The following is a 71,917-nucleotide window of genomic DNA, read 5'->3' as shown; positions in this document are numbered from 1 at the left end:
AGGAACCTTTAAAATAAATATAGGACACGGTGATGAATCTGGTCCCAAGAAAAGCCATGGGCTACCACCATGTACTCCAACTTACTTGTTCAGCATTTCAAACGTGCACAAGTCGAAATCCAATGCTATCCACACTTTACTTTATATGATTAATAATTTATTCACTTGTTGTGACTCACAAGTAGGTCAAATAATATCATCATTAAAGAATCACAAACTTCCATTTCTATCTTGGGATTAGGTGAGGTGATCATCAACTTAACAACCCAAGATTAATTCCAAATATTAAAAACATAACCTTTTCTTTATTTGTTAAACCAAGTCACCAATCAACCAAACTTTCATGGTGAATAACCAACTTACCAAATAAGGCTCTCGATCCCCATAAAGTAATTAAATAATCCATAGGGGACAACATGATTCAATCATGATATAATATCAACATAAGTATTAATCACTCATGTGAATTAATAAAATAAGTTCCCAAATCACATATGCTTGCATCAATCTTTCATACAAACATAATATAATCATCATAATCAACGTACTTCACACAACAACATAAAACATGCAAATCCAATTGAATATAAATCACATATGAACTAAAAATAGTTCCATATACATGATACTACATAAATCTCATCCTTACGACATGATACTTCCAACCAACACATAGGTATGTATGTACTTTGTGTAGACGAATCAAGAGGCCATCACTTTAACAAGCTTAAAAATCGAGGGAGGAAGAGCGAGAAAATAAATGTTTTTAATGTATAGGAAATTGTGTAATAAAGGGTATATATAGGTTACCCATTAGAGGTCCAATAAGGAGTTGGACTTTGATGGTTTAGTTTACTAAAGGTGTTTATAGGAAAAGTTATAAGATTTGTACTCCTCTAACCCAACATTAAAAAATCTTTTTAATTCAAATCCACTAGTTTTGTTATAAAGTAGTTTTTCAAAGTATGATTAGATGAAATATTTGATTACTTAAAATTATTTATTAATTACTTTGACTTTCAAATAATCAATCTTTTAAGAAATAAATTATATAAATACTAAAGTATACTCAAATATATATAAATAATTAAAATATATTTATAAAATTACGGGAAATTACATATATATGTAGACGAAATCGCTAACTGAGTTAGTGGTGAACCCAAGTTAGTCACTAACTCGGTTAACGCTTTTGTCTATGGGAACCACTAACTGGGTAAATGGTTTATCTTCACAATTTTTTGAAAAAACTTCTATATATTTACCTGGAAGGTAGTTTGGGAATTAAGTTTGAATAAACAGTAAAGTAAGAAATAAGTTGTAATAATGGAATAATTAATTATCTAGGAAAAAGATTATTGTTTTCCTCAACTCACTTTTACTTAATTTGATTTACTTTTTCCTGAACTTGAATTTTTTCGTTAAACTTACTACTTAATTGAACTTATTTTTGCAAAATTGGACTTATTATTATTTGTCAATTATATTTGTTGAATCTAAGTTATTTTGTTGAACATAAACTTATTTTTACTAAACTTAAATTCGTTGAACTTTTTTTTGTTTAATTGAACTTATAATTACTAAGTTTAACTTAAGTTTATTGAAATTAACTTTTATTTCTAGAGGTGGTAAAAATTGACACGACCTGCTAAATCAATTTAAACCCGACGTGTAATTATTAGCGGGTTTGGATTAAAATTTTCAACCTATTTATATAAGCAGATGGACCCACCATGACTATTAAATGGGTGGGGCTAGGTTAGGTGAACTTTCTAATACGAACCCGACATGATAATCCGTTTAATGATATGCTTTTATGAACATTATTAGGTTGGCTTGCAACAATTTGAATATCTTTCTTACCTATATAAGATTAATTTTGTGGTTGTTCTATTTGGTTCATTTCCGCAAGGTATTAGTTTACAAGAAGTGGGATAAAAAATATACGAGGTTGATTTGTTATATTGTATATGTGTGCGCTTGATAAACAGGTCAATAAGCCGGTAATATAATTCTTCAATAAACAGACCGAGCTAGGGTGAAAAGGTTGTTGATCAAATAGATCCGAATAGAATTGAGGGGGTTCAAACCATTTACTGATATTAAATAATTAGTTACTAGTTGCTCGTAAGAAACCTAATTGTTATTATTTAAGTATGATAAATTGTTACCTAGAATAACTTGTATGAACTATATGTATTGCACTCAGCACATATAATAAACTAGCATTTTTTGCACGCGATGCATGCTTGGATTTTTTTCAAGACAAAAACTCGATTTTTTTCGACATATGTAAAAGTCAAACTTTAAACATTAGACATACGAAGTATGATTATTTTTATATCAAAATTTATTTGGTTTAGTCTCTATCACTTAAGTCTCTAACCAGTCTTTTTTTTTTTTCTTTTTAAAGTTAAGTTCTATAAACAAAATAGAAATTTTATTAAATTTATTTATGATTTCTAATATTATAATTTTTTAGTTGATTTTTGAATTAAGTACACTACTTCATATATTGTGAAGAAAATGGACACTTTGATTTCAAGTCCAATTTTTATGATTATGTATTGACGTTGTAGTGTATTGGTTGTAGTTTGTAAGTTAATTTTTTGGTTTTAGTAAAGTTTCCTCATTTGAGTGATTATATAATGTAAATTATGCAATTCCATGATTTTAATTGACTTGTGAGCTAGTGATTGTTATAAATTTATTTCCAGTATTTTTGTTTGAATCCCTGTTTGATTTGTAGGTGAATTTGTAATTTAGAAAGGAAAAAGGAGTAATATAGTCTCTTCATTCGGAGATACCATAGCTCCCCCTTCCCTTATATAATAGAGATAACTTAAGAAATGCACTAGTATCCATCAAAAAAATTCAATAAGTATACGAAAATGTATATAATTGACTTTTTTTAAATAATAAGCTTTTTGAAAGTGAATAAGGATAAAATATAGAGAAAATATTTGTAGTTATTTACAAAAGATGTGTTTTGTGGTTGTTTTATTTGGTTCATTTCGACGAGATATTAGTTTACAAGAAGTTGGATAAGAAATATACGAGGTTCATTTGTTCTGTTGCATATGTATGCGACTAATAAACAGGTCAATAAGTCGGGCATATAATTCATTCATTAAACAGGTCGAGCTAGGGTGAAAGGTTGTTGATCAAATGGGCCCAGTTAGAATTGAGGGGATTCAAACCATTTACTGGTAAATCCGATATAATTTGACACGACATAACTATTTTATCAACTCTAAAATCCCATCCCTTCTATATCTCATCCTTTTCCTTCTTAATATCTATGTTACAATCTGTAATGAATGGTTCCTACACCCATTACAAAAGTTCTATAGTAAAGAAATTATGAGAACTGACGGTTAAGTAACTTGTCTTACTAAAGCAACAAGGTACTCCTCCATAAAATATAGGAAAATTTGTCAGGAATAATCCCACATTTGACTGGTCTTTCAAAAATAATCTCACCTTTGGATTATTCTGGAATAATCCTACTTTTGCTTACTAAATTGAGTTTTTGGTCCAAAAAACATAATGACCGATAACAACAGGTTATCAGCCTCCTTTTCCTGTTGACTACCCCACCCTCACCCCCACCATCCCCCACCCCCAATTCCCTGTTGACTACCCCACCCTCACCCCCACCATCCCCCACCCCCAATTCCCTGCTGCCCCACCCCCTCCCCTCCCCCTATCGCACCCCCTCCCCTCCTTTTGTCGCAACCTCCTCCCCTCATCGTAGCCCCCTCCCCTCCCCCCGTCGCGGCCCCCACCCCCTCCCATTCGCACCATCTCACCACTATCATCTCACCATTCGCACCCAACATTCGCACTACCTTGAAATCCGCAAAGAGGAGAGAGAGAAAGAGAGGAGAGACATGAGAAAGAGAGAAGCGGTGACGGGGAGAAAGAGGGGTTGGGGGCCTTGTGGCTGGTGCGTGGTCTGGTGGTTGGGGCAGGGTCTAGGAGGGAAAACTTACCGGTTTGCCAAGTTACAGGTTCTTGGGACCAAAAACTCAATTTAGTAAGCAAAGATAGGATTATTCCAAAATAATCCAAAGGTGGGATTATTTTTGAAATATCGGCCAAAGGCGGGATTATTCTAGGCAAATTTTCCTAAAATATATGTGGTCTTCTATAGTATAATTTGATTCTAAAGTGCAGAACAAAATAATTTACAGTATCATATTTTTAGATCTTAAGGCCTTGTAACTCCATTAAGGTCCATTAATCATTATTCAAAGTGGTATACAATATTGAATGATTAGCTACTAGTTGTTCGTAAGAAACCTAATTGTTATTCAAGTTGATAAATTGTTACCTAGAATAGCTTGTATGAACTATATGTATTACGCTCCCATAGATAACTAACTTAAGAAATGCACTACTAAGTACTACCCATCAAAAATATTCAACAAGTATACAAAAATTTGTGTATAACTGACTTCTATAGATAATAAGTTTTTTGAAAACGGATAATAGACGAAAATATAAATAATTCCTCTAGATAAAATATTTGTAGTTATTTACATGATAGGAGAAAAAATGCATGAAAATATGATACAAATTAGACAAAGAACCTAAAGCTGACTTTTAGGGAACTTAGTTACTGATGTGCAAGAATGTATTTAGGCTGCAAAATCGCCCACTTTTCTTGTTGCATACACTCATTGACTTCATGTGAACTTAAAACAAGGAATACAAAGAAGCAACCGTTACTTTTGCATGTAAAACTCATATTACAATATTTGATGAATCACACTCTAATCTTCTATAATAACCTCCATAACACAGTAACAATTTCTCATTCACATCACTTTTCAACCATTGTATCAAAAGATCACTTGTTAAAGTTAACTTTTTTACAAATTAAACTTGAAAATCATAGAAAAAATGGATAGGAGATTAGTAGATGTATCTCAAGCTGGTAACATAGATGCATTTTATGCATTACTTGAGGATGAACCTGATATTCTTAACTTCATAGATGAAGTCCCATTTACTAGAACTCCTTTGCACATAGCTATATTAGCTCAAAAATTCCACTTTGCTAAGGAAATTGCAAATATAAGGCCATCCTTTATTACCAAACTAGATCGTTTTGGCTACAATCCAATCCATTTAGCAGCTGAATATGGTCAAGTGGAGATGGTAAGAAGCTTACTAGAAATTTCGGGTGCGGCGAAAGAGGCTATCAAGGGTAAAGAGAACAAGACTCCCCTGCATTTTGCTGTTATGTCAGGGAAGATTGAAGTTGTCAACTTTCTTTTGCAACGTTACCCAAGTTGCATCATGGACTTGACTGTAAAAAATGAAACTGTTTTTCACCTTGCGGTGAAGCATAAGCAATTGGGTGTGTTGTTGGTGTTGCTTGAACAACTCAAATTGGCTTGCCAATGTCAAGGGAAAATAGCCTTGAAAGATGCAACTTGTTCTTGTATTGATGAGTGTATGGTGAGTATTAATGCTGTGATTGTTAAGGATTTGCTGAATTGTGAGGATGAGGAAGGAAACACTGTATTGCATCTGGCAACCATGATGAAACAACAACAGGTATACATATAGTACTTGTTTTCTCTAATCCCTCATAGTTGCTAGTACGAATTACTTCTTTTTCTAATGAAGTAAAGATCTAATATTTCGAAATAAATGAAACGCTTCTCTTTTTCTTCTGAGAGCTTTTTACAAGAAGTATTTCATCTAATTCAGAATGGAAGATATATTATCTCTATTACGGAATACTTTACATATTTAGAAATATAATGATAGAACTAAAGTGGATTATGTCATATTCTTCTCCAGTGTAGCTAAATAGGAATATTATTACATTCATGAATTCTTAGAATAGTCAGAGTGTAAAGTTTAATATGCTTAAAAATTGCTCCTTTGGATAGTTGAGACTTGAGACTTGAGACTTGAGAGACATAATAAAGTCACACATGATTGAGTAAAAATCATCCTTCAACAATTTTCATTTAATATGTGAAAATTTATTTATCCTGCAACTTAATAACAATACGTACCCTTTTGTAGTATAGAATATTTAAAAAATATACTTAGCTAAATGTTAGATAAGTAAACATGAGATTCGAAAGTTGTGGCCTCTGCATGACATGCAATTAAAAAGAGGTCAAGTAGACTAATGAGACAAAAATTTAGTTAACTAGAAAATAGAAATTGATCTCCTTAATCTATATAGTTCTCTCACTCTCTGTCCCAATAATGATTCTAACATATAGTAGTAGTACTTATTACGTGATATTTTGCTTGACATGTTATGCTTGATTGTTTTTTTCACCAAAATGGCTTATTTTTAGTATATTCTCTTTCAAAACAAATTTTGTTGACAAGATATTAGGAATTTCACTGATATTGTATAAAATATCATGTTCTAATCATATTAAAATTTTCTTTGTTTGTCCTAAGTGCTAAAATCCTTTTAGACATACATATAACTTAGTTTAGTTTATAGGAGGAGAAGATACTTATATTAAGATGATAAATATATGTATCAGTAAATTCTCAAAAGATAGGAGTTTTAATTTGCCAATTTATATGATTTATCACATCGACAAAATGTAAAAGACATGTGATCTAAAATATTGTGGCAATAATGTAGGGAAGAAATGAAGATCTTACTCTCTTTTTTCTTTTAGTTGTCCTAAAATCTAAAATAAAGTGCATATGAGAAGTGACTAGTAGGTTATTTTAGTGTAACAATGCAACCTTCTCCATCTTGCTCAATTTCCATTATACTTCCTCCGTTTCGTTTTTAATGCAACAAAGTAATATTTTATATCTCACAAATAATACCCCTTTGTTGCATTTAAAATGAAATAGAGGAAATATATGTCTTAAATTAAAACTAGAATTGATCTTATTTTATGTACAATTGGTAGAATCAATAATCACAAATTCAGAAAAATGAGCCAATAAGGACACTGCGTAGGATATTCCAAAAACAAAAATAAAAGATATAGTAGTCACTTATGATTTTTGTTGTGCTCAATAACTTAAAAAAAAAAAACTTTCAAAAGTACTAACTAGCTATGTTTGAACTTGCAGATGGTTGAAGCACTGCTGAACTGAAGCCCTAATTCTACTGAAATGAAAAACACCTGAATGACAATAATTACACTGCCCTTGATATCATATTACAATTTCCAGAGTTATCAAGTTATACTAAATTGAAGCAATCCTACATTTGGAATAAGCGAAGACAAGAAGCACTCGTTATGTAGTATATCTTTCCCCGCCCTTTGCGTAAAACTATGCATAAATGCCTGTTCTACGAAATGATAAAAAATACAATTAGCATAGATATTGGGATTGTTTATCATGATATCTTTGTTATAGTAAGATCAAAGACATGCATAATTAGTAGTAATAGCCATATGTATAGTTTTTACAATTAAACTTGTTACCATTAAAGCATCACTAGCAATATCTCACCTAAGTAGATGAAAGTATGTTTAGCTAGTCATAACTATATATCAGGTTGTAATTGTTTAAGCAAGCCATAATTGACATTGTATCACTTTTTATATGAAGATGTTATAAGCATAGTATCTTACAGAAATGTTTATGAATATGAGTATATATATAGTTAAGCCCTAAGAAAGGGACACGTCAAGGTGTTCTTTATACTTGATTAAAAGAAAATGAAAATAGATAGTTTTTTTTAGATAGTTATTGAATCATTGTGTTTAACATGGTAAAGCAAACAGCAATTCATACACATTGGTGTTACAGGAATGTCTCTTTTCTTTTGGCAACAAGTACAAACAAGCAACACAAAATCACTATTCATGACTTAAGATCATTTTATGGGTTACAAGACTCGACGCACAACATATTACAAAGTAAAACATTATTAGAGATAACATTATTAGCTTTTAGTACTACAAATATGACAACAAAAGCTTAAGTGACACTTTTTCCCTGGAGCAAGAATTCTTTTCTTGTCTGCGATCAACCTGCATCCAAAAGCACAATCAGATGATGAACCAACATTGATCTTATTATTAGAACTTCTCCTTCTACAACCATTCTTCACATGTGGACGAGGGAGTGTCTTGTCACTGTCTTTATTCTCACTAGTAGAATAATTGCTTATTGCAGCGGTGATAAAGTGTCATATTACTGCGATTTTAAGCGCACCACAATTAAATTACCTAAAAACTGCAGCAATACGACAACTTATTGCTGCGGTTTCTTCCCAAAATCGCAACAATATGTATGTTTTTAATATTACATAAAAGGAACCTATTGTTGCGGTTTGGGCGAAAACCGCAACAATAGGTACACTTTTTTTAAGAAAAATATTTTGAAATTAAAATCTTCATACTATTTTCAATGTTAAAATGCAATAAAAACTTAAAGTAACTAAAAGTCACTTGTACAACACTTTGAATCAATTTTTTGAGTATAAAATCATAAATAATGAAAATAAAACAATTACAGTATACAAGAGATAAAATAAAAGAAATCAGAAAACAAAATGGGGAAATGAGACTAACTAATTACAAATTATAAAAAAAAGTTGTAACTCATATGACCCAAGAGGAGGACATGCGAGCCATTTTTTCCTCTCTTTCACTCAATCAAAAACCCTAAAAAAGCTATAATTTTTTAGGGTTTTTAAAAATAATCGGTTTTTTCACCATATATCCCTAACAATTTTTTTTGCACCATATACCCTTTTAACTTTCCAAATTCACCATATACCCTTCACTTTTCAAAAAAACATCAACTTACCCTTTTGACTAACGGTGTTAGACTTCCGTTAGTCATTGGATCCTAATCCTCTCCTAAACCTAATTAACTATCCTAAACCCTAAATAACCCTAAAAATCCTAAAAAAAATCCTAAAAATCCTAAAAACCTAACTAATCCTAAAAGCCCACCAGCCCACCCCAAGCCCACCAACCCTAACAACCCTAGCCCACCACCCCAGCCGCAACCTCGCCAGCCCCCTCCTCCACCCCCACCAGATTTTTGCACCCTACCCTACCCCCACCGAATTTTTGCACCCAACCCTACCCCCGCAGTCGTGCACATGTGACCCCCCTCTCCACTTGCAGTCTCGCACCAGTGACCTCCCTCCCCACCTGCAGTCCCTTTCTCGCAGTCCCAGATCTTCCTTCTCTTTCTCTCCTCCGTCATGGATGAAAACTTCGATCTCGCAGTCCCGGATCTTCCTTCTCTCTCTCTTCACGCTCGTTGTTTGTTGGTGGGGTTACCGGTGAAAGGGGAGGGGGTGGGGTTGTCGGGGAAAGGGGATGGGGTGGGATTCCAGGGGAAAGGGGAGGGGGTTGCGGCTGGGTGAGGGAAGGGATGGAGGTGGGGGAGGGGTGGTAGGTGGATGGTTAGGGTAGGTTTAGGGCTAATTAGGGTTAGAAGGTAATTACGGTAGGGTTTAGGATTAATTAGGCTAGAGAGAGTTAGGGTTTGGGTTAGTTAACTTGGGTTAGAGGGGATTAGGAGTTTATGACTAACAGACATTAACGTCGTTAGTCATTAAGGGTAAGTTGATGTATCTTTTGAAAAGTGAAGAGTATATGGTGAATTTGGAATGCTGAAAGGGTATACGGTGCAAAAAAAAATTGTCAGGGGTATATGGTGAAAAAACCGAATAACATTTGAAATCAAAACTGTACTCCCAAAGTTTAAACTTTGGCGGTGGTTGAGATAAACAACAACAAAGACGACAAATTCTTAAAAGTTTTTAAATTAAATGAAAAAAGTTAAAGAAGGAGATGCACGACGACCCACTAGCCACGAACTAACCACGAGCCATCAGCGATTAGAGAGGAAGAGATGAAAGGCGGTGATGATGATGAACGGCGGCAACGGGAAAAGAACGCGAAGCTTGAACGATCAACCGACGAATGATTGTGCGAAGAAAGGTAGGCATTGATGGACCGCATCATGGATTGTTTGTCGGTGTGGTGGCGGTCGCTGATGGTGGTGGTGAGGCCATAGAAAGCTAGGAGGAGGAAGGATGGTTGTTGCATTCTTGCAGAGGCTAGCGAAGTAGGAGTGAGAGAGAGAGGGAGGAGTACGTAGGAGTGAGAATGAGGGACGGTGAGATCAGAGTAGGAGTGAAGGAGACCTGAATTGAAAGACATGGAGGATTAGGACTGTAGGAGTAAGGGAGAAGTGATAATAGGGAGAAATGAGAGTGAGGGAGGTGCGCCCAACTTATGTTAGATTTAGGGTTTGGTTTCTATTGCTGCGGTTTTTTAAAGAAACTGCAGCAATAGTTATGGACGTTATGGTCAAACCGGTCAAACAATATTGAAATCTCCCGTTGACATCTATTGCTGCGGTTTCCGCCCAAAACCGCCGCAAAAGGTTGATTTTCGAATTTTATGCTTTTTAAACGTGGTTTATTGCTGCGTATGGTAAAACCGCAACAATTCAGTCGCAGCAATAAGCAATTATTCTACCAATGTCTCCTTGCTGAAATAGAAAGTCGTGAACACTACTTCCCTCTCGAACCTCGAGCGCAACAGGATAAGGTTCTGATTGTATTCTTGACCTTAGTATCATGACAACGGCTACCTATAACACTACTCCTTACTCCGGTATCCACATCTCCATTCATGGACTCGCCCATAGCCTCCATGGCAGAGCTCTTTGTACTTGGATCTTTCAACTCCATATTGAAGTCGTTTACATCTTTATTCTGATTTAAATTATCAACCACATTCGAAATAACCACCGTCTTTTTCTTACATGCCTCCTTGCTCTTAATTCCACCATCTGAACTCATGACTAACCTTACAGTCATCATAGAACCATCCTTATCATTGAAACACTGAATATACTTTCCTTTCATTAACACTTGATAATCTTTCCTTGAAACGGAAATAAGAGAGCTCGACCTCCTCCGCCGGTTAGCAAACCGACACTTGGGCTCGGCCATATTAGAATTTTCAAATTTGAGAATGTTCTCAACATCCTTCATCCTTTCTTCCTTCACCTCTTCTCTGAGTTCAGTTGAAAGTTTCCCCCATTCTCACATGGACACTTTTGTGCTCCCAAGTCTTCTAAAATAGATAAATCATAAGATCCTTTTTTATCATTCAAACTCAAATAAAGTCATTCTCAAATTTGAGAATGTTCTCAACATCCTTCATCCTCTCTTCCTTCACCTCTTCTCAGAGTTCACTTGAAAGTTTCCCCCATTCTCACATGGACACTTTTGTGCTCCCAAGTCTTCTAAAACAGATAAATCATAAGATCCTTTTTTATCATTCAAACTCAAATAAGAGTCATCCTCTTGCACACTATCCTGCTCAAAACTATCATTCTACTCGAGATACGTTTTAACCTTCTTGTTTGGTAAAGAAACTTCTAATCCTAAACCTATTGGGATTTTAATCTCTTCAAGTTTCATGGATACATCCTTATTTCCAGGATCAATGTTAACAGCCATCAACAAGTCCCAATACGCCCAATCCTTTTCCCCTAGCTCTATGGCATCCATAGCTCTTCTAAATAAAGCTTTCACACTATCTGGGATGAAATCCAAGACGATTAAACAAATCCTACCTATCTGCTCGAATTCATTTTTTCTGCTAAAATAAGCTGCAGAGTTTAGGAGAATACAAATAGCCAGTTCAAAACATTCAATCATTTTCCTTTCTTCTGGAAATTCATACCAAGCAAGAATGACCCCTGCATATCCATATTTCTCTAGAGCACCATCAATTTTCTTTTGCTTAAAAAGTAAATTACCTTCCTCCTTCAGTTGCTTTGCAAAAACAAGAACGCCCCTCCAATTTTTTTGAACTTATGATTAAATCAAGCATAGCTTCATCTTCGTCCATTATCTCCTCACCCGCAGTGAGGAGTTGATTTATTTCTGTCTTAAGTCTCTTATAATTTTTCAAGGAACACATCTTAAAGGTTCAAGATAATTAAACCACTAGATAAAACCACAAATCCCAAACAAGCAAAAGCATAAAAACAAAAATCTGAAACTTTTTTTCCACTTTGCAAACAAACAAGCTAAATATTGAAACTGGTAGCAAGAACCATGGTAAAATTAATTAGATGAAGCTGGTAGTAACGATATACCCAACTTGATTCTCCAACACAGATAAACTTACCAAAAAAGGAAATTAGAGATTATTTATACCCAGGGATGGGCAAGGGTCTGGTCTGGGTTGGGTTGGGTCGTGTCCACCCAGACCCTAGACCAGTACCCTAATTTTTTTTTCCAGACCCAGACCCGGACCCTAAGGGTCTGAAAAAATTGGACTCTGACCCAGACCCTTAGGGCTGGAGGGTCCATGCCTAAATTCTTTATTTTGCCAAATTTTTAGCATTATTAATATCAATAATCATCTGAAATTCGCATGAAACAAACACAAAAAATCGCATGAAACAAACACAAGAATTCGCATGAACAAACACAAACATAAAAATTGGAAAAAACGAAACAAACATAAACTTATAAACTGAAAAAAAAAAACGAAACAAACACAATTCACAAACATATAAACTGAAAAAAAAAACGAAACAAACACAAACATAGAAACTGAAAAAAAACGAAACAAACACAACTTACATAAGAGTTCAGAATGGGTGTTTTGGTGTTTTAGTTTAGGTTTTAGTCTTTTAGAAAATCAGTTTGTTTTTTTCAAAAAAAAAAAGTTAAAATGTATATATTAAATAAGTTTAGGGTCTAAGGGTTGGGTCTGGGTCCAAAATTTTAAGACCAGGACCCTAAAAAATTCACTTGGATTCAGATCGGGACCCGGACCCTTAGGGTCTGAAAAAGTTGGACCTAGACTCTTAAATTAGGGTCGGGTCCAACAGGGTCCAGATAGGGTCCTTGACCCATGCCCATCCCTATTCACACCACACAATAACGGAGATATGTTGCGAAAACATAGCATCACAGACTAATTGCACCACTAAACGCTAGAAACAGTCGGAGACGATGGCTCGCCGGCAACAAGAGGACGGAATCGGCCGCCGGCAGCCTTGAGACTGTAATTATTGGGGGTACGTAATAATCTTGCTAAAGTTGCATTGCACTAATTAGCACCCTCCAAGCCTCCAAATTAGTTTGCACTAGATAACTTTTTCTTGTACGATAATATATAATGTTCAATTTAAAAAAAAAGTGGGAAGGAACGGAGAAATCTCTCAAACTAAACCTATTCTCTGTTACAACCATTTAATCACTAATCAGCTAAAACAATAACTTGCTTTCAAAAAATAATAAAATTTTCTTTTTTAAATTGAGATTGAAAAATTCCAATAAGAATCATACTCAACTTATTGGAGTCGAATACTAATTAGGTATTAGGTTTCATATGAATTGTGAAATACCCCCTTCTTATTGGTGGCAAAAACCCCCCAAACAATAAATAAAAAAAATAGAAGGATAATGGAAAAAAAAATGGTTAAGTTCGAAATCCCTTATGATTTTCTTTTTCTTCCAAGAAAAGTGTGAAAATGAGTAATCCTGGTATAAAAAATGGAAAATTCCATCAAATTCATTTTTTATATATAGAACTGTTTTTTTATTCCAATTACAAGAAAATTTCGATTTTGAAAAACTATTTGGATTTTAGACGTCAAATCAAATTCGTATTGTAGGATTTTTTTTTTAAGTTGGTAAGATGAATGGCCCTACTAGCTGGCACCTCGCACAAGAATAACCAGCCAAGTCTGCATGTCAGACTCCTTGGAGGGAGGGGGATGATAAAGGAAACCTCACCCCCAAAAAGCCCCTAGTGGGATTTGATCCTATGACCTTGAAGTCATGAGTCCAAACTTTTATTACCACTAGTCCAAGCTTTGCTTGGTATCCAAATTATAGAATATGTGAAACGAGAACCACAACTACTAATTCATCAGCTAATATATTTTTCGAATCCTTGGAGGGAGGGGGATGATAAGGAAAACCTCACCCCAAAAGAGCTTCTAGTGGAATCTGATCCTATGACCTTGAAGTCATGATGTCAAACCTTTACCACTAGTCCAAGCTTTGCTTGGTATCCAAATTATAGGGTATGTGAAACAAGAACCACAACTACTAATTCATCAGCTAATATATTTTTGAAAAGTTGAAAACTAAGCAATAGAGGTTTCATAAAATCTTCTAAGATGTTAATCAATAAAAGAATTGGAGTTGGTTAAATGTATTTACCAAAATGACCTAATCCTTTTTTTTAAGACCCGCATAAAGAGACAAAAATTTGTTTTTGCTTAACTTAGCTTAATCTTTACATAACTTATTTTCTTAAACAAAATATAATCATATATAATATTAAAGCAAGAAAAAATCATCCAATGTGGCAGTCAGCAGTGAAACGAGGCCTCACAATTCACGCCAAAAAATTGAAACATTGCAGTATTTGAACATGTGGCATTCTCCAAATCAATGTATTCCTAATTTGATACAATATATTCCGAACACTATCTTTAGGATTCTTATTATATTGTATTCCTAATTTGTAAAACTACCAATTTTTCATGACCATTTTTTATGGAGCTCAATCAGTTGGAAATTATATATTCTTTTTATCAAAAGAATGTAACTAAGGGAAATTATAATATTATTATCATAGAAAAATGTTAATTATTTTTAAAGTAAACATGATCTTTAGCAACATTTTTTATAAATGTTAATTTCATCAATCATACACAAAGAATGTATGTACCTATTTTAAAATCTGAATATGATTTTGCCTTATTATTTGCTTATTGGTAAAAGTTAATTTGAGAAATTGTACCTAAAGAGCAAACCCACATATTCTGAAAATACATGGCTTAAGCTTTAATGTACTCCTTATTTGTATAACTGTTAATTTTACGACCATTTCTTCTATTGAAAAAATCGTTACCTTTTTTGAAAAGGTAACACCATCTTACATATTATTGGGGAATTATATCCAATGAAAATAGCCACATATGCTCAAAATATATGGGATATGAATTGGCGTAATTTATGAAATATGGACATACATATGGTAATAATACTAACATTTTATTTTAGATTATAGAACAAATTTGGTGCAAGTATCAAGCAATATGATAGAAATTCGTTCACAATCAAACAAAAAGAACCAATATAATGTTACGAAATATTGCAATTTTATTTCATAAAATTCATTCCAAAAAACTATATAAATTTCGAAAGCAAAAGCAAAGTTTTTTGAATATTATACTAAAAAAACACAATCGATTATGGGTCCTATATAATACTGATACCAATTCTTTAACGATGACTACAATACAATACATAAATCATCTCATTACTTAATAAGATACATGTGGCATAAGGAATAAGAATCATGTACCCGTGGAAAGAAAAAAAATGAAAATAACAAAGAGGAAAAAATTAGTAGCATAGAACTGATTTTGATGGGCGAACAGGTTTGTAACTAAAGTCATTTTTTTCATCTTTAATATTGTCTTAATCTATCCTATATTACAAATGTTCATTTATAATAATTGTTTTCTTCACTTTTTGTATGGTTAAATAAGGGAGACAAGATTGAAATATCTTGCCGAAAGAATCTAATTGATACATTCAAAAATCTCATAAAGCAAGGCGCGTTTAAAGAGTTCCGGACTTTTGGCGTGAATGAGAATTCAGGATCGGCGAGACTTCGAAATGACTTCAGAATTACACTTAACTATTGTTCTCAAATTAGTGACTCCGATGAGTCTGCTATACCTGAGCATGGACTGAATTTGGTTTCCTTTGATGATATTTTATCAAAAAAGATTCCAATTGTCCACTACATTGGTATTTTACACTTAACTTTTCTTCAACTACTAAATGGTTATCCTAAATATGTGTGTCAATTAATTATTTCAAAAATCCTTTTTTTGCAGATTTTATTGGAGAAGTAACAACTTACAGTCCTATTACTATAAATGATAATTTGAGATTTATGACTTTGGAATTGATTGATTTAGAGTAAGCACTAACAAATTTGTTTTGTTCAACATTTGTTTAACCATGCAAGAAGGAGGACTTCAACCTGCGTTTTTTTTTCAAATTTTGACAGGCATAGAACTATAACGTATGTAATATGGGGCATGTATGCGGATCAATTTACAGCTTATGCATCTATCAATGGAGAAAAGGGTCCAATTATAATTGTGGTTCAGTTAGGGCAAAGAATTAGTTATCAAGGTATGTTAATATGATTCCTCTACTCTAAGTAAACCCTTTTTTTCTAGAATGATTAACAAATATCCCGTAGAACTTTCCTTTTTTAAATTATATTCGATTTACATTAAAAACAAAAAAATTAGATAAGTTTATTAATCTAAATATACATATATGCATATATACATATATATTACATATCAATACACACTGTTAAATTATATGATGTGGTGTAGGGGAGGTTCGAGTTTCTAACTCTCGATATGCAACAAGACTATTCATTAATGAGGATATTCCAGAGATAAAGTACTTCAAGCAAAGGTACTTCCATATAAACCGTGTTAGTATGTTTTTTTTTTTCAAAAAATAAAGGAATCACTAAGCTATTAGTAAAGAAAACGATGAATTGTAAAGGATAATGTTAAGATTTTACCATAAAAACAATTTATCTCATATGGTACAGTATAGTATAATGTGATGTATAGTAGATTTTGGGTTTCTTTTAAACAATATATATTTATAGTCAACCATATACATTTAAACATAATTTTTTGCAATAAAAAATATTCCTAACCACTTATGATCAATCTTATCATGATATTATTGCAATCTTATGAATACTAAAAGATGACGATTTATAATATGATTTGTATATACATCATGATTCAGCTGCCTAACCAAAAAGAAGAAAACAAAAATCAATAACTTAAAAGCAAATATGTTACTGTCGTACAAGCACTATTCTAAGAAATTAAATTGATGACTTAGCACATGTTCTCAATTCTAACTAATAAATATACAAAACTTAGCACACTTTATGTTGGTGATATACGAAATTAAATTCCCATATTCTCAATTTAACTGATTAATAGTCACATGTATATGTTGCTAATTTTTAAAAAAATTGAAAATGAACATTTTATATATGAATATTGCCAAATGGAAGTTTTTAAATTTACTATCATTCATTTGTAATATAATCATATATAATAGTTTAAAGTATGATCAAACGCATTATTTAACTATCACATATTTAATAAAAAGAAAAATGCCAATCACATATTTGATACCTAGATTTTCACTGAAAATCAAATTTGAAAAAAAGAGGGATCTTTTCAATATTATTTAGATTATTAAAAAATAAAAAAAATAGCCAACAATTTCAGTAGGTAAGTATGAGAAACTGCAAGTGCATTGTTTTGTTTATGCATATGCAAACATGATATTATAAGTGCAAAATTTACACGTCTATGTTGTATATTAGATTGCGCTTCGATAATGATTAATTTTTTTTTAAGAAACAAGAGGATTGCTTTAGGAGAACTATCACTTTCTAAAAAGTTGTCAAATGTCTCAACAGAGACAAATGAATTTCTCAAAGAATAGTATATTATTGACATGTGTGATCCTTATTTGTAGTTGAAATTCGAGATTTCTCAGAGTGGATATTAAATATTGGGGATGGGGAGGCGGGAGAGCCTAATGATGGAGAGGCGGGAGAGCCTAATGATGGGGAGGGCTGTGTAGAAATTTCTGACGATATACTGATTGATGGAGGAGATGACCCTATCGCGGCCGTAGTCGACAACACATATCCTGACATAGAAGTTCATTTATGGGAAGCAACTTATTTCCAAGAGAGAGCTATACTTGCGCCAACACATGACATAGTTGAGACGGTTAACGATCATGTGTTGTCCCAATTGCCTGGTGAAGAAAGAACTTACCTTAGTTTTGATGCAATTTCAAAAGAAGAGACAAACTTTGGAGTACATGAAATATATTCAAACGAATTTCTTAATACAATCAAATGCCCTGGGTTTAGCAAATCATAATGTGAGACTAAAGGTTGGGGCACCGATAATGCTTCTCAGGAATATTGACCAAACTTATGGGTTAATATAAATTATTTTAAGGATATTTCACATGAAGTATATTCAAACGAAGAAGTGTTTCAAAATGTTTAAGTACTGACTGACTAATGAAGATAGTTGCCTAATTTGTTAATATAAATTATTTTAAGGATATTTATGGAAATTGTTATTTATTAATTTTAAATTCAGCACTTAAGTATATAAGGTTCACCTTATTAACTTTCTTTCCAATAAAATAGCTATTAAATCTGTTACTAAATTGATGATACCTTTATATGTATCCTAATATTATCACGTCTATGTTGTATATTAATTTGTTCAATGATTTTAGCCCAAAAAAAAATTACTAAAAAGTTCTCGTGCAGTTTGCACGGGTCCAAGAACTAGTATATCTTAATAAAATCAATATAGAGCCTTAGCACAAAGGTCAAACTTCCAACCCACCGCCTCAATTCGATTCGAAGTTTTCTAACCGATTTAGCTTGATCGGCTTAGTTAACTTCAAATAGTTTATGAATGAACGACTAAAAAAGTTAACAATCATTAATCACTAAAGACATATGATGAATTTTCAAGAAATTGAATTGAAAGGTTGAAGGGTATTTGCCATTTGCTGGAAAAAAAGAATTACTCGAGCTAGTTGGTGGAAAATCCGATGAAATAAACACTTATCCTAGCATAAATAACGCCCACCTGAACCAGGCCAGCCTGATTCCTTGTAAGCCCTACTCTGACCCTCTTAACTACTTAATGAACCCCCAACTCGATCCAACAATGCAGTATGGTATTACATGGACCCGTGTCCATACACCTTTTACATACCTCCCATTCCATTCCATATAACTACTATATAAATACCAACAACCACCATAAAACCCAAAAAAAAAAACTCCCAAAATCTCTCTCATATTTTATTATCTCTCCTCAAATCCCTCAAAATCACTATCATCTATTTTTCTCTCTTCTCAAAAACTCCAAAACCTCCATAAAAACCATAAAAACAACCCAAAATTTTCAAATAAAATAGCAAAATACAACAAAATCAAAGTAAAAAAATAAGATTGATATCAATGAAATCTTCACATTCGCAAGCACAATTCAACATTTGATCACGAAAAAACACACAAACAAGAAGAAAATAAAAAGGTAATTCGAAGTATCAAATTGCGAATTCGTCAATATTTTCATTATAAATAGTTACATTTAATTTGTATCTTTACTAAGAAATTTGCTTGAATATTGTAATTCTCGCATTCTTACTAACAAAATTTGAAGTACAACATTGAATCTTCGCAAGTTATAACAAATGTGTTTGATTCATTTTAATATTTACATATATAGTTGAAAAATGAAGCAAATGTTCAACTTAAAATGTTCAATTTCATCTATTCAGTTGTATATGAAAATATTCAACTTAACAAACTAAATATTCACTTTGTACATAAAAATGTTCAATTGCATCTATTAAGGTTAAAATGCAAATATTCATTTTAACAAATAAAATATTCACTTGTTGAAAATGTTCATTGTGTATGTTTGCCTTTAGGGCCTGTTCTCTTCGGCATAAAACAGCTGAACTGAACTGAACTGAACTGAACTTATCAAAGCTGAACTGAACTGAACTGAACTTATCGGAGCTGAACTGAACTGAACTGAACTTATCAGAACTGAACTGAACTGAACTGAACTGAACTGAACTGAACTGAACTGAACTGAATTGAATTGAATTGAATTGAATTGAATTATATTACATTGAAATAAATTGAATGTAATAAATATATAAATAATATTTTAAACAATAATAATATGAATATTAAATAATAATTATAATGATAAGTAATAATAATGAATAATAATAATAGTAGTATTTTGAATATTTTTAAATGATAGTTATAAATAAATAATATTAATAATCATAAATTAATAATAATAATAATAATTAATGATAGTAATGATAATTAATAATAATATTATTTATATTATTTGTATTAATATATTAATACTTGACGATGATATATAATAACAATAATATCTAAGAAGTAAATTAATATTACTATTTTAATAATTATATTTAATAGCTTAAAAATATTTAGTAATAAAAATAATGATTGGGTTGGACCGCGAAAATTATACAATAAACCGTCTTGACGCGATTTGATTGGTTTATGGGCTAAAAAAAGTGGGTTTATTTGTGCTTTGACCTAAACCATGTTCCTCCTAATAATAATAGTAATAATAATTAGTAAAGCTACAATAAAAAATAATAGAAACAACAATAATAATAATAATAATAATAATAATTATTAATAGTAATGATATATATTTAATAATAATAATAATAATAGTAATTAGTAAAATAAATTATACCAACTAATAATAATAATATTTAACAAAATGGTTATAAATAGACTAACTGAACTGAACTGATCTGAACTGAACTGAACTGAACTGAACTGAACTTATTGGAGCTGAACTGAACTGAACTGAACTTATTGGAGCTGAACTGAACTGAACTGAACTTATTAGAGCTGAACTGAACTGAACTGAACTGAACTGAACTGAACTGAAAATAAGCTGGGGAGAACAGGCCCTTAATTCTGGAAAATACAAATGTTCAACTGACAATAATACATGTTCAAATTAAAACAATAAATGTTCAACTTAAGACAATAAATATTCAATTGAATATAAAAATGTTCAACTTAGTTGCTTGCTTGAATTTACTACAAATTTGCTTGAATTTTGTAGAACTGATAATTCTCCCCCAAAAAACATTGAAAATTCAATAGAAGGAAATAGTTCGAGAAGGAAAGGAAAACAAAGACTCAAATTTAATTGTATATAAAAATGTTAAATTGCATCTGTTCAACATATAAAATTATTCAATTTGACAAACAAAATATTCACTTTGTATATGGAAATGTTTGTATTTGTTGAGCTTAAAAATGCAAATATTTACTTGCTCAGCAAATATTTGACTAAACAAAAACAAAATATTCACTTTGTATATGAAAATGTTCAATTGTATATGTTCAGCTTAAAAATGCAAATATTGACTTGCACATCTTTACTTTCTCAGCAAATATTCAACTTAAGAAAATTTATATTCACTTTGTATATAGAAATTTTCAACTTCAATTTAATATGCAAATATTCACACTAACGGAAAAAAGTGCATCTGTCATAACTGATTCGGTTAGGCCCAAAACGGATCAGCTAAAGTCAATTTATCTGGTCAAGGCCCAAACCGGATCAATAAAAATTATTTGAGACAACTTTATGTATTCTATTACTCGTATCCTCAAGTAACAGATCCTCAAACTCGCATTGGGTCTTATAAAAGAGTTGGGACGCGCCTCCTTCATGTCCTACTCATGCTATTTTCCTCATTTTATCCTCATAATCCACAAGCCCTAACTCTCAATCCTCAAACCCTCAAATCCTTAAACATTCAATCCACAAACACTAACTCTCTCTATTTTCTCTCTTCCTCTCCTACTCATGCCACCACCTCTCTCCTACTCTCACCGGATTTCTTCACTGAATTTATTCACCAGATTTCAGATAGTCGTTCATCGTCATCACCCTAACTCTCTCTATTTTCTCTATTCCTCTCCTACTCACGCCACCACCCTCTTTATTACTTTCACCGGATTTCTTCACCAGATTTCAGATCGTCGTTCATCGTCTCCTCTCCTCTTTCCCCTTCCACTCTCAAATATAACATCAAATGAACGGTGCACGACGATCTAAGTCGACCACCAACTAAATTAGAATTGTCATACTCCTCGCTCAAAGAACCATTTTGTTTCTTCACAATCTTAATTTCGCTCGTAAAACCCCTAATTTTCTCCTCTCAAACTCTTGATTCGCCAGATTTAGTGACGGTGCATCAATTTCTTCGAGTCTACCATTTCTCCACCGTCGGTCCTCACAATCTCAAATCTTCTCTTTCTCTGCCGAGGAAGCAACGAAATGCGAAGAAAGAAGTGCAAGGAAAAGTCAGATCTAAGATGATTTTTGTTTAATTTCTTTAGATTTTTCATTTAATTTCTTTAGTTCTTCGTTTGCTTGTAATTTTTTCAAATTTTTTTTTGTTGATTCGGTTTTTATTGTAACTTTTGTTTTTGATTTATTTTCGTTTAGATTCGTTGTTTTGTAATTTTTGTAATTTTTTTTTTCTGATTTTCTTTTATCTTATTTTTTGGATGATTTTTGTTTTTTATTTTCTTTATTGATTCCGTTCATACTAGTCTTGTAATGTGAGTTTATTTCGTATTTTCTTATTTGCGTTGTTGGGTTGATGTTAATTTTCTGGGTTGTTGCATTGTTCATATTTCTCTCTTTTTCTATAGGGTTTATTTTTGTAAGTCTTTAGATTTTGTTTTTGTAATTCGTTGTGAATTTTAGATTGATTTCTTGATTTATTTTGTAATTCCAGGATCTTAATATTGAGATTTTTGTGAATTATCTTATGGATGTATTTTGATTTGTTGGTGTAAAACATACATATGTGAGATATGAAACTCCAGCCTCTACCTCTCTATCCCTGCTTTTTTTTAAAAATATATTGATTTTGAATTGATTAATAATGAAAAAATGCTTTAAATTTTTTTTTTTTTTGGGGGGGGGGGGCTGATCCAATTCTCCTTCAAAACCAGATTAGTTAATCTTTACAAACTGCTGCGAGCCCACCCGATTCGGACCAACATCGGATTGGTAAGCTTGATTTTTCTGGATCGGATGTGCTTTTTTCCACTAGTGTCAATTCAACAAACAAATTATTCACTTTGTATATGAAAATATTTGTAAATTTTCACATATTGACCCAAAATGTTCAAACTGAAAAACCAAATGTGATCAAATGCAAGTTCCAATGTTCATGTAGTAATACATGATTCACAAATATTCATATTTATAACCACATATTCAAATGTTAACATCTTATATTCTGATATTGACACAAAAAACATGCAAATTGAGAAAAAAATATTCACATTCAAAAGTTCGAATGTTCATGTGTAATAATTCACAAATGTTCACATTTATAAACCGCATATTCAAATGTTAAAATTAAATGTTCAAACGTAAAAAAAGTGCAAACGATATCAAATGTTCAACTTGAATTGTCAAATATTCACTTTCTTTACAAAAATGTTCAACAATGCGGACCATCAAATGTGAAGCTGAGTTACTCTACAAAAAAAAAAAAATCCAATAATAAAATTACTCATCTTAGTTTCAATCGTGAAGATAGAGTTGCTCAAACTTGTTGATATCGAACACATATTATATCAAAGATTTACAAAACCTTATTATTTATCTTTCATCACCAAATCTCACTTATGCACTCCCAAATCGATTGTTTTTTTCTCTCATAGGGTTTATCAAACTCGCCACCGCAGAGCCGAGGACGTCGATTCCTTTGCAGCTGACGATGCAACCGTCTACACGGTGCTGCAACCAACATTTCATCAACAGAAGCTGATGTGTCACTCGAGAAGGTGAGGAAGTGGATGCAACTCCATTCCAAACGTTACTGTGGATGTAGTGGTGGTGGTGGTGGTTGTGCGAGGGACGGGGAAGATGTTCGCGTAGTTGGTGCAGAAGTGTGTCGAAGTTGGAGTAATTGGGTGAAATGGTGGTGGTGGTTTAACATTTTCCTATACAAAGTGAATGTTTCGAGGGGGTCCATGTAAGAAATACATGGACCTACATGGACCCGAATCCATATAATAATTTGAGGTCTACTACTAAAGTTTAAACCCAAATCTTAGCAATTCAGCCCATTTCGCAAACCCAAGAGGTCCATCACATTTTGTTACAATAACGACCATTTAGCCTTAGCCCCGATATTACTGGGTCGGATTCATAACAGAGGCCTTCTCTCTATCTTCTTCTTGGAGAGTTGATTTCTTGCAACTTTCTCTTTCTCTTTCTTTCTCATCTGCACAACAATGGCGGCATCAATGGCGTCTTCTCATTCTCTCCTTACCACCCGAATATACTCCTCATCTCCTCCAACTCACTCCAAACCAACTAACACTGCCACCACTTCGTTTCGCTCCCCTTCTCTTAAAGCATCTCTTTCCACCAATTTTCTCTCTCCTTTCGTCGGCGGCAGCGTTGCCGGCGACTTTTCCGGCAACAAAATTCGACCTCATTCTCTCACCACCCCCAACTCTCGCCCGAAACGCGGCGTTGTCACCATGGTATGCTTTCACCTCTTTTCTTGCACTTTCTCTCTTCATTTTCTCCATTTCCGCAGCTTTTCTAGGTTTATTTTGTTGTTTTTGTTTTGATAGATTAATCTGAAATTGCGTTTCTGAATGATTAGTTGAGTTTATTGGCGGCCTATCTGATTGCGAATTGAATAATGGCTTAGTTTGGACGGATGAAAGTTTAGGGTGAACGTGTGATAATTATCAATTGATTTGTGATTTGTGATTTGATGCACCGCCTATATCCATGCTATGATGCACCGGCTTTAGTTCAATTGGATTTATATGATTATGGTTTGGTTGGTTATGATATTGGTACATTATATCAACTTATGATAAGTTGTTGATTCTTTTTCTTAGTTTGGAAATTTGAGTGGTGAAGTGAATGGTGGATGGATGGACAATAGGATGATGTTTTTCCCCTTAATTTAACCTTGCATTTCGATTTGTGGCTAAGTGGTGTTCTGCCTGTGAGTAGTCGGGGATGTGTTCGGTTTGCTCGCTCTTGGCGCTGTGAATGTTACAGATAAAAAATTTTTTGTTGTCCATCTGCACTTTTAGGATCCCCTTGAAATAATACTTTGTTGCCTCTGTGTGGCTCTTGCTACGGTCAGTGAGGAAGCTTATTTAGTTAGTAATGAACTATTGTAAGGTAGGAAGAGTGAGGAGGATGCTTCGTAGATTACTTACTTTATGAAAGGCTCTTATTTCAAAGCTTAGATGGTGCATACGCTAGTACATAGAGTATGGTGCGTACATGTACATGGATAACAAGCCAAATGTACATAGATACAAGCCAAATGAACACATGTACATGGATAACAAGCCAAATGAACCATTGAACATATGTAGTCGTCTGTAGTTGGTACATATTCATTGATATTGGTCTCGATTTACATAATCTAGTCTCTTATTTGCATTGAGGGTCTGTAGAGTCAGTTCATAGCATGGATATAGCCGGTACATCATGTGAAAAAGATGTGAGAGACTTGTGGAATAATTGTCTCTGAAATTAATTTCAATTATTTATGGAAAATTTCCATATCCTTCATTTGAATGTAATGAACCTATCCTCTCTTCTCTGTTTATATTCGACAATTTGCAAGAGAAGCGTGAGGAGGATGCATTGAGGGTTTTCTATTTGATGAAAGGCTCTTATTTGCATCGAGGGTCTTGCAAGTTTTCAATTTATAGCATGGATATATGGCAGATACATGGTGCATCATGTAAAAATGGTGTGAGAGACTTCTGATTTGTTGTCATTGAAGAAGTGATCTGTATCTCATGTTAGCTTCTTCATTCGATTCCAGGCCACAATTTTTTTTTTTATTCTATACAGATGACAAGCATCAAAGAGAAAGAACTAAGCTTTAGAAGGCACTTGGGATTGATACATTCAATTATTTTAGGGGGCGTTTGGTTCACTAAGGGAAAAGGGAAAGGGTTTAAGAAAGGGAAATAAGGTGAATGGAAAGCCAAACCCTTAGATTTAGTTTGTTGTTTGTTTCAAAATGTCTAAGGGAAACACTAACATTTAACCACCACAAATTTTCCTTCAACCACCAATGTATATCACACTTTTGTTTTTCAATTCAAACCACCCTTACCACCGCCACCCCTCCCCTCTTCCCCCGTCGCCACCCTTCCCCTCTTTCCTGGCCGTAGTCCCCCTCCCCTCTACCTTTGCGGTCATCGACATGAGCCGGATTGTTTCTGCCCAGATTCATCTAGAGGTGCCACTGCCACTCTTCTCTTCTTCGTGGTTGGTGGTTCTTTTGGTGGTGATGGCTGGTTTTTTTGGGCTCCCTTCCTCAGATCTGGGCGGGTTTCGTGGTTGGTAGTATGGGTTTCGGCCGGTGAATTAGGGTGGTGGTGGGAATCACGATGGAGGGGGTGTGGATGGTCGGGTGTTCCGATGGTTGGGTTAGGGTTCTGGTGGTCGGGTTAGGGTTGCCGGCGGGTGGGTGGTCAAGGAAGCGGTTCTGTTGGCGGTTGGGTGGTGGTTGGTTGAGCAGGTGGAGGAGCCTAGTGGTGGTAATGATTAGGTTATGTTGTGATGGTTTGGTAGTGGTGGTTGGATGGTCAAGGAGGTGGTCAATGATGAGTCAAAGAAAGGGAATGTGAAACCTTGGGGGTGTGGATAATTAAATTAGAGGGATTTGGGGGTAAGGAGGGGAAAAGGGGGGAAAATAAACCCCCAAAACAAACAACATAAAAGGGAATCAAGAGGTTCTATTCCCTTTCCAGTTTCCCCCAAACCAAACGCCCCCTTAATCCTTTAGTTTGGAAAGCAGAGTATCAACTTCATCAGGATGTTGAGAATATAATCATGCACTCAAACCATCAAGAACGATAGTGAATAGTCTCATAAAAGCAACTTCGACTGTGTTGTTTGGTGCATACCTTCCTTGAATGATGTTAGATCAAAGTTATTAAGAAATTGAACATTTAAAAGATCCCCTATCTACATACTCGGCTTTGGGTACTCAAATCAGACACAGGTTCGTTTATAAGTGTCTGACACGGCTATTTCATGAAAGAAATTTATGGTTGGCTCAAAATCAAGTGTTAAAGTGTCATACTGTTGTCGGAGTGTCTAGGATGTGACATGGGTATTTGCGGTATGAATAGTCCCGAGTAACCTAGGTGTCTTTAGAATAATCACACCATAACAGCTTCTAGAGTAACTCTTCATCATAAGTCATCTATTAGATAGATCCAGAATACCCACTGGATAAGACAAAAAAGTTGATTTACCAACCAAGCATCCCAGCCTGTTCGATCTATATTTCTCCTTAATGACACTCTTCCCGGGGTTTTATGTCTATTAGCAAACCTCTTGAGAACTGCATTTACATTGCTTACAGGCTGTATGCCTCGAGGTCGAGGACCCTTCACCCTTGTGACTTGTATGCACAACCAACCCCTCAAGTCTTACCAGTTGACCTAGCTGGAAAGATGTTGATTTGATTCATGGTTTTCTAGAAAGATGTTAGCCGGCTGAAATAACTTTATACTAAGTTTGCGAAGGTTTGAAAGTGGTCTTGTGTATTTGGCGAGGGGTTTAAAAGCCTCTGTCGGATTTTTAAAAAAAATAAGTATTGTATTTTTATCCTTAATTTTTTGTAATTGTTTTTGCGTGTCACAGGAAATATAGAGTTGGTGCAAATTTTCCTTAATTTATGACCTATCATACAATCTGTTATGTAAATGTATAGCACCGGCCAATTTGTGGTATAAAAGAAGGTTTCATTGGAACAATTATTTATTTCAGATCACACATCAGTTTCGGCTGGAACCGTTCTAAAAAGGGAGAAATTAGCACTACTTGGTGAGGTACACAACAAGGCCACTTCTGTCCTCCGCCCGCTCTGATCCAGGAGCTTCTTCTTTAGTTTAATTATGAAAAAGAACAGGCTAGACATATAGTTAGAGTGATTTGGGTTAAACACTTAAACCTGATGACTTGTGACGATTTTCCTTGGATGTCATTATTTGGAATTGGATTTCTATAAACAAATATACATGTTTGTTTTCTTGCTTACTTATAGTTTTTTTTTCCTAGTTATTTTTTTTACTGTTGCTTCCTTCATGTGGAACTAATACAATGGGTATATGAAACATATATGTTTGAACAACTTGCAGCCTGTCACCCTTTAGGGCTCTCTTAATTCTCACATTGAAATCGATGTATCTTTCTCCACTCTTATTTTTCTATTAAAGCTTGTGTTTCGTCAAGGCATTAATATGTTTATTCGTAACAATAGACCCTCTTGTGAATTTTAGGAGATGTGTATCACTACCCCTAACGAGTACGGTAATTATCAATTTATCACTTCATCCTTGAAATTGACAAATGTTCATTGTCAGATCATTTGTTATTAATTTATATGGTCTATAGAATATAGTGTCGTCTGAAGAGTTTGCTGTTGTTGATCAATGTATTTTTATTGACATATGGCAGGTCATACCTTTCTCTAGAGGAAGTGCTTGGGAGCAACCACCGCCAGATCTGGCTTCTTACTTGTACAAGAACCGGATAGTTTACTTAGGCATGTCTCTTGTGCCTTCTGTGACTGAGCTGATACTTGCAGAATTTCTATATCTTCAATATGAGGACGAGGAGAAGCCAATTTATCTTTACATCAATTCTACTGGAACTACAAAGGTGAGTTTTTGCTGCTGCTGCTGGCTTGTATGTTAATTGGATGATGTCGACCATGCCTCTTAATGCTTCAAACTGGCGCCTTTGAATTGCTCATTCAAATTTCAAAAAATTGATGCATATTTATTGGAGTTGAGTCAAGTAGATTATAAATAGCAGAGATCAATATTCGATCCTCCTACCCATTACATCCTCTGCTTAGGCTGAAGGTCAATCTATATTACCCATTAGTTGCACGATTACCCCCAAAATGCCTTTTGGTGTTTCACAGCCATCAGATTTTAATCATTTATCTTGTTTCAGTTGATAGTGGATTTTTGATGCTTGCAGTAACACATAGAATTGCATTTTTTTGTTTTAGAAGTTTGAAGGTATCTAAGTATTTTATTCAGCTAAATTCTGACACTAACTTATGCAATTGAAATTATTCAATGCAATAGTCTTAAGACATTTTTCTGGTGACAATTAATCAAATTACTATTTTGGTCTTAGAATGATGATCCTGTTAGACAGTTCACCTTTGGGGCAGGGGCATAAATGTGTTATGATTTGGACATTTGGTCATCTGCTGTTGTGAAAGTTGTTACTTGACGTACAAAGGAAAATCAATTGCAAAATCATTAGTGGACTGGTGTTGCTGTCTTGCTGATCCTCTTATATGCTATTGGCAAGTCCCTTGGCTACAGATGGATTTTCAAAAGTTATCAGTACCTTGCTTGTTGTTATAGGAGGTTAATTTCTGTAGTGGTCTTCTTGAACCTATGTAAATCTACTGAAACATTTTATTTACATGTGGATTTCCTGTTGCACTTGTTTATTATGTTCTGATGAATTCTGCTAGTGCAATTCTTTTTCGTTTCATGACTGGTGTTGGGTCTTTAGCGCTGATATTGACGTTTGTCTTGCCTTTTCTTTCTTTTAGGGTGGCGAGAAATTGGGTTATGAAACAGAGGCATTTGCAATATATGATGTTATGAGGTGGTCTATATATGCTTATTATCAATATATATTCTGTATATTTCGCTGATTTTATGAAGTCAAACATCCAATATTTATTAAGGGATTTGCTCACTTATCTATAAATTTTGTCCAATATATTTCCCGAGTCTTTTTAGAAAAGCTGAGATGTTTTGACTTAGCTGACTTTCAGCTCTTAAGTGTGGCTTTTGTAATTGTTGATCTCTTTGTTTTTTTTTTTCAGGTATGTTAAGCCACCTATTTTTACTCTCTGTGTTGGCAATGCTTGGGGTGAGGCGGCCTTGCTTTTGGCTGCTGGTGCAAAGGGTAACCGGGCTGCCCTGCCATCCTCTACCATCATGATGAAACAGGTCATAATTCAATCTAGGATTGGGGATATCGCTTCTCTTACATTCTTTAATAACGTCTTAGGCTCGCCAGATGGTTCAGGATTTCATTACATGCTTAACAAATTCTGATGGTTTTAAGAGTCCTTTTGCATTCTTTCTGCAGCCAATTGCAAGGTTCCAAGGTCAAGCAACTGATGTTGAACTTGCTAGGAAAGAAGTAAAGAATGTGAAGGCAGAATTGGTAATGTGCTGGAATATATTATGCAATTTATTTGTCTAAATTCAGATAAAGGAAATAGATATCATCATAAGTTATAGAAAACTCTATCTGTCCAACTATGGTCGGTGCGCTTTAAAAAGTCTCAACTTTTTACTATCTCATAGCTCCTGACTTTGGGGTTTGCTTCCGAAAATGGTCCTTTAGCTTTATTAACTTGCTAAGTCGGTTAATTATGACGCATTGAGCTCTTCCATTGGCTTTTGTTGATTTAAAGAAAGGGTTATTAGACAAGTGTTTTGTGATTGACTGATTTAGCAAATTAATTAAGCTGAAGGGTCGTTTTGGCCTTTTGGGAAGAGAACCTACAAAGTTACGATTGCTATGAAATAATTAAAAGTTGAGACCCTTTTTAAGCAAATTGGCACAATTGGAATTGTTTTTTCTAAGTTATAAGTGTGACTTGCATCGGTCATATTTTCATCTTCATCCTTGTTCTTTTTTGTTTCCTCTGTGGACAGTGTATTTAATATTTCCTTTGTTTTTATATAGTAGCATTATCTGGAGTTTCACGCTTACAAATGCGCAACTTTAACCTTAATATTTATATCATATTTTAGTGAACTTATATGAAGAAAAAAATTGATGTTTGTAAGTATATGTCAAATCTCACATGACCATATTTTGCTTATGTTTAAATCACAGAAGATGGTCGAGTTAGTAGGTGCATATCGTAAATTGTAAACGTCCAAATGATGCAATTGTAAATAATGGAGGAAGTACTTTATGTTTATATGGTTCATTAGAGTTGTGAAGGTTCTCTCATTTTCACACAAATCTTATTATAGAACTTGGTATATGTGTGCTATACGCTGCCTTTTGTGTGATTTGCTAATATCTTCAAAAGAACAGACTCGTTGATTATGCTTATCGTCAATGTGGAACACTGTTTCTCAAAAGAACATGGTGCTACTGAAGAATGGCCATTGTAGTCTTTTTCACTCTTTTACTTCACATGCTTGAAGCCATCATATGTTCACTTACAGATGGTGTTTTTCCCTTCTCCCAATTCTGTTCTCTTAGGGAAAAGAAAATATATTTGCTTGTTTTTTAAGGAAACAAGAATTGTCTATGGGACAAATAGTCATGGAGTAGAAATCAAGGGTAGAGTGTTTTTAAGACAATGTGCAATGAAGAATTAGATTAAAAAGACACCAGAGGGCTATCACCCATGTACAAAAGGGGAGTACTAAGGACAAAGAGGCTCAAGCCCTCAAGTTATGTGGTGCAACTTATCTACAAAACTGGGAAAATTGAGTGTTGCTCAAAAGACAAACTTGACTTTAGCTGTACAAAAGTCTCAAAGTGGAACTTGAAACCTTCAGAGGTGGAAACTAAACCCTCAAGGCCTCAACAATCTGTTGGTTTCTTTCTTTCCAAGTGCACATCCAACTGTTATTCTTTCTTTCCAAGTGCACATCCAACTGTTAACTGATCATCTTCCTAATCTCACCAAACCAACCTGTTACGTCTATTTCCAGGCAACCAGGACATCTTTTACACAACAAGGTTGGACCAAGCTCAACCTAAACAAGGTTAAAGAGGAAGAACCCAAGGACAAAAGAGGTGGAGACTGTTAACAGATTCCTCCTCTTTAAAGCACAAACACAAAGACTACTAATAATGAATTTCTTCCTAAGGTGATTCTAAGACAAGTATAAATTCAAAATTATTGTTGAATAGGAAATCCTTGACTCGTTGAAAATTTTCTAAAAGAAGCTAGAAGTAGATGCTTATCTATTCTCGTTTGTAAAGTTTTAGGATTTATTTTTTACATATTATGATTTAATAGACATATTTGTCGTTCTCCATTGATGATAATCAACTATGCCAAGTTCATACGATTAGAGATTTACTGACTTGAAGAGTACAAGCAGGAGTTCCAAAGTCCTCATTCATTATCAACTCTCAAGTCTTGTCTCTTCTCTTTCCTCACTGATCTTCTCCCCGGGCTCTTAGAAGTGACTAGTGAGGGGTAGGGGATGTGTCGTGTTTGTGGTTTCTCATTATTCAGCGGGATTCCTCATGCTGTTTCTAGCTTTTGTTTCTTGATTGTTAGACATCCTATGCCTTCAAATGATAAATGACTTTATAAATTACCCCCTCATTCTTATATAAGCCTTTCAACAGGCGTCATTTAATTTATGTTTATATGCTTACCTGTATGAGCAAAATTCAGAGACATGTTTGTGCTATTATAATTTGTTTCACTTGTATACTATCCAAGCAAAGCAAAATGATTGGCTGCTGCCTGGTTATTATTTCTACTCAAAATTTGATGTTATTGTTGAGTATTTGACCTCGGTATTGACTATTGAGGGTAACATTTATCATATGGCTTATAGGTCAAGCTGTATTCAAGACATATCGGAAAACCTCCTGAAGAGATTGAGGCTGACATTCGACGCCCAAAATATTTTAGCCCTAGTGAAGCTGTTGAATATGGTATCATTGATAAGGTAAGCCTATCTACAGTAATTGTTGTTTTTCCCAAACCCTGATACCCCTCGTCCTCCAATGTTTTTAGGAAATCAAATATCATTTATAACTTACAAGCATGTCCTTTTATGTCGTAGGTTCTCTACAATGAAAGGAGCACAGAGGACAAAGGAGTTGTTGCAGACTTGAGGAAAGCGCAGTTCATTTGAATTTCTAAAGATCATCAAATGTTGGTCATGACTATGTTCAGGTAAGCCTTTCCTGATTCCTCCAATTATTTGTATTTTCTTTAGTAAGTTGGGAAAGGAGATTAATGCCTTAAATCTGTGTAAAAAAAGGAACATGCTAGATGGCGGAGCCGCCGTCGGAGCATATTATTTCCACTATTGTGTTATACTATATTTACTTTTTTGATAAAAATATGCACTTTTGCCACTTGCAAGTAATGTTGGATTTGTCAAATTATAGGAAATTAAATATTGTTAAGTACATCCTTCCTATTTAAGGCAGCTGGCAGAATTTTTTAGCTTACTGGATGGAAGTGCTGTTTGGTGCTAATGCTATGATTAGGAGAATTAATGACACCATCTAATGCACAATATTCATTGCTAGCCCTGGTCCCGCCATAATAGTATATACAATTGTGGCTTTTTGGAATATCTGTCTTCCCATTAAGACGTGCTGAGTCCCTGAATACTTTGGAGTTGAGTTGAGCCCATAGATATTTTCTTGAGAGAACTGTCTGCTTATTCATTTCCAAGTGGCGGTATTTGTAGCTTAAGTTCTAGAAAAAGAAGGCTGCTTTGTGTGTCTTTCTTGCTATCCCACTATGCCATCTTGGTGCATGAGTTTACAAGAGACACTTGGATTTCTCCAAGTTCTTTGTGCTGGTTATTGCCTATATAATGCTCTATATCATGAAAAATCGTTTTTGGTTTAGATTGATTGTGACTTCTCTACTGCACGTGTCTGTTTTCACTTACAGCTTGCTTTAGGCTCACAACAACCTTGAGAAAGTGATTTGTAACTCTAGCCCTTAAGCTCTTCAGGAAGAGCTTTCACACAGTATCGGCTCCCACGTTATGAATCTATGACATAGACCTTTTGCTAGTGGTTAGGGTCCTTTTTCTGGAAAGATCACATAATCATTCCCAATTCCATAATTTGCGTTGGCAACAGAATGTCTCACTGTACTTCTCCATTTAACCTCTGTCATTTAGTTGAACTATATTGATGATTCTTTGTAAAAAGTTCAGATATGAACTGTATCCATTTGACCATGAGGTGTGTATCCATTTTTGTAAAGAAAAGGCTTGATTACGTCCTGTACATATAAGTTCATGAAAATGATGTGCAGGAAACGAGCTTGTTCGGACTATCAAGTACCTGCTTTTTCATGGAGAAGACTTGCCATATGTATAATCTCTCCTCCTACATAATGGAGCACTCTATAGACATTGTAAACAGTATTCCAGTTACTTGATGACGAAAGTAGTACACGTTTAACTGAGAAAAGGGTGTACTGTGTAACTCTAGCTATCTGTAAGGAAGATGTTGCCAAATGAAGATTATGTATATTTTCTGGTGCAGAATCACATAAGATAGGCTGGTGAGATGTTGATAAATGTTAAAAATGATTTTATTTTTGAGCATTGGAGTTGTCTATAATGAATACATACGGTATTTTCATTCTTATTCTTACTTTTTTGCACCCGCAATTTAATAAACCTGTCTAGATTTAGCTGCCATATTACTAATTTATAATTCTTATTACATTGTCGATGTGATCAGTGATAACAGAGATTGCAATACGCAGATGACCTGGTATAGTTTGAAAATGGTAAAATTTCAGACATGTTGAAGCATTGTGTGATGAAACACGCAAATTGGGGCCTCACAACTACTCCCTCCACTCCCGTCTCTACCTCCCCATTGAAGAATCTCAATTAGTTTTTTTTTTCCAAGGAATTCAAGTCACATTTTTTTTTTACTATTTATATTTCTTTGTTTCGTTTTAAATGCAACAAAGGAATATTTTATATGTTACAAATAATACCTCTTTGTTGCATTTAAAACGAGAGAGAGGAAGGAAGTTTTTGTTTATGTACTAATAAAAAATAATATTCTAAAAGTATATATTCAATAATCTAATAAAGATCTTAAAATATAGTGGATTTTTTTTTTATATGTTGGTGAAAATGTATGGTTAAAGTTTGTAAAATTTGGAAAGATAAAGTTTGTTAAACTTGATAGCTAGAAAATTTGAGAGACTGATTGACACGTATAACTCTTCTTTTGTCGCCCACCCAATAGGCTACAATGTCAAAGAACTACCCATCAAAGTTGAAGGAAAGCGAGGCTTCACAAAATGTGTGTTTTATTGGTTAATAAAGTCTTTTTTTTTTTTTTTTTTTGTAAACATGGCTTTCATTCATTAATTAATAAAGTTAAACATATTACAATCCGCTGATAGTTGTTCCAAACAATAACTAGAGGGAAGATCCTAGTTACAATACTATCTCCATCCATGTTCCTACAAGCTTTGGCCATGCAGTCTGCCGCCTTGTTGTACTGCCTACTACAGTGTTTCAGCTGGAGATCCGGGTGCTTAGAGATCCACTGCCTGCATGTGTTAGTCAAGTTTGAATAAAGGTCAGACAGACCCCCTGTGAGAAGATTAACTGCATCCTTACAATCAGAATATACAATGGATTTCGGGAGCTTGTATTTGGCAATTAACACAAGAGCCTCAAGGATGGCTAAAAGTTCCGCTGTGAGTGGGTTGTTAGCATATGTCTTCCTCTGGAAACCCCAAACCCACTCACCACTACCATTCCGGATAACCCCCCCTATCCTGCAACTTCCATATTCCCAACAAAAGACGCATCAACATGAATCATTAAGAACTCTTGAGCATGGGCAAAAGTGGGTGGGTCAGTATTTAAAGAATCCGAACCTGTGGCAGATAAGAATTGTTTCACCTTCTCTCTGGCCCTATAACAAACTACTCGAAACGATGAGGGATTTTGATTTTTGAAAACGCATGCATTTCTATCCTTCCAAATTTCATGACACAAATAGGGGAAAAGGGTCCCCCAAGGTAAATCCCAGAATGAGTCAGTAGAATGCATATTTTCCTTAATCCAACTTCTAAAGTCCATTTTCCTTAATAAAGTCTTTAAAGGATACAATTACATCTATTTCTTGAAGAATATTCATTGGCGAAGTTTCTTTCATAGAATTTATATAAAAAAATACTAGACTGCATAGTAGTAGTAAACTAGTAATCGTACACTCATAGTCGATAGGATATGAAATTGCTGTGTGGTGGGGAATGGAGTTGGATTATGATGCGTAACAGCGTAAGGATGTTCTCATTGCACAGTTGAGAGCGTGAAACTGAAAGGCTGATTTCATCCTAATTAATTTGAGTCCGACTATTTAGCGAGTTGTTCGGTGCCAAGCAGATAATAACTTCCACGTCAAAAAATAAAAAGAAGCAATAATAACTTCTTTTCTTTCTTCTTTTACTATTGTTGATTTTCATGTAATATTCATATCAATTGTTGCACATTCAAATAATATGTTTATACATCCAAATAATAATATATCTCCACATCTGAAACTAGAGATGACCCCTGGTGTGGGGTGGGTGGGTTGGTCCGCGGGTCCGAGTGGGTAGGGTTGAGATTTCGCGGCCTAGGATTAGACTGTGAAATTCACGGTTTGGGCGGGCTAGTCCGCAGGTTGAAAAATCTTGGCCCATACGATCTGTTACCGGTTTACACGGTTCAGGAAGCGCATCTGACGGTTCATGAGCCTACTGGGCTGGCGGACCTGCATCAGAATATTTTTTTTTTCAAAATTATTTAATCATTTATTATTGTTACCTAAAACCTTTAAAATTAATTAAAATATATGCAACTAATGAATAATTTCATTATTTTTGAATTTAATTGAATTATAATATATGAAATTTTAAAATATATACAATTTGATTAAAATATACATAATTTGGCTGAATAATTACTTGGACTGGGCTGGTTCGGCTCATGGACTGGGTTGGACCGTTTTTAGTAGCGGGCTTTCATGGGTCGGGATCAAAAAATTTGGCCCACGGTCCACCCACTTATTTCACAATTTGAACTGGGTTGGATTGGGCTTTTCGTGGGCTCATCCCACACGGCCTAAGAGGCGCGCTGGGCTGGATGGGTTAGATTGGCCATCTCTATCCGAAACATATATTTGCACATCCTAAACTATATCTGCACATCATAAAGATTATGTTTGCACATTCAAGAAATATACTTGCACATTTAAAGACTACGTTTGCACATCCAAATTACATATTTGCTCGTCCAAAGACTATATTTGTGCATCTAAAAAATATGCGTGCATATCCAACAAGTATTGTTGCACATTCAAGAAATATACTTGCATATTCAAAAGGTAAATTTGCACATCCAAAGACTATAGGAATGTTGTTTTTATTTGTATGTAACGTTCAAAGACTATAAAAATCATGTTTACATCAAAACTGCATATTTGTACATTCAAAGACTATAAAAATCATGTTTACACTCCAAAAATATGCTTGAATACTCAAAAGCTATGTTTGCACATCCAAAAACTATATTTGTAGATCGGATTTGTAAATTCTTGAATGTGCAAACACTACGGGGTAGATGTGCATAGCTACCGCATCGGATGTTCATCACATATGTGCAGTTGTACAAAATAGGAGAAATATTTGGCTATTCTAGTCTAACCAAACCTAAGAACATAATGGTCTTTTCATCCTGTTTTGTTTTGTTTTTTTTTTTTTTTTTTTTTTTAAGGGAATCCTGTTTTGTTAACCCCTAAACAGTTTGGGATTTAGCCTTTTTTCATTAATTTTTATATACTTATTTTTTTTTCCCTAAAAAGGAGGGTCAATTTACATTTCCAGATGGCTATCCAAGGTTGATCTCTACCTAACCAATTTTGACTGATAAGACCTTCCAGTCACTCATTTAGTCATTTGATGCACCTTTTGTGGTCAACTTATACTTCCTCTGTTTCTAAATAAGTGCAACATTTCTTATTTTCACGTTTGCCAATGCATTATTTTAACTATTAATATATTCAATTATCAATAAGTAAAAATTATAAAAAGTTGATATCAAAAAAATTCACATTCAGACGAATCTAACAAGATCCCACATGACTATGTTTTTTCTAAAATGTAAATCACCAAAGGTAATTAAAGTTCAAACTGTGAATAGTAAACACTATGCAAATGTTGCACTTATTTAGAAACGGAGGAAGTATTATTTTTGAGGATTTTAATAATGTTTTTAAGAATTATTAGGAAAGTTTTAAGGTATAATCGACCATATAAATCTCGTATTACTTCGGTCAGTTCGGTGGCTTTCTGTGGGTACAAAATTAATAAATTATCCTTTATCTTGGGACATTTTGGTTTTAAAATGTCAATAACTTCAAGGAAGATCACTTTTTGGATGTTAGTCTTAATTCTATCTTAATGCAATACTTGGATAACAATATTGGAGAGGAGGAAATTTTATTTTCTGGGGGACATCATATGGAAACATAACTACATAAGGCTTCCTCTCCCATGCTCCTAGGTGTTAATTTTACGACTTCCTATATATCTCGGATATTTTACGAATTGAACTTTGTTTTTACTGACAGGGTCCGGCAAAAGAATAGAAAAGGTAATTTCACTATATTATTTTCCCAAGTAACAAGCTAACATGTGTAAAACCGTGTTATTTTCGTATTGGTGTCTATCACAAATTTAACGTGTAGAAATCCTCTAATTTGAGTTTTTAGTAAAAGGAGGTTTCAATCAGCTTATTGAGCCGGAAAAGTTCTTTTTGAAAAAGTTGGGGGGGAGGAGCTTTTTGACATTATAGGTTTTGGAATGAGTGGACCAATTACATTTATATCATTAAGCTGTTAAAACTTACAATAATAAAATACTAAAAGATATAACAATATATTATGCAAATGTTCTTATTGGTCATTTTACACAATAATGTAGCAATTAACTATCATTTACTTACCAAACAACTTTATACAAACCGTTAATACAATCTGCTAGTGAAATCATCTAATACAATGATCGATCACCTAACATTTATCAGGTAATAAAATAAGCTAACAACTAACAACTAACAACTAACAACTAACAACTAACAACTTATTGTCAAACATGGCCTATATATTTTAGATACACTCAAATGTATATAATTGACTTGCACGTAATTTTTGAGTCACGAGGGTTACAATTTTTTGTCTAAGGCTCCATTTTTCAAACCAATATCATTTATCTAAGTTTTATGTATCATTTTTACGAGCCTTTACCAACTAAATTAAATAATATTAAATTATAAACCTTTTATTAAGGATTGAATACATAAATAAACTGAAAGTCTCTTAATTTCTTTTCTTTTATTTTCCCTCCACACACCCCAAACGAAAAGGAAGGAACTTGTTTACTAAATTAGTTAGTTAGCTGTAAATATCCGACTACGTATAAGGGCAATTGTGGAAGCAATCATCTATCTTTCAACTATATGGTTTTGGAAATCGTTAGTGATGTAAACTTTCTTTCGACATGCAAATTATTAGTGGAGGGATTGTGTAGTTGTGCATGTTCCCCACTATACTCTTTTTTTTTTTTCAATTATCAACCTGAACTAAAACTAAGAGTAGTCTCCAGGGTCGTCATGAAGATTTTGGGGCCCCGGTTCTAACATGAAAATTGGGCCCCTAAATTTATATAAAAATAAAGATGGAAGGTAGAGTTCTAAAGATAGAAAAAGTTGAAAATCTAAAGATAAATCATTGACAAATTTATTAAGGGTGGAAAACAAGGGTGATTTCTTCAAATATGAAGTAAAATTTTCAAAATAATATATTTTAGAGCCTTTATTATTTCGGGCTCCCTGTGCTGTTGGGCTCCTTGCACACCCTCATCTATACCTCTGGTAGTCTCTACACACCAACATTCTTCCTCCTTAGGCATCACAGAACCATTTTGAAAATTCTCTAAAATTTAGCAATCTATCTGAAAATCTTTTATAGGCCTAAGAAAGGGAAATAGAGGATATGTTTTTAAAAAATTAAAAATAAATAAATATGGTAACCCTAGCAAAGGATAAGTTGGCCAGTCTTGAATACAGAATACTTGAATTGGTATGAATATGGTAGCCCTAGCAAAGAGCTGGAGCTAATTGTATTGGTTTTAGTTTACAACAAAAACAATAGTTGAATATGGTGGTACTTTAGAGTTTAGATTCTACATCTTTGTGCATTAAACTATTATATAGTATATAGAATTTTGCTAGATTCTTGTTAATGTGCATTAAATATTATAGAGGAAGTACTAATAAAAGGGTGAGCTATTAGTTTTTAGTGGTCTAAATCTTTTATTTAAAACCCTAAACTTTGAACATTAAAATTAAAAAAAAGTCTAGCATCCTTTTCACATTAATTGTATCTCAAATTAATCTTAAATGCAGGATCGTTTTGTACAACTTAAGGGCCCTGTGCTAACCTAAATTATGAGACCCCATAAAAAAAAAATTTAAACGAATGATTGAGGAATCAAATTTTATGCATGAATCACTATAAAAAATTAACCAATTAATAAATAAAAATCTAAATTTGATAATTAAACAATTCACACCGTCAAAAATAATAAAAAAGTAATAAAATTAACCAAAATTCCAGATTATCAAAACAAAAAAACAACTAAATAACAAATTTTTCATAATTTAACAAAATTTTCATAATTTAGAAAATACCTTCAACTAGTAGGAGAAGGAATAATGTAGCTCAGGAGTTAACCTCCTTGATGAGCTGGTAAATTCTGTTAGAGTTTGTTAGAAAGTTAGTTTGGATTAGTTTCTTAGCTTTTTAAATACTCTTTGTATAAATAGTCTTTAGGCTATAAATTTTCATTTCAGTTTTTGATGAAATAAAGATTAAGAGTTTCTCTCTCTAATTACATTGAGATAACATCTATTATCTCTTCATGGTATCAGAGCCACACGCTCAAAATTATTGATCGAGTTCTTTGATTTTTATGATTGTATTCAATCATTTTCTGCAGAAATCAATACAATTCTTACTGAAATTGTATATTTCTTGATTCAGATCAACTTTTCAGTTGATTATCTACAAACTTCTTGATCAAATCAACAATCTAAGTTGATTTCCTCCAGATTTTAATCTTCTCAAAATTCTGTTTCTCAACCTCAGAATACTATGCTAGGATATACAGATAAGTATTTCCTAGGATCTGGAGATCAACCTAATCAACACCTTGGCGCTCATAAGCTCAGTGGTGATAATTTTCTCACCTGGAATCGTGGAATTAGATTAGCTTTGGGAGCTAATTAAGAATAAGCTGACATTCATTGATGGAAAAACTCCTAGACCTCCATCTAATTCTGAAGAATTGCAGAAATGGTTAAGGAATGACTATATGATTCAGTCATGGTTACTGAATTCCATGGATAAGGTGATTGTAGAAGGTTTTATTCTTCAACAATCTACAAATCAGTTGTATGAAGAAATCATTGAGAGGTATGGACAATCTATTGCACCTCAGTTGTTTGAATTACATAAGCAATTGTCGTCTATTTCACAAGGTTCTGATTCTATTGTGCAATACTATTCTAAACTAAAAAGAGTTTGGGATGAAATACAATTGTTAGATGGATTTCCTGATTGAGATTGTGGTGCATTAGAGAAATGTTCTTGTGGACTTTTAAAGAAAGTTTTAGCTGCTGATCAGAAACATAAGCTAATTCAATTGCTTGTTGGATTAGATAGAGGGTATGATTCGGTGACAACAAATATATTAAGCATGGATCTATTACCTAATGTGAATAGAGCATATTACATGCTTTTACAAGTTGAGAGGCAAAATAGATTTAATATACAACAAGAATCTTCACTACATACCAATACTTTTTTTTTTTTGTGATAACAAGGCTGCCCAACACATAGCTGCCAATCCTTGTTTCCATAAAAGAACAAAGCATTTGCACATTGATGTTCACTATATTCGCGAGAATGTAGAATTTGGTTTTATAGCTACTCACCATGTAAGTTCACAAATTCAATTGGTTGATTTATTAACTAAATCTCTTGGTCCTGCTCATCATAAGTTATTGAGTTTCAAGCTAGGCCTTGTTGCTCCTCTTTCTTCCCCAAGTCCTGCTTGAGGGGGGGGGGGCTGTAGCTCGGGAGTTAACCTCCTTGGTGAGTTGGCAAATTCTATTAGAGTTTGTTAGAAAGTTAGTTTGGATTAGTTTCTTAACTTCTTGAATACTCTTTGTATAAATAGTCTTTAGGCTGTAAATTTTCATTTCAGTTTTTGATGAAATAAAGATTAAGAGTTTCTCTCTCTAATTACATTGAGATAACATATGTTATCTCTTCAAATAATATTAATCTATCGAACTTGTGCCTCTTCCACTATTATTACTTCATGAGATTTGCTTTACTAAACTACTATAACTCTTTCCGACTTGTAATTCTTGTTCAAAATTTTCTTTCAATTCTTCTTCTTGCTGTAATTTGTCGTCTATACTCTTCCACTTTACTAACTACAAACGTTCACAAATATAACCCTAACCACATTATTCGTTAAAAAAAAAAAAGACCCGAGATTTGATAGCATAATAAAAAGGAGAAGAGAATTAGAGAAATAGTTATCGTAGTTAGAGAATCTAAAAACCCATATCAGAGAAAACAAATATTTCAATTAGTGGATGAAAATGTTGGAGGTAGAAGAAGGAAAAAACAGAGTAAATTGTCTCCACTCATAAGAATGCTGCTTAAAGGTGCTTGAAAATAGCACGCGGGAAAGAGAGAGGCGTGGAGCTGGATTTTTTTTTTTTTTTTTTTACTTTGGACAGACCAAAAATAATTGGGCCTTTATATTTTAATTTGGAACCCTGTGCAATTGCTTACTTTGTATAGGGCCTTAACTGGACTTGCTTAAACACGACTTATCTGAACAACCAAATAAGTCAGCTAATAGCTCATTGCTAAGTTAAACCCTAATCTCAACTTATTAAATAATATCTTCCTAAAAACAAGTGAATATAAAGTAAGCGAGCTTACCAAAAACTCAAAGTTGGTATAAATAATTGACAACACATCTACAACACACAAAATAATTGGGCCTTTATATTTTAATTTGGAACCCTGTGCAATTGCTTACTTTGTATAAAGTCTTAACTAGACCTGTTTAAACATGACTTATCTGAACAACCAAATAAATAAGCTAATAGCTCATTGTTAAGTTAAACCCTAAATATCTTCCGAAAAACAAGTGAATATAAAGTAAGCCAGCTTACCAAAAACTCAAAGTTGGTATAAATTGACTACACATCTACAACACTATTAGTGAATTGTCATAATAGAAATATAATGATCGATCTTTTATAGCATGTGTCAAACTCAGATGTGACAAAATTGAACACTTAAGAGTTATAAGAAAGTGTTCTAATACTTGTTTAGTGTAGGGAATTTCACCAACATCTTCCTTAATTTTAATGGGCATGGGCATGCACTATAAAAGTAGCTATTTTAATTTAATGAAGACTTATTTTAATTGCAATTGGCTCATTGTTAAGTAAACTGTACATAATCTGAGCTCTTAATTAAGGACTTGAATTGTCTGTCCCTATCATACTACTTAATAGTGGAGGTTAAAGGTAGTACTCTTATATGTTACTATTCAAAACTTATCTTAGCTTCTATAAATATCCAAGGCTTGAATCTTCATTTCTCACCATCTCAATTTATCACTTTAGCTTCTTTTTAATTGATCCTCTCTAAGTCTAATTAGCTTCTCTTGTAGTAAAATTCAAAGAAAAATGGAGTTGTCACTTGATCACAAAAATAGTATGCTTCTATTGATAATGATACTATTGGTTGTACTTGGCTATGGTCAAGACTATATTTGCTCTAGAGCCACCTATTATGGTAGCCCTGATTGCTTAGGAAATCCAAGTACGTCTACTTTTCTTTATATAATGTTAAAAATAAAGTGTTTTATTTGTCGAATATTATTATAGTTCTAAAAATATTTTATTTTTTTAAAAAAATATAGTACAAAGCAAGTATAACATATTAGTTTTGTTTTTTTAGATGCAACATTTGTTTTTTTTATTAGTAGATTAAATTAAAATAATCAAATGATGTATCTTAAAGACAAAGTTAGTATTTATGTTTCCTAATTTTAGACAGCTAAACTTTTTACTTTTTACTTTTTACGAAAAAAAAAAAAAAAAATCAAGGATGTTATTGTTAGCACTTTGGTGTACTTTTTGAGAAAATAATTTTATGGATGTACAATCAATTTCAAGTACTTTTCCTTAACTATGTATAATGAAAAAGCAACCACGCACGTTATATTTATTATGTTACTTATTTGTGTTATGGCCTTATAGGAGAAAAATTAGTAAGCTAATTGAATGATCTCCTATAAGCTTACGCTAGTTACCTGATAAAGCTATACATATCTTGCTTAAACATCATGTCAAATACTTAATGATCTACAATATGTGTATGTGTTTGTTGAACGAAGAAAAATGTAGTGTGATTCAATCTTTATTTATATGGTTGTTATTACAAATGTAACCCTTCAAAAGTATAGCTGATACATTATTTTATCTGATAGTAGTTTAGTATAGTTAAGTGAGTGCCTAATGACATAATTATTTGTCTTAATCTTTTGGACTGTAATTCAGCTGGAGCATGTGGATATGGGGAATATGGGAGAACTGTGAATGATGGATATGTAGCTGGAGTCCACAGGCCATACAGGAATGGAACTGGATGTGGTGGTTGCTATCAGGTACTAAATAATACTTATTCTATCTCTAACTGAAAGTAAATAATATATGAAGTAGTAATTATTGTTCATTGTTAATTCTATACTTCGCTTCCTCCGTTTCATAATAAGTAAAACACTTCTCTAAAAAAAGCTCTCATATAAAAAAGAGAAGTGTTTCACTTATTGTGGAACGGAGGAAGTATATTCTTTTCAATTATGTTTAACTTTATTAACATGGTTTATTTGGAAACAAGCAAAAGTGAAGTTTCGTTATACATGTATCAAAATAAAGTGAGTAATAGAGTTATATGCAGTCCTAAGAGCTATATTTTAAAAAACAAATCCGGCTCCATTCTAACATGATATTAATTAAAGTAAAATAAAAATCAAACTTCCCTTGATTCAATATTAATCTTGATTATTTTTGGATGGAAATTAGGTATGGTGCACCACAGGAGAATGTACAAAAGAAGGGGTGATAGTAGTAGCAACAGATTTTGGGGTTGGTGATTGGACTGATTTCCTATTTCCAGCCAAGGCCTATACTAAGATGGCTCGACCTGGTTTTGAAGCCTACCTCCTGTCATACGGCGTTGTTGATATCCAATATCGTAGAGTCCCTTGCACCTTTCGTGACTCCAACCTCATATTTAGTGTACATGAGCGCACCAACTACCCTCACTACTTTGCTATTACTATCATCTATCCTCCTGGTGTCTATGATGTTGTTGGTGCTCAAATTTGGCAGGTTTGTACTATATATTCCCACACTTTTCAACCCATATTTACAAAATTTTGAAAACCGTCGGACGTTATATAACATCCAATATATTTACTCAAATGGTATTAACTTTAAAATGCATGCCAATATCACGCATTAATTGGTGTAATAATATTTATTTTAATTTAAATTTTCAATTTAGCTATCTTAACTAATGCCTGGGGGCCAGACGTTCATTAGTTTTTGACTTTCGAATTTATATATTTACTTAGAGAAGTTGTCAAGTAGTTCGGATGATAAATTTTTGTTAAGGATAATACTGGAAGCATGTAACTGTATTTCGTCTATATCACTGTCAATCGAAAAAACATAATATTTAAAGAGCCACTTCAACAAATATAAAGTAGGTTATGAGAGTAGAAGTTGTTAATAATGGTGATCCATGAGTTTCAGAGTTTCAACTTTCATATATTCGACAATAAGAGTTAGTATTCCACTTAACTTGTTAAGGTTTCTCCTTACCTTATTAAAAACAATAAATAAGAGTTAGTATGACCGTATGAATATGGAATCCTAGACATGACATTTTTTATGGTCATGACTTACGATAAATCAACACGTTATACACAAACCAAGGATGTCTTGGCCTAGTGGTTAAGATTGAGGTGCTGTGAACGATAGGTCACAGGTTCGAATCCCCCCTCCCCTTCTTTGTACTTTGTACCGCCTTCGTGGCTCATATGAATCAAAAAAAAAAAAAAAAAAAAAAAAAACACGTTATACACAACCGCAAGATATCAATAAAACCATGAAATATTATCCTCTTCCTATTATATGATACTTTCATGTAATACAGTAGAAGTATAATTTAACAATGACTAAACAAGATAACGACTTAGGCTCCGTTTGGTAGGGCGTAAAATATTTTCAGTGTAAAATGATTTTCATGGAAAACAATTTACAATGGAAAGCACAATTCCAAAATTAGTTTTCCGTTGTTTGGTTACATGTAAGAAAAATGAGGAAATGAAAGGAAAATGAAAGGGAAAGTAAGGAGGTAATGAGAGGAGTATACAAGGGAGATAAGGAAAATAGTTTTCCCTTCATTTTGAAAGGAAAATGGTTTTCCATCATTGGGAGAGTAATTTTACCCCAAAGGAAAATGGTTTTACACTCTTTTGCCAACCAAATAATGTAAAACTAAAAATAGAGGAAAATAGTTTTCCGGGAAAATATTTTACGCCTTACCAAACGGAGCCTTAATGTAAACTATGTAAGTGACCTATAACACATTTCCACAAGAAAATTGTTTGCTGGGTTCAAAGTGTTGGGCTCCTTATAACAATTTTAAAAAAAATACAGGAAGACTGCAAAGCATGGAGGGGCATGAGAAAGCCTTATGGAGCAGTTTGGGACATGGAAAATCCACCAAGGGCTGACCTTCGTGTAAGGTTCCTACTTAGTGCCACTGGCAACGTTAATGATGCTACATGGGTCGAATCACCCACTATGATAACTGCTTTTTGGAACTCAGGAACTACTTATGAAGTTGCTGTTACACTCTAATTATTATTATTCTTAGCTCAACTATGTATTATATTGCATTGTATTGTATGACCTCATTTTCATAATTGTCATGTGATTGAATAAGATTTAGATCGTGTACTTGTATTACAATTATGTTGATTAATAAAAGTATTATTAGTGATTACTCCTAAAACTGTGCTTGAACCTTAATTCTCTTGCTATTGTGTATGTTGATTACTTATAGGTTCTTTTTGGTTATTTTGGATATTTTATATGAAACAATTACATGTGAAATGATTACCCTATAGATGTCATGAGACTCGTCATGAGTTGTGATATTAGCTTCTCCAATGTTATCACTTTTTATTGAGGTTGATTAAAAGTTAAAACCCAAGCTAAATTACACTTCAAATATGGGACCTTATTTGGTAATTGGGAGATAGTTATGCTGCACTGGTGCCAAAGTTTTAAAAGGAGAGCTAGTATACCACCACCTATCACTCACATGTGCTTTATCGATGTGTCTCCTTCAAGAGTTTTACATTCTTTTTCTTTTTTAGTTGAAAGGTTATTGCATGCATGTGGTAGAGATGAGTGTGTTATGTTGGATAATGGTGGAGTGGTGGACATATAAGAGTTGATGGAGCCCGAGCTCTCTATAATTCTAGGAGAACTTCTACACGGTTAAGTTAGGTTAATCTCAGCTATTCATCTAAATCAAATGATTTAGTTTAGTAGTGCTAATGAGTCGAATCAAGACCGAGTCTGGGGATCCCTGGCTCGGCTTGTAACATTTACACTCGAATTTTGGCCGAGTCCCCGACTTGTTTTAGCTTGATTTTTCTAGTTAATTTACTTTAAAACTCAACCTGAGTTAAAAAAAATATTACATATATTCGAGTGCATTTATCATACACCCTGGTGTTTCATGTGCGTGGTACATCCAAAACTATTCCTTGCTTAAATGGAATCTCCAAGTCAATTGGAGCTCCAAATGATCAAATTAGAAAAAAAAAAAAAAGTTTTGGGTGTACCATGCTCATTGTATATACGGGTGTATGATAAAAAGTCACTATATATAAGTAGGTTTAAACTACTTATTTTGAGTTTTTCACAAGTATTGTGCACATTTTAAGTATAAGTTTTCATCTAATTTATATAATATGAACAATTATATAGCTAAAACATATTTTGAGCCTACTCACGAACTTCTCGAATCAAACTTTATTATGCTTGGTTATAGATAATTTCAAGCCAAACTCGAATAGTTTGCAAGCCAGCTAGGGCTAAGTAAGACTTCTACTTTAGTGCTTCCAAATAATTAAGTTAATTTTTTTAAAGAAAAAAGGAAAAAAAATATATGAAATTGCGCGCCTCTCCTCCTCTTCCTTTGCTCTGGTTAATTTCTTCCTCTACAAGTTTTATTTTAATGTAAAGTTTATATTTTTACGGTTTGTTTTGATATATTTATGTTTAAAAGTTATAGTTTGATGAGTTAAATGTGAATCTAAGACAATATACTTTGTGTATTAAAGAAATAAAAATTCAGATTTACTTATTATGTTTGAATTGGATTTTTAATTATCAAAGCATGGATTTTTAGGGTTTTAAAGGATGGAAATCATAGTAGTATATTATAGTTTATGAAAGTAATTATTCTTATGAATTTAAATATATTTAAGTATGTTTAAAAGAGTTTTAATATGTTATATGTTGCTGGAAATTTAAAGAGAGTGTTGATGATGGAGTTTTATGATTTTAAAACATGAGTTTTGAGAGTTTTTGACAACTAGTATAGTGGTACTATACTTGGAGGGTTTAATACTTACATATTAATGATGGGAAATGATTTTAAACACTTTTAGGAAGGGTTTAAAGTATTTTATTATTGCTGTAAATTTATAAGGGATTAATTGTGGATTTATATTAGTTGTTTTAGGCGGAGAATTCTCTTTAGGCGACTTTTGAAGTTGTGAAAGTGGTCTCTCGATTTGTCTACATAAGGTACGTACATACCTATGTGTGTTGATTGGATTAGTATCATGGTTCTAAGGATGAGCATTATGTAGTATCATGTATAGGAAACTATTGTTAGTTCATATGTGATTTCTATTAAAGTTGGATTTGCATGTTTTATGTCGTTGTGTGAAACATGTTGGTTATGATATCTATATTATGTTTATATGGGATATTAATGCAAACATATGGGATTCGAGAATTTTATTTTTATTAATTTATATGAGGGATTAATATATATATTGGTTGGATCTTCATAATTGAATCATGTTGTTCCCTTTTGATCATTTAATTACTTTATGAGGATCGAGGGTCTTATTTGGTAAGTTGATTATTACACCTATGAAAGGTGGGTTAGTTGTTTACTAGGTTCAACAAACAAAGGAAGGTTACGAATTAAAGATGGAATAATTAATCTGGGTTGTCAAGTTGTTGTTGATCACCTTATCTAATCCTAAGATAAAAATGGAAGTGTATGATTGTTTGATGATTGCCACTAGGGGGAAAAAAGGAAGGGTTGCGCTTTTTCTATAAGTGCAACCCTACTAGTGAAGAGCTGCGCTTTCAAAAGCGCAGCCCTTCACTTAGTGGGGCTGCGCTTGTCTAAAAAACGCAGCCCTTCTATTTGTCTAAAAAACGCAGCCCTTCTTAGAAGGGCTGCGTTTTTTAGACAAGCGCAGCCCTTTATGGGCTTTTTTATTATTATTTTATGGGCTTGTAAAATGTTAATAAGCGGGCTAGGGTTTTCATTCTCACGTTGCCTCTCTCACAAACGAACGCTGCCTCCCTCATTCTCTCTCTCCTCTCTCACAAACGCTGCCTTGCCTCTCTCTCCCTTCACTCATTTTCTCTCTCTCACAAACGCTGCCTTCGTCTTTGACTCATTTTCTCTCTCTCACAAAATGTTACAGTCGATTTCACTCATTTTCTCTCTCTCGAACTTCAGTTCCCAGTCGCTTCATTCGTCTTTGAGTCATCAATTACACTCGCTCGTTCGTTCGAAAAAGAAGGTGCACCATTGCTGAAATTTCGAGATCTACTGAAAATCGAAACAAAGAAGGAAGAAACTTAGGGACTATGAATAGGAGGAGACGAAGAAGGTGAAGCAACGAAGATGAAGATACGAAGAAGGAAACTATGATAATTCAAGATCTCGATTTAATTGAGTTTTTTTTTTCTTACTAATTACCGTTTTTTTTCATTTTTTAACTCGTTAGTTGCAGTCTTTTGCCTTTGTTTAGTTGTTGTTTTATTATCTCTGTTAGGTTTGTTTATTTGTATAATAGTTCCGTTGAAATGTGCAATTCTTACAGAAACTTGGTTAGTTGTAGCTTCAAAAACGAGTTAATTGCGGTTTATTCTGAACAATTTTTGTTGCATACTATAAACTTTGTCTGTCTGTTAGTAGTTGCAATCTTTTGCCTTTGTTTAGTTGCTATTTATTATCTTTCTTAGGTTTGTAGTTTGTTTGATTGTATAATAGTTCATTGAAATGTGCGATTCTTACAGAAAAACTTGGTTAATTCAATTGTAGCTTCAAACGAGTTAATTGCGCTTTTTGCTTTGCTGTAAGATATATTTTTGTTTTGGATTATTTAAATAATATGAGTAGATATATTTAGGAGTAAAAAAATGCAAAAAAAAAAAAATTTTTTTTTTTTGGGTCAGAAGGGTTGTGTTTTTAGTTAAAAAGCGCAGCCCTTCATGCTTAGAAGGGCTGCGCTTGAAAAGTGCAGCTCTACTTAAAAAGTGAAGGGCTGCTATTGAAAGGGCTGCTGCCAAAAGCGCAGCCCTTCTTTATTTTTCCACTAGTGAATTGTATTGTTTGTGCTACTTGTGAGTCTTAACAAGTGAATAAATTATTAATCATGTAGAGTGAAACGTGAATAACAATAGCTTTAGACTTGTGCACGTCTGAAGTATTGAACAAGTATGAGTTGGAGTACATAGTGGTAGCCCATGGCTTTTCTAGGGACCAGATTGATCACTGTGTCCTATTTTTATTTTTAAAAGTTCGTGGATATCATAGGTCATAGGAATACGGAGTTGCGTCCGTATTTCGTCTTCTAAAGGGAAGACTGGTTTTGGTTTAGACAACTTGTTCCATTGACTATTCCATCTAAATTAGGTAAATTATTTGTTGTGAAGATTAGTTCAGTAAAAGTTGTCTGCAAGGTTATTATATATATATGTTCTTATTATTCCTATTTATTATTTAATTTATTAGTATCATGTTATAGCATTGTTTATTTATTTTCTATGTAGTACTCAGCTTTGCTGATTACATGCTTTGTGTATGTGTTGATCATGGCTACGCTTTATTGATCCCGTGATGACTCATTTTGGTGAACATTATCTAAGGATCAATAGTGCATCGTCCATCTACAGGTTTGAAGACGATGCATCATGGGTTCGAGATTAGAGAGCTTATGTAGATTGTTATATCATACTTTGACTTTTACTTTTTGTAATTGACTATTTTCATTGACTTTGACTTTTGAGTTTGACTTTGTTGATTTGACTTTTTAGGTTTGACTTTTTGGTTGACTTTTTAGTTGACTTTTAGGTTGACTAAGTTTTATTTATAAAGTTTATCTATTATGTTTTACGTTGCAAAATTTTGAATAAGCCAATACGTTGTCACACGGGCGATAATGCTTTAATAATTCTCTAAGTTTTATATTGAAAAATGTATTTTGAAAAATAGAGAATTGTCGGGGTGTTACAATACAAGACGCCGAACCACCATATACACATCGATGAATTGGGCTATGGTCAACACGATATTGGTTTCGTGGATTTTAAATACAATTTCTCCTGATGTCAGAGGTACGTTAACAAAATTTCGTGAAACAAAACGTTTATAGGATCATTTAAAAACTCGTTTTTGCTACTGTTATTGGCCCTAGAATTCAGCAATTACGTTCTGCTATTACTCGTTCTGAACAAACTAAATCCGTGTTTGTTTCTGCGTACTATGGGAAATTAAATACTCATAAACAGTATGACAACCTGCACAATAAATCTACGATGTTATTCTCCTCCATTTTAATCATATAACTAGTATTTAGGCCCGGGCGATGCCCCAGATTTTCTCTTTGCTACAATTTATTAGTAGTTAAATAAGTATTCTCATACTCATTTAAAAAAGTCATCTTATTCATTATATGTATTTCAAACGTTTTCCATTCATATGTCATCATTAATTTTGATTACAAAATCAATAATAGTACGGTGGAGTAATAGTTGGATTTCTTACTTTCATACTTGAGGTCATGGGTTCGAATCTTTACGTAAACAATTCTTTTTTTTTTTTTTACTATATGAGAAAGACGTGGATATAATGTTATTGGATGAGGAAGGATAACACGTGGCACATATACATTCTTAGGCACGCCTTTTAATATATTAGTATAGATTATATAAAAGGGAAGAGTTTTGTTATTCCTTCCGAATTTTCCAACAAATTAAACAAAAATCAAAAGTTTCTTATAATTAACTTCAAAAAATGAAAAAAAAAACACCTTCTAGCAGAACAACTAGAATCACTCCGCATCCCCCAAGAAGAATAATATTTAAGCCGAAATATAAATACTTTAAAAACTATGACATTGTCTCCAAGTTTCCTACACAATAATGAACATCAGAGAAACTATATATGTGTACCATTTAAATAATTAATTTAATAGGGTTGCTCCATAGAAATCATGCTAGATCTTAACTGGAAAACCCAACCAATTAATAATACTCTTTTAGTGAAATTGAATGGAAGTATCATAAGTAACACCAGCCTGCCAGAAAGTAGGGATCACTTTTGGAACCAACACCCATCTTGCTCTGACATTAACACTTCCATCCAAAAAGAACCGTACTGTTAAGGGACCCTTTGGTGGATTAGCTATGTCCCAAACTGTTCCATAGGCTCTCCGGCATCTCTTCCATTCTAGGGTATCTTCCTGTAAAAATATCACGTTACTTCAATTATATTATATAGCCACTATAAAATTTGAATTTCTATACATCGTCCTACAATTACTTAAAATTATCCCAAAAAACATTGAAATTACATTTATAACCTTTTTTTTTTCCTTAAATCACCACCATCGTCCCCTCACCTCCTGCCTGCCTGGCTGCCACCACTACCACCACCATCCCCCTCACCTCCTGCCTGCCACCACCACCCACGCACCTCACTTTTACTCCATAGAATAATAATTATCGTTTTAACTTTTGTCTTATTATTCATACATGCATGCAGTAAGATCATTTATAACTTCGTAAAAAATCCTTTACAAATTAGAACTTTTTGTTAATTGGAAATTATTTATTAAAATAGTTATTTTGTTGGAAAAAACCTAATAAAAACTTTTTTTTGTTGAAAAAGACCTAATATAATACTTCCCTTGGTTACTTACGACACCTTAACATTTTCTGGCCAAAAAGTCAATTTTTTGACATTGACTTTTCTTCCCCTCCCTTTCTTATTAAATGGTATCAACCTTTTTTTTTTCCTATCGGGCCCGAATCAGGAGGCACCCAAACCGGACAAAACCAACACCTAAACCTGATTTAAACAATGCAATTGCCACTCCTACCGTCCTACGCATACATGAACCGATGAACGCACATCATGCATGCACCCTAAGCCCTAAGGACATACTTCCTCTGTTTCTTTTTACTTGCAACAGTTTGACATTCACGCTTGCCAATGCATATTTTCAACCATCAATAAGTTTAATTACTGATAAATAAAAATTACAAAAAGTATATATTTAAAAAATATACATTTAGACGCATCTAACAAGATCCCACATGAATATGTTTTACCTTAACTATAAATCACCAAACACAAACTAAGTAGAGTTGGTGAATAGTGTAAAAGTCAAACCGTTGCAAGTAAAAAGAAACGGAGGAAGTAAATTACAAGTTTACAACAGAAGAGAAGGCGAAAAAATTATAGAAAAGAGAGGTTGAAATTTTACCTCAAACAATTCAACAGCAGTAATATCAGCATTCCCTGCTAGGTACAAGAATTGTAATGCCAAGTAAGAATGAAAATGACTATGGTCCAGCACCTTAATTGTGAGGGTTTTACCAGGATATTGACAAGCAACTCTTTGGTATTCGATGTTAACTTTACCATAATCCCTCAATTCTTTCTCATATTTAGGCATTGCCATTTTGTTGAATGCATGTGTACTTAAGATCAAATCTGTGTCGCCGTCGGACACACCATAGTCCGTAACCACCACCACAACTCCCTCCGCAGCGCATTCTGCCTCTTTGCACCTAACCTATTCAAAGGGAAAGGGGAAGCAGTTTGCATTAGTAGATACTCCTTCCGTCCCAAAATATAGTTCTCATTTCCATATTTAGTTCCACATTTTTTCGTAATTTGTTTAGAAAAACCGTGTCCCATCATTTATTTGCTTCTTGAATTTTGTTTTTTCCTTTGTTTATTCAACCAAAATGTTACGATTAATGGTCTTTCACCCATTATTCTCCACTCTCTCTCCTAAAATCATCTTTTTCCATACAATATTTATTTAAATAAACAAAAAATCTTTACTATACCTCTTATATTCTCACTACAAGAAATTATTTCAAAGAGGGCAATATTTATCAATCAAGGAGGGCAATTAGCTATTTGCCTTGTCTAATAGTATCAAAAAAGACAAATAAAATTCCCCCTTTTTGATAATAAATAAGAAGACAATTTTATCATTTTGCCCTATTTGATATCACCTAAAAGGGCAATATTATATTCGCCCTCTCTAATATTACCTAATAAAACAACTTCATAAATTCGCCCTTTTAAAAGACACCTACTAAGGCAATTTATTTGTTTGATATCTTTGAAAAATTTAAAGGACAATTGAAACATTTTGCCCTCTTTAAAATATATTTAAAAAGGCAATTTATCTAATTTTGCCCTATTTGAAATTAACTAAGAGGGCAAAATAATGTAAAGTATTTGTCTTCATTAAAAAAAAATAAAGTATTTGTCCTCCATAACTTTTTAAAAGTGGCAAAATATTTACTGTAGCAATCAAAATACTGTATTCATAATCTCTCTCTGAAAGCATCAGCAAGTAACAGAGGAAGGGAGGAACCTGAAAAATTAGCAATCAGTCAAAACTCTCTCTCTCTCATCTTATGGAGCTTCAATTATCTCGTCAATGACGGCCTCTGAGACCGTCAATGTATCATCTTCTAGACAAGCTTGCGGAAATGTACTTGCTGTTTTCATCCTCATATTGATCGGAGTTCTCGCTTTCTCGATCCGTCTCTTCTCTGTAACTTCTTATATTTCCTTATTCATTCTTCTATTTGTAGATCTAATCGTAATTAGGTTATACAAATTCGACGATTTGAAGCTATGATTTGTTGAATTCTGTTTGATTTTCAATTTTTGAGATACTAATTTCAAATGCATTGTGATTCTGGTCTGGATTTTGTGTTTGCAGGTCATCAAGTACGAGAGCGTCATTCATGGATTCGATCCGTATTTTAATTATCGAGTTACTCAGGTTTTCAATCTAATTTTCATGCTGAAATATTATTTTTTCCGTCGAATTCTGAAATTACAGTACTTTCTACAATTTGGACTTGCGGATTTTTGCCTTTTTTTTAGGTTTATGTGTCTTTTAAACATAATGATTTGTTGAAGATGCTGAATTTTGCAAGTTTGGTTATTAGGTGTTAGATAGTCAGCGGATAGCAAGTGTTAGGGTTAATTTTCTGTTTATTTTGCTTCCATTTTTTTCCCCTGCGCCTTTCATATTATCAACATTTCTACATTTTTTTCCCCTCTACTGCTTTGAAATGTTAATTTCTACAGAAATGTGTAGTACTAAAGATACACTATTTACTGTTGTGTTCTAATCATATCATATCAAATTAGCGACGAAATTTGAGGTAATTACAGAGACACCAAACTCATACATATGGTCTAGATATTTGAGGTCTTAGACTCTTAGTGTGTTTATTGATTTGATTTAATATAGAGATATGGTCAAGGGTTCCTTGAGATTTTCTTATCTCTGATTATGAGTTTTGTTAACTAATACCACTCTAATTATTAGTTATCTTTTGCTGTTTACTAAAAAAGTTTAATGTAAACATATATCCCCTCCATTCCGTGAATAACTAGCTAATTGTTTACACAACATAGAGATTATCCCAGATGGGATAAATTTGAATGTATGGTGAGAAGAGTTTGTATGACTTAGAAAATCATTAGTGCTTTGGCAAGAGTGATGTGCTTTTTGGTAGTTTCGGATATCTAGAACATAATGTATGGTGAGAAGAGTTTGTATGACTTAGAAAATCATTAGTGCTTTGGCAAGCTGATGTGCTTTTTGGTAGTTTCGGATATCTAGAATATTTAAGAATATAATATTATGAGTTGTATATTTTATTATTACTATTATTGGGGGGTTGTGCTAGGCGGAGGAGGTTGACAGGGGGGTGCAGGCTGTGCAGGTGGGAGGGACTGCAGGGAGTGCAGGGGGCTTAATTTTCACAAATGCATCTCATCGCGTGACTGTTGGTGCTCTTGTCGTCAACCATAAGAAAGAGTTACTTAGTTATAACATATGATGCTTAATTTTCACTACTTCAGCAGAAAATAATACTCTTCTAGTACTTGTTCTGTCTTTGTTGCTTATAGCTGGAGAGTTTAACAACCTATTTGGTAGACGGTAACAAATATTTAATCTAAGGGGTAGTAATCACATAGCCATATAAATGAGCATGTCTGCATATATGATGCCTCGGAGTTGTGTGTATAACTTTGTTGCACTTCGCACATATGACTATGTATATGATGTTGTAGGTACTAGTGGTTCAAGAGAAGAATGGAACGTTAAGAGGAAAGGGAGTGTGGAAGTTCCCTACCGGAACGATCAACGAGGTTGACTTTAGGAACCTTCCTTAGCTTACATAAGTTACCTTATAGTCAGTTAGTTATTGACAATTTAACTGAAAATCTTCAGGGTGAGGACATTTGTGCTGCGGCTGTGCGAGAAGTTAAAGAAGAAACTGGCGTAAGAACTGAACTTACAAGTTTCGCAGAATATCCCTTTAACTTACTTTCTTGCCATTAATTGTTACTTCAATTTGTGCAGATTGAAACTAAATTTGTGGAAATGCTGACATTCGGGTAGAAAATGGGATTTTCACCCCTACCTAGCTCTCTGCTCTTTACATGATTATCTTACAAAGTTGCCATAGTTTTTCTCACCAAAGACTAGTTAAGAAGGAAGAAAACAGATGTATACCATCTAATATACCAGATTTTAACTTCATGATCTTATTTATATCAACAGAGAACACCACATGGCATTTTTCGAAAAGTCGGATCTTTTCTTTGTATTTTTGCTGCAACCCTTGTCCTTCAACATCCAAGTTCAGGAATCAGAAATTGGGGCAGCTCAGGTAACTTCATTAACTAATTCTTAAGCTATAAAGAATGCTCTGGAGAAGTCGTTGGTAATGTATTCTCCTTTTTCTTTGTTATAGGTGCCATGTGCCATGTGCCATGGAGGTACTATTGTGATGGAATCTCCTTCGACATATCTTTTTGTTTTGCAGTTTATCAGCACATGATAACTTTGGCTCGAAACCAGTCGGAATTGTTATCAAATGATTGTAGAAATATTAGTTCACTTGAGCATTTTCAATGAGTTCACTTTTGATCCTTTTATTTACATGTGTTTAGATGAATAAATTGTTTTAGTATATGTTGTTGCACTATCTCAAGTAAACATTATGTGAATATGATTTTGTTAAAATTTTAGTAAAACAGTATAATAATATTTTTTCCCTTGGTATTACCATAGTGTTATGTAGAATAATGTATGAGGTTTATCTCTCAACTTATATTAGATTGATCTTCGATGCATACTGGTTTTCAGATAATGACTAGCAGTGCTTGACAAAGTAAAAAGAGGGCAATATCTTAGTTTTGCCCTGCTTGATAAAGTACAAAGAATGCAATATTTTATTTTTGCCTCGCTTGATAAAGTACAAACTGGGCAATATCTTATTTTTGCCCTGTTTGTTGTAGATCAAATAAGACAATTGTGTTTGTCTTCCTTGTTTTTGAGCAAAGAGGGCAAAAATATTGTCCTTTCTGATGATCATAGAGGGCAACTTTATTTGCCTTAGTTGATGAAGCAAAGAGGGCAAAATTTTTTGCCCTTTTTTTATTGGATCAAAGAGGGCAAAAACATGAGTTTTGCCCTTGAAACCTAATACAACGGGGCTACAAGGGCAACGGAAGGGCAATTTTAAAATTGTCCTCGTAGCCTATGAAGGCAAAATTTGGATCAAAGAGGGCAATTTCCTTGAAGCTGTTTGTTGTAGTGTCTACGTGCATAATTTACCGTGAAAAAAGGAAAATGGAAACTATATTTTGGGACGGAGGGAATAATACTTAGTAGTATAAAAACTTTCACCATACTATATAAAAAGATGTATATATATGTTGTTATCCTTTTTTTTATATAGTATGATTTCCGTCAAAGAGGGCAATTTCCTTGAAACATGATTGTTTCGATTTACTTGCAATACTTTTCTCTCTATTTTTTCTCGTCACATGGGTCATCTTTTTGTTTCCCGTGCTCTCTCTCTCCTCACCTTATTGTGTCTTCCCCCTTGTTGCAAGTAAATTAGAACGAGGTAAGTATAAGTAAATGGGGAGGACTTGGTGTCCAGTCTCTTTGACAATTATACTCTCAATTAACAAAAACTATTTGTTTTTTTAAATACAAATTACAAAAGAAAAAATACAATAAACTGTGTCAAAAAAAATTTGTCCATTTTATTATGCAGTTGAGCATCATTATATTTGTTGTCACAAGCATCGCATGCATATAAGATTATCCTCTATTATATATGGAAGAGCGTAGGACTTGGTGTCTATCTTAAATTACATAGCCTGAAATAAAACAACTAAACTCATCTTTATCCACTTTAAAAAAAACAAAAAAAGAACATGAGGTCAAATTGCACGGCATTTCTATGAAAACTAGTTATTAGGCCCGGGCTATGCTCCGGGTATAAGACAAGATTTTATTTATTAATATAATACTTTATGATAATAACACTAAATACAATTTAGCCTAGTGGTTAGAACATTAGTATATGTACTTGAGGTCCTGGGATCAAACCCTATACTATGCAATTTCTTAAATTTTTTATAGTACATGAATTAAAACTCCCTAGGGAGAGCACCACGTGGCACAATTTCTTGTTTTCGCACGCCTTTTAATATATTTGTATAGATTCCAAGGCTGTTTTTCAACTTCATTATCTTCTTGTTGTTAGTTAAAAACAAGGATTTGAATATACGTATGTAGCTTTTTATTTGCATTAGTATTATTTAAAGGAACGAGTTAATACTATATTTTCACTTGAAATAGTAATCAAATATCTATATATAAATATATTAAAATACGTTCCTAAACAAAGAATGGTGTCACATGCCGCTCTTCCTAAGAGAGTTTTTTAGTGCATGTAATCCATGTACAATAAAAAAAAATTAGAAATTCCGTAATATATGTTTCGATCCCGTGACCTCAAATTCAAATACTAAAGTTTTAAACACTAAACCAAATTGTATTTAGTGTTATTATTTTAAAGTACAATATTGATAAATAAAATTTTCCTTACTTGAAACATAACCCAAGCTTTACAACTATCTATACAAATATATTGAAAGGCGTGCGTGACAATGTATACACGCCACGTGGAGTAAAATTATCTTGCAACTAGATTTGAACTCGTGACCTCTTGCTATATTATACATGGCACAATTACCATCTCAACCAACTTTTAATCATGTTTTAAGTGTCCACGTTATTATATTTGTATCTTTTAAATGTTGAGTTTTCCTTAATATAATTTAATGGGAATAAAAAAAATACATATCAAGTTCGGAAAACAATACCAACTCGGGGCAACGCCCGTGCCCATATACTAGTTATAACTGAAAATGTGTACCCAAAAATAAAACAGCTTCATGTTTTGTAAATGAGTTATGGCCTAATTTAATGGAAGTCCTATCCAAGGATGAGGAGCTAGCTCATGTGGTAGAGCACTCCCCTCTGGTCTCTGAGGTCAGAGGTTCGATCCTCACCCCCCAGCATTATGTTGGGATATTTCCTTAGCATGCTTTGCATGCTTTACCAGCCAATATGCTGGTAGTTCCTACAAGGCTAGTAGCCTTGGTAGGGGTTAGCCCTTGGGCTGACTTAATTTCCTAATAATAATAAAAAAAAAAAAAAATGGAAGTCCTATCCACAATCAAATTAATGCATGAAAATGATCCGACAGTTATACAAAGTGTTCGTTGAGATTTTACGTCATAATCATAACCTTCATAAAAAAAAATTAATTTCAAGACCATATATCATAAAGACAATTGATTTGAATAAAAGGAATGGGAACTTATTAACCCAAAAATAAAATCGATGGACAAAAAAAATAAATTTCTACATTGCCTATTTAATTAGATATCACTCTTACTTTCCTTTTTTTATATGAAGAGTTGTTAAAATTTATACTCAAAAGTAATTATTATACCCAAAATATTCATTGCTTATTTGTAAAATTGTCAACAAGAACAACTAAAACTTTTTTTGCCATGATTCTGCTTTTAATTTTAAATTATTAGAAATTGGAAACAAATTAAAAACGATAACGTACAAGAGTTTCCTTATAGGAACAGTTTAAGAATACCTTGTAACATGCACCACAGCTAGCTCCGCCCTTGTAAAGTTTAGAGGAAGTAACAAGAGCTACATCTCCATCATTTATAGTTCTTCCATATTCACCATATGCACATCCTCCCTCTAATTTTTCAGGCACATAGTCAAGAAAAATCAACTTCTTAGAATACGAGTTGATTAAATGATCATATTAACTTACTACAAACATTAGTAATTATGCAAATTGAAAAATTTAGACTATTCTTAATAAAGGACTACTGGACTAGTCTATATATAAAGCACACATGCCTATGATGAAAAACATATCTGCTACGTACTCAGTGGGTCAACAACACACTACAACTAAAAATAAATAAATAGTAGAATTTAATATGAAATTTCGTATTTTCAAAATGTTTAATTACATTTTCGAAACCCCAATCATTTTGGTACTAATAATGAGGTCCAAAAGTTGATGGAACCTAAGATTTTTCATCTTGACATTTTTGTATCCGAAAAATCGGTCTTTTTCATGTCACATAGGGACGACTAACTAGCTTGTAACAATAAAGACATTGATTTAAAATAATATATAGCTAGCTTCGTCGAGATTTAGATTACCATATTTGTAGTTTGAGTTAAACTTTGAACGTGGTAATTAATTCTGGACAAAGTGAGTAACATAATAATATAAAGCAAATAATAATATGATAAACATACTTGGAGTTCCAAGCCCATCAGTAGCATAATAATAGGTTGCTTTCGAGTGGAAGATGGGCTCTTCTAAGCAACATATTAATGCAGGCAAGAGTACTAGCACAAGAAAAAGAGCATATTTAAGTATGGAACCCATATTCTTCTGAACTTATAATATAGTCTTAATAATATGATAATAAAAAAAATATAGGAAATGGATTTTTGAATAGAAAAAACTTAGGTGGTAACTTTAGGGTACCAATATTTATAATGCGTTAGGCTATAGTGCATAAGGTTAATAGTTGAGTTAGGTGGTTGAGCTTTTTTTGTGTGGTAGTGTTTTCATTAAGGGAGATGAATTGTATGAAGGAGAACAATGATAACCTTTCTCCCACTATTTAACTAATTATGTCCATATTGCTTAGCTCTATTAAAGAAAATCTCATGATTTGACATCAGACACTTTTATTATATTTGAGATCCAACATTGAGATCTTAGACTTCAAGAATTACTACGTAGCAGTTTTTTAGCTTTCATAGTTCTTTTGTGATTGATTTATACAATCAATTGGACTAGTAAATTCTGTTTATGATCAGGGTTGGTTTAGGTTATCTTTGGGTGTGATGAGTTACTTGATTTATTCAAGCTTTTTTACCTTCAACAAAAGGTCATATATACTATAATTTGTCACAATAATTTATTTATAAGGTAGTTTCTGACAAAGTTTTCCTATCAAAGTAATACTCCGTGGAATATTTCAAACTTTTTGTATAAGGGAATCCTTGAATACAAATTAAAGCAGGGAAAATACTTTCTCCGTTTCTAAATACATGCAACATAATTTGCTTACACGCTATGTACTACTTTGTTTCTTCATATATTTAATTATATAAGTTCATTTATAGAAAGTTGATATATGAAAGTATATATGCATTAAGATAAGAATTGTTTAACTACAATAATACAAACATTTGGTCGTTTGCTTGCAATAATACAAACTTTTGATTATCATGTAATATAACAAACTTTTTTAAAAAAATTCCCCAGTAGGTTGATACAGGTTATTAACTTGTTGTAGGAGGTAAACAAGCTGACATGATTTTCACTAGGACACTTGTCATTATTTTTTTGGTTGTTTTTTAAAATTTTTATTTAAATTTGGAAAACAAAAAAAGAACTTTTTTCCTTTTTTAACTTTCTACTCTTGCTCCCCCATCCCCACCCCCACCCCCACCCCTAGCCTTATGCAGCCCCTATGGCCTCCCCTACCTACGAACCCCCTCGATACCACTTTCTCTTCCCTCGTAGCTTCACTCACTCTTTCGTGTCTGTCCCTCTCTCTCTCTCTTTAATGGAAGGAAAAATGAGGAAAGAGAAGACTGAGGACTGATAAGAAGAGTGTCGGATACGTGAAACAGAATGGGTAGGAGGACTACATGAGCGGGGAAAGGCTCATGGTGGGAGGCGGAGCAGGAGGCCAGCAAGGGCAGAAGATGGAGGGGGTGCTCTGGGTCGCTGTAGTGTGGTGTTGGCTGGTGCGTAGAGGTGCTTACGCCTCGGTGTTGGTGCGGGGAGCAGGGGGCCGGCGGGGGTGGTTTCATGGCTGGGATTAGGGATGGAAATGGATGGTGGATCATCCATCATCCACTTAACCCGATTTTATTCAAGAAAACCTAAAATAATGGGATGAAAAGCGAGTGGCGGGTGAAGCGGGTGACATATTCGGGTCGGATGCGGGTGGGATTTTTTTCATCCGCCACCCGACCTATCATGTGCTTAACACCCATCCATCATCCATATTATCAATTACCCATGTTTATTTACTTACTTTATAAAATTTTTAGTTGAAAATTTTCATAAGTATGTTTCTTATGGCATATTTTCCTGTAAAAGTTCTAATATATCTCCAACCCGCTAACCACCGACCCACCCGTTCAACCGGTGGATAACGGATGGATGGATGCGGGTGATAGCTTATGCGGGCAATGGATGGATGCGGGTGAAGTTTCACTTGCCTCGAACCCGATCCATTTCCATCCCTAGCTAGGAGGGTGGTTTCGTGATGGGGGAAGGGGTGGTGACTGGTGATGGTGGTTTCATCTTTTGGGGAGAGGGGGGGGGGGAAGGGTGGGAGTGAGCCGGTAAGGGTGAGGTAGGATAAGGGTGGGATTTCAGTTGGTTGGGGGAAGGAGAGGATAAAGCAAGAGAATTTTTTTATGGAAAAGTTGTTTTTAATAAGTCAACCTTTGGTTAACTTATTCATTGTTAATCGAAAGGTTGACTTATTTTAAGAAAAACGCGCAAAGGTTAACTTATTTAAAATAGTTTTTCCTTTTTTTATTACATGTTTTATAGCAAGTCACATTAACCTACTTTAGGAATTTTGAAGTAAAGTTTATTATATTACATAATAATCAAAAGTTTGTATCATAATTCATAACGAGCCGACGAAAAGTTTGTATTATTCTAGTTAAAGAATCCTTAAGATAATTCAAATAAGACGACACTTGACTATATCTTTGCTTGTACATTTGTGAGATGATATGGGACAAAGTCGGTAGATGAATTATGATTAATGTTGCCTACTTGCATGTATTTAGAAAATGGATTAATGGAGTAATAGTAGCTCCCAACACACAAATAATTCAGCGAAAGTTGGCCCCTACCACCAGTGTTTGCTATTGCTTCTAGTGTGTTGCAGATCATTCTATGCCTCCTATTTTGCTAACCTCAAAAGTCAAAAGAGGGGGAGGGAGGGGGATCCTATTTTGCTATGTTGAAGTGGATATTACACGGTTTGAAAAACTTTGGGGAAATGTAATTAAGAGTCGGGATTTAATTTCATTTATATGTCAACCAATAATTTTAGGTAATAAATAGTATATATATTACTTACCCTTAATAATAGTGAGATGTTGGCATAAAGGCATTGCTAATTTTGATTTATCCGTTAAGTCCTTTTTTGTGCTTCAATAAAAAAAATTGAGTTACTATACACTTAGCACAAATTATTACATTTAACGGTCTAAGCCTATGTTCTTCTAACGACCTAACAAGCCCTTCCATCTCACTTTTGATTACCCGAACATTATCCTTGACATCTCGCACCATCCTAGTTGTCTCATATCTTCTATCTATTATTTGATTGACTAATCTTTTATATACGAATGGGTTACGAGTCAAATATTTGGGCAATTCCTCGCGGGGAGGGGGTGAATCAAGAGAATATTGAATTAGAGATCGAGATTTTTGTTCATCCTTCGCAATAATAGTATCTTGGAATTTGCAACGATAACTTGGTATATCTACTATTTGGCCGTTAACTAAAATATGTCTATGGTTAACTAATTGGCAGGCTTCGGGAATAGTCGGGGTCATATCCAATCGAAAAAGGATGTTATACAAACACATTTCAAGTAGTTTTAGTAAAATTACCCTTTGAATTTTGAACTAAAGCAAATAATTTTTAAAATAACCCGATAGTCTTACCGAATGGATTAAACTAGTCACTAAATCGATTAAACTAGTCACTATATATAAAGAATGTGATTATTGAATGGTCAAAATTAGTCATTAAATAAATTAAATTGGTTACTAAATAGAATAAACTAGTCACTACTCTTTTTACTATTGAGCTTAAACCCCTCTTAATTTTAAATTAAAAGTAGACGATCACTTACAAAACCACCTGACTCTCGAGATGAAATGTCTCACAAATTGCAATAAAGATAGTATACGAAACTCTATCATTACACTGTTGTGGCTATACTCATACACAGGAGCCCAGGAAGGAAAGCAAAAAAACCATAATACTTAAACAAACAAAGTTAGGAAGAAATAAATGGTGACACATGATAGCATTTATCAACTTTAAAGTAAGAAACCCTCCTTGGCTCCTTAAGAAGACATGAGAAGTACACGAATATGTTGGTGCAAAAAGTATTACACTCAATTAGAGCATTATCCTACATAAATACTTTTTCTATTTTCTTAGTTGCAACAATTTTATTATATTTGTTTTTATTTGGACCTTTTTTGGTAAAGTTTTTGGGGCAATTTGAAAATTTATTCTCACTTTAACTACACTACATGCAAAAAATATCAACAATTAGGTCAAATTTTACTCTATCTCCTACTTGCTCCGTTTTCCTATAGATGTTACATTTCTCTTAAATGAAAATGTCATAATAGATGTTACCTACCATAAATGGGTCCATTGTCATCATAAAAATCTTAAAATACTATTAAAAAATTGATGATCCCTTTTCTTTTAAAATACCCATATTTTTTCTTAATATATGTTTTTTTATTCAAAAAGTGGTGATCCCGTACTTTCTCTCTCTATCTTTATTAAAAACCCACACGTTCTCTATATAGCATGTGTAAAAAAACAAAAAAAAAGTATTTCCTAGATATTTGTAAAAAAAACATTTCCTTGATATTTGTGTAAAAAAACGTTTGTTGCAACTGATAAAAAATAGAAGTAGTATAAGAAACACAAAACATCCATTAGGTGGCCAGTCATCTGCCGGACTGGACCAGTTCACAAAACAGCATGGGCTAGTGTATGGTAATTAGGACCAGACCATGCAGCAACCAGTCCAAGTGGGCATATAACTCAAGTGATCTAACCAAATTGAGCCATTACCCTAACAAAATATTACCCATGATCCAACCAATGAACCCCATTGGCCACCTCTATAATTAGGGGTGTAAGCAAATTGCAAAAAATCCAAATTTCATCCAGTCCAATCCAAATTTGTCGGACTGCATTGAAACTTTTTTGGACTAAAATTTTCGAGTCCAAATATTTCTGAACTGGATTTGAACTCTCCCCTTTGAATCCAATAAATTCAATCCAATCCAAAAATATTTTGATATATAAAATATATTTGATATTTATATATATAATGTATATATATTTTATATTATATATGCAATATAAAAAATGTATGTGACATATTCTATGAAATGGATATAATGGGCTTAATTTTTCAGATTCAATTATAAGAAAACATTGTGAATCATTAAATCTGAACCGAAAAAAAAAATATAATAATCAAACTCAAGGAAATATAATCAGACTCGATTAGATTAGACTCAAAAAAAATTATCGGAATAGACTTAGACTCAATTTCTCGAGTCCAAAAAACTTTGAACTAGATTGAATTTGACAAAGTCCAATCCACTTACACCCCTATCTACAACTAGATGACTAATTAGTAATTATACTTAATCTTCCAAACGAAAATATGCCTCCCTCTGCAGAATTGCAGTTTGCTGCACATAACAGTGATAACTGGAATAAACTCCTACCAGAAAACTAACTGGAAAGTGAACTAAAATTACAATTTCGCCGCCCATTATTTACAAGCTTGATGGATTTGCCTTCAACACCCTCGCTGGCGATTCCAAGATTCAGCTATGCTAAAAACAAGTAACAAAAATGATACCAACTAATCAATTACAGTCTACAGACTCGTTCAACTTTGAATGATAATTTACAACTCTAAACACAGGAAAATATGTGCTGCTAATCCTAAACCAGGATGATTTCAATGCGCTCTTCTGTGCACGTCTCGATTGTTCTTGCTATATTCCATATCCCGTGACTTGTTATAGAATTTTACAAGTCATTTTATCTGCATACATTACAGAGGAAAAGTAACATTTGAGCAATGGAGAACATGTATGGGTAAAAAAGTTCATAGAATAGAAGTACAAAATTAGATAATGGATCAATGTCGTAAACTAATGATCCAAGGAAAGACTCGGAAAATATAACAATTAGCACAGCAAAGTAATTTGAGTTGGTACACAATCCAGAAGATCACATTCAAAGAAGAACGGAAAACATAGGAAAAATATTAACACTTAGTCTTATATGCAAGTGGCAGCAATATAATTTCAGAGACCAACTGGTATCGAAAAAACCTCGGTCTAGCCCAAAATTATCAATGTATTCTCTTAATAAAACATGTATAAATCATCTTAAGTGCCAACAACGTGAAGATGCAACTACATCGAAGATGAAGCAACAAGCAAGGCCTTCTTTCATTTGTGAGTATGCCCTTCTATCCCAATTCCTAAGATAGGATCTAACTCTACGTTGAATGAGGCAACAATGCAGATTATTGAACCCTACATATCTTTTAGAAGTTAATATTCCAGCATAATTTATTTCCTAATAGCAGTAACATTACTACTATTTATTTACAAAACGAGAAAGCACTCCACTTACAGAAAATGCTTTATGCATGTGTTTCATGATTTGCTGTACACTTTGGTGTGTGAAATGAGTTCACTACCCAGATTCGTACAATTTTTCACACATTTCCGATCATAGTTCTGGGGAATTAGCGAAATAGGAAACTAAAGTAAAAGCCAGGAACACTTGCAACAACAAACGTTTCTAACGACCATGGATTTCCAAGTCCCATGGCTAATGGCATTCAACTTCAAGAGAGAATTGCAAAGAATTGTTTTTTCCGCTCCTGAAAGGCTGAGGAACTCAAAGTTCCCAATAGTTACTTGTTATAACTAATCAACTCTTTTGAAAAAAAGAAAACCATTATTTTCCCTCCCAACTCCCCAAAATTCCCACTGTAATAAGTCAGTTAGCAATTGGGAAGAGCTCTGAAAAGCCACACCATCCTCCTCCATGAACTAAATCCTACTTAATGAGATGGTCCCTCCCTTCCTAAAACTTCCTCATAGTTCAGTTCACAGGCAACTCCTTACTTCCTCGTAGCTTTCTTTCACCTGTCAAGCAGGCTTTGAAGTTCCCTCAACCCACAACTTCCATAAGAGCTTCACCTAGATTTAAAACCTAAAGGAACTAGGAGATAAGTGGAAGCGTGACATGGAATTAAATAAAGATCATCCATTGCATAGGTGCATCGTGCCTTATAACTCAGAAATTCAGTAACATGGGGCTTATACTCTTATTATCACCTTTCCGCATCCTTCAATAGTAATATGCATGATAAACCACTAAAATACAGTGTAAACAATTATAATAGTCACTACAAATGTTTAAAGCCACACATTTGATAAGCTACTACAACGTATATTAGCCTAAGACTATTGTGAAAGACTTGATTAACAACGATGAAATGTAATTAGTTCAATATATCAGTTCACAATGAGACATGATGCAACATCTAAGATCTGTTTGCTGCAAACACACGGTCCTTACGATCACAAGTTAGTGAAGAGGCGCTTAACTTTAATCCCATAATCAGCTGAGCCATATAAACCCTGAAATTTAATCACCTCCAAAACCCAAGGAAAAGAAAGATCATCATTGGAGGTTAATGTACTAATGCACAAGATTGAGTATAGATAGCAGAGGCAACATGGACCCACAACCCTCCCAAACTCCCCAACCACCCTACTGAAACCCTACAATGCACCCATATTTACCAGCACCATTACCCAAAGAGACTGCTCGAATCAGCTACCAAGGTCAAAAAGAAGATAAAGGAAAAACGGAATCGACCTCTTGAATCCCCTCAAAATCAATCTAACAAAAATCTTTGGGTGTATCCAAATCCTTCCCACTTCATTTGTTGCTTTGTCAATGTCTAGCAAATAATTTCTGCCCTTTGGACCATCTGATTGGCCGCAAGAGTCACCCAAAATCTACCTCACCCCCATAAATGCACCTGTCGTACATGTACAAAGAACAACCACATTTTCAAGCATGACACTTGATTGAGCTTGAGACATTATGAGTAGTGATATTCAGATAGTTGGAGCCACACAAGAGACACAGAACACATGAAATATTAAAAATATTGTTGATCTGAAAAATAAAATAAATAAATAAAAAGACAAACGTGTCCTTCACACTTAAAAATTGCCACTTTCACCAAAAGCAATGAAGCAAAGATGCAAAATTAGATTATAAACATAACCCGCATCTTTAAGAAGACTTACATATCAGGCAAGTAGCTGAAGTCCATTAATACATCCGACCACTGCATTCTGATGAGCCACAATGGCAACTCTTTTTCTTGATTTTACCCTCAAAATCGAAAACCTGATCTATTGCATAATTGTAATGGTAAGTAAGTTCTTGCAGAGGAGGTATATTCTCACAAGCAAACATCATTATATGAGGAATCCTCTTGTCGTCATGATCATAGAGGACATTCTGCGCAAAGAGGTTTGGAGAACAGCTATGATTAATAAACCTCCCAACATTCCCATATATTCCTGCATCAAGGGTAAAACCAACATTTTCTACCACATCACGACAACTTGATGGCTTATCAGGCATGAGAGCAGAAAGCTCCTCACGAAGAGTGGGATCACTGTAGTTTTGCCCAATATCAAACAGATATTCATCATTGCCAACTCTTTGTTCGGCTTCCTTGTCATCAAGCAACTCTCCTATGTACTCACATACAAAGCTACCTGATGGAATAGAAGATAAAGATCTGAGGCCCCACCCCTTGGATTCAGTCTTGAAGATCTCAAGAGGAAGCTTAATACCATGTTGGCTTACTCTATTGTGACAAGTTGGTGGACAATTGCATGAAGGCCCACATTCATATGCAAGAGACTTTTCTTCAACAATTGCCCCACTGTAATTGTATGGGATCTTCCCTCCATTCTTGAGGGAACAAGCACAATGCTTCGAATCTGCACAGCTGTCCTTACAATCACAGCCCTTGGGAGGTATTGGCCGACACCAGTCAGGGTACATCACCGCTGTAATATATGTAAACGGCGGGGGTTTTTCATTATCTATGGTATTGACAGCACAAATTGGGGTGGGCTCTTTACCTTTTGAAATATCATTTATACAACTACCTTCCCATTTCTTAGACTTATTTGACTGCTTAACTCTCTTCCTAATGAGCTCTGGCTGATTTGGGGCTCTTCTTAACTCAAACTTATAGATCAGCTTTCCTTGAGGCCCAGTATCACGCCAATACTTTTTCACAGTGTACAGCCCATCATAAGTATATGACGGAGTTGTTGTACGTTTCCCGCCGGACATTTTCCTTTCTTTAAAGCCTCGGATAACCCTCACCGGATTCTTCTTATCAATGCTATTCTTTAGCGCTAGATTCCCTCGTTCAAGCTTCTGATCTTCAAGATACTTGCATCCACCCGCTACATTCCCCCCTTGACCAACATAAATTAATACATCAGAGTTGCCCACATCATTATCGTAACGTCCAGAAGCCACAACACTTATTGCAACATACTCATCATCTAGTTTGACAAAGTCTATACCACTTTGTAGTGGCTTATGAAGCCCAATAATTGCAAGCTCTACACGATATTTAAAAAGATCACCTACTTCTACTCCCGGTACAGGCCCCACCTTTTTTTTGGTATTCACATACTTTCCATGATCCTTAAAGATCTGTAAGGCAGCATTTATCTGAATACTAGCATCCACTCGGCCCATTTTTTTTGTTTCGTTGGCTTGAACTAGCTTCCTTAGAACAGTATGAAATAAGCGTAATGTGTCCCGTACTTTACGACGATTGTCGCGTTTATAAGGCGAACAGTTACCTTTTTCTAGCCATTTCATGTTGCTACTGGAATATCCAGTTGACTTTTTCTTGTTATTAATATCCTTGACGAAAGATGTACTCTCTTTTCCATTATTTTCTGATTGTTTCATTATCTTCCCCTGTTTTTCCTCATTGTTACCTTCAAATTTTTCTTCTTGTTTGACGTCAGATGATTTGCTAAGCAAAGGTGCTTGCATAATCTTCTTTACACCTTTGTGCGACTCAACTGAATTTTCAAGTACATCCCTATTTTTTCCAGAAATAAGAACTTCTAGTTCCTTGTCCTTACCAGCAGTATCAGCATTAGGCTCTTCTCCTCTTTGGTTTACACCATTCAACAGAACTCTTTTGTGGATGTTGGATACAGTTTCACGTTGACCCAAAGGCTTCTCCTGAGATTCACTAAGTCGAGGCACTTTACGCCCACGGCCAGCAGGAAAACCATGAACAGGAGAAACTCTTTTTCGAGATGGACACCTCTGTCCCTCCCGAACAAGATTTAAAGGGATCGAGTGATATCGAAGTAAACAAGGCTGTATACCAGCAGTATGGTCTTTTAAATCAAGTATACCAGTACTATTCAATGCCCTGGCGGGTTTGGCGTTGACAACTGCCATCTCCAGCAACTCTTCATTTCCATACTCTGCCTTGTCACGTTTCACTGAGCTAGATGCAGCCAATTCAACTCCATCCGGACAAACATAAATATCATGATTCTCAGATTGTTCTGAAAATGTAACCCACTCTGCTTCACAAAGATCTCTAGACTTTTTTTGAACATCACCCTCTTTTTCCCCTAAAACACCCACTTCTTTCTTAGGCATGCTGTTCAGTGTGGAAAGCGATCCACGGCCGTTAGGAAGATAGCTGGTATTGTTCGCCTTTCAATTATTCGTGGGGCTATGAGGAAAGAACAATATTACTTATCCAACTTCTCCACACCAATCACTGAGCTTAAATCCTCTCCTTGCTTAACCCTATCAAAGCAAAAGGTGAACTCTAATTAATACAACACACTTTCATTTCACTGGAGATAAACAAAAATAACTTGAAACAAAAAACACACGAGATGAATCCAGCAAAAAGAATGGATTGACATTGAGATAGTTTCAACACATTGAGTCAAGGAGTACTTTAATCAGATAAATAAACCTAACATCAAAGTCCTCAACCCTTTTCTCCTTAACAAGAAATATGAACAAGAGCCAGGAGAGTTTTTTGCAAATCTTTTCCAAGCAAAAGTCCACAAGTACACAACGACACAAGCTAGACCCAAGAGTAGTGGTTTAGTGTTTGGGTATATATAGCATCAAAAGAAAATGTTCAGACATATACCCCTAACCCAAATAACTAAAAGGATATAGTTCATGTATCCTTAAATTAGCTTTAATACAA

At 33.9% G+C, this 71,917-nt stretch overlaps 7 protein-coding genes across 11 annotated transcripts in view; 5 read left to right on the top strand and 2 right to left on the bottom strand.

The window, feature by feature from the left end:
* The first annotated feature begins 4,908 nt into the window (after nt 1–4,908).
* Nucleotides 4,909–5,580, top strand: LOC104892828 (ankyrin repeat-containing protein BDA1). The gene has a single exon (XM_010678836.3). It carries the CDS (start codon nt 4,909–4,911, stop codon nt 5,578–5,580), a length of 672 nt encoding a protein of 223 aa, XP_010677138.2.
* A 9,825-nt stretch (nt 5,581–15,405) lies between these two features.
* On the top strand, nt 15,406–17,997 carry LOC125497902 (uncharacterized). The gene is made up of 5 exons (XM_048645617.1): nt 15,406–15,417; nt 15,529–15,793; nt 15,883–15,967; nt 16,059–16,186; nt 17,582–17,997. Exons 1-5 carry the CDS (start codon nt 15,406–15,408, stop codon nt 17,995–17,997), a joined length of 906 nt encoding a protein of 301 aa, XP_048501574.1.
* Nucleotides 17,998–23,891: 5,894 nt separating this feature from the next.
* LOC104892826 (ATP-dependent Clp protease proteolytic subunit-related protein 4, chloroplastic) lies at nt 23,892–34,140 on the top strand. Of its 2 annotated transcripts, none has more exons than XM_010678835.3 (8): nt 23,892–24,248; nt 28,222–28,425; nt 29,345–29,400; nt 29,624–29,750; nt 29,893–29,970; nt 32,352–32,465; nt 32,583–32,695; nt 33,803–34,140. In XM_010678835.3, the coding sequence occupies exons 1-7, from the start codon at nt 23,994–23,996 to the stop codon at nt 32,652–32,654; spliced, it is 906 nt and encodes a 301-aa protein (XP_010677137.2). In that variant the 5' UTR covers nt 23,892–23,993; the 3' UTR covers nt 32,655–32,695; nt 33,803–34,140. The 2 variants fall into 2 exon arrangements, with proteins under 2 accessions (XP_010677137.2, XP_048500857.1); XM_048644900.2 differs by lacking the exon at nt 33,803–34,140 and adding an exon at nt 33,431–33,725.
* Nucleotides 34,141–43,260: 9,120 nt separating this feature from the next.
* LOC104892825 (expansin-like B1) lies at nt 43,261–46,743 on the top strand. Its single transcript, XM_010678834.4, has 4 exons — nt 43,261–43,485; nt 44,226–44,332; nt 44,751–45,059; nt 46,395–46,743. The coding sequence occupies exons 1-4, from the start codon at nt 43,350–43,352 to the stop codon at nt 46,596–46,598; spliced, it is 756 nt and encodes a 251-aa protein (XP_010677136.2). The 5' UTR covers nt 43,261–43,349; the 3' UTR covers nt 46,599–46,743.
* A 5,299-nt stretch (nt 46,744–52,042) lies between these two features.
* LOC104892824 (expansin-like B1) lies at nt 52,043–61,231 on the bottom strand. Its single transcript, XM_010678833.4, has 4 exons — nt 61,010–61,231; nt 60,321–60,433; nt 53,558–53,869; nt 52,043–52,531 (listed from the first exon to the last, which is right to left on the bottom strand). The coding sequence occupies exons 1-4, from the start codon at nt 61,140–61,142 to the stop codon at nt 52,328–52,330; spliced, it is 762 nt and encodes a 253-aa protein (XP_010677135.2). The 5' UTR covers nt 61,143–61,231; the 3' UTR covers nt 52,043–52,327.
* On the top strand, nt 54,614–57,412 carry LOC125497584 (nudix hydrolase 2-like). Its single transcript, XM_048644901.2, has 7 exons — nt 54,614–54,871; nt 55,043–55,105; nt 56,413–56,490; nt 56,573–56,623; nt 56,705–56,739; nt 56,906–57,014; nt 57,099–57,412. Exons 1-7 carry the CDS (start codon nt 54,755–54,757, stop codon nt 57,183–57,185), a joined length of 540 nt encoding a protein of 179 aa, XP_048500858.1. The 5' UTR covers nt 54,614–54,754; the 3' UTR covers nt 57,186–57,412.
* A 4,865-nt stretch (nt 61,232–66,096) lies between the features above and the next one.
* LOC104892823 (histone-lysine N-methyltransferase, H3 lysine-9 specific SUVH6) overlaps nt 66,097–71,917 on the bottom strand; it is a 7,302-nt gene continuing 1,481 nt past the window's right edge. For 3 of the 4 annotated variants that reach the window (XM_010678831.4, XM_048644903.2, XM_048644904.2), the window contains exons 2-3: nt 68,928–71,499; nt 66,097–66,628 (exon numbers count right to left, since the gene is read on the bottom strand). In XM_010678831.4, coding sequence (XP_010677133.2) covers nt 68,953–71,346 — 2,394 coding nt within the window. In that variant the 5' untranslated portion in view covers nt 71,347–71,499 and the 3' untranslated portion in view covers nt 66,097–66,628; nt 68,928–68,952. Of the gene's footprint in view, nt 66,629–68,487; nt 68,654–68,927; nt 71,500–71,917 lie in introns of all 4 variants that reach the window. The other variant, XR_007274554.2, reaches the window with a different exon arrangement.

The sequence above is a fragment of the Beta vulgaris genome, chromosome 5 (assembly GCF_026745355.1).
Source record: "Beta vulgaris subsp. vulgaris cultivar EL10 chromosome 5, EL10.2, whole genome shotgun sequence".
Taxonomy (NCBI): domain Eukaryota; kingdom Viridiplantae; phylum Streptophyta; class Magnoliopsida; order Caryophyllales; family Amaranthaceae; genus Beta; species Beta vulgaris.
The sequence above is the reverse complement of the archived record's forward strand: the minus strand, read 5'-3'. Positions and strand labels throughout refer to the sequence as shown.

Bases quoted from the DNA above. Each gene is read 5' to 3' on its own strand.
- LOC125497584 (XM_048644901.2), top strand. From the start codon at position 54,755: ATGACGGCCTCTGAGACCGTCAATGTATCATCTTCTAGACAAGCTTGC. The intron at 54,872-55,042 runs GTAACTTCTTAT...TTGTGTTTGCAG, and splicing joins TCTCGATCCGTCTCTTCTCT to GTCATCAAGTACGAGAGCGT. The intron at 56,624-56,704 runs GTAAGAACTGAA...CAATTTGTGCAG, and splicing joins AAGTTAAAGAAGAAACTGGC to ATTGAAACTAAATTTGTGGA.
- LOC104892824 (XM_010678833.4), bottom strand. From the start codon at position 61,142: ATGGGTTCCATACTTAAATATGCTCTTTTTCTTGTGCTAGTACTCTTG. The intron at 60,434-61,009 runs GTATGTTTATCA...CTGAAAAATTAG, and splicing joins TGATGGGCTTGGAACTCCAA to AGGGAGGATGTGCATATGGT. The intron at 53,870-60,320 runs GTATTCTTAAAC...CCCTTTGAATAG, and splicing joins GCTGTGGTGCATGTTACAAG to GTTAGGTGCAAAGAGGCAGA.
- LOC104892826 (XM_010678835.3), top strand. From the start codon at position 23,994: ATGGCGGCATCAATGGCGTCTTCTCATTCTCTCCTTACCACCCGAATA. The intron at 24,249-28,221 runs GTATGCTTTCAC...GACATATGGCAG, and splicing joins AACGCGGCGTTGTCACCATG to GTCATACCTTTCTCTAGAGG. The intron at 28,426-29,344 runs GTGAGTTTTTGC...TCTTTCTTTTAG, and splicing joins ATTCTACTGGAACTACAAAG to GGTGGCGAGAAATTGGGTTA.
- LOC125497902 (XM_048645617.1), top strand. The intron at 15,794-15,882 runs GTATTTTACACT...CTTTTTTTGCAG, and splicing joins TCCAATTGTCCACTACATTG to ATTTTATTGGAGAAGTAACA. The intron at 16,187-17,581 runs GTATGTTAATAT...CCTTATTTGTAG, and splicing joins GCAAAGAATTAGTTATCAAG to TTGAAATTCGAGATTTCTCA.
- LOC104892828 (XM_010678836.3), top strand. From the start codon at position 4,909: ATGGATAGGAGATTAGTAGATGTATCTCAAGCTGGTAACATAGATGCA.
- LOC104892825 (XM_010678834.4), top strand. From the start codon at position 43,350: ATGGAGTTGTCACTTGATCACAAAAATAGTATGCTTCTATTGATAATG. The intron at 43,486-44,225 runs GTACGTCTACTT...ACTGTAATTCAG, and splicing joins TGATTGCTTAGGAAATCCAA to CTGGAGCATGTGGATATGGG. The intron at 45,060-46,394 runs GTTTGTACTATA...AAAAAAATACAG, and splicing joins TTGGTGCTCAAATTTGGCAG to GAAGACTGCAAAGCATGGAG.